At 33.6% G+C, this 72,089-nt stretch overlaps 2 protein-coding genes across 2 annotated transcripts; both read right to left on the bottom strand.

The window, feature by feature from the left end:
- Positions 1-17,350: 17,350 nt before the first annotated feature.
- On the bottom strand, positions 17,351-47,040 carry LOC115881265. Its single transcript, XM_030898679.1, has 37 exons — positions 46,976-47,040; positions 46,859-46,922; positions 46,655-46,800; positions 46,285-46,430; positions 44,710-44,797; positions 44,456-44,590; positions 42,603-42,753; positions 39,934-40,058; positions 39,133-39,252; positions 38,053-38,232; positions 37,712-37,839; positions 37,421-37,639; positions 36,577-36,779; positions 36,169-36,349; positions 35,972-36,102; positions 35,625-35,730; positions 31,516-31,681; positions 31,137-31,342; positions 30,916-31,065; positions 30,765-30,860; positions 30,351-30,569; positions 29,597-29,743; positions 29,377-29,522; positions 29,077-29,310; positions 26,526-26,813; positions 25,944-26,127; positions 25,637-25,780; positions 25,379-25,581; positions 25,210-25,325; positions 23,889-24,119; positions 23,073-23,299; positions 22,304-22,475; positions 21,077-21,272; positions 20,825-20,963; positions 19,931-20,231; positions 18,459-18,628; positions 17,351-17,620 (listed from the first exon to the last, which is right to left on the bottom strand). Exons 1-37 carry the CDS (start codon positions 47,031-47,033, stop codon positions 17,351-17,353), a joined length of 6,186 nt encoding a protein of 2,061 aa, XP_030754539.1. The 5' UTR covers positions 47,034-47,040.
- A 5,091-nt stretch (positions 47,041-52,131) lies between these two features.
- Positions 52,132-55,738, bottom strand: LOC115881267 (granzyme F-like). The gene is made up of 3 exons (XM_030898682.1): positions 55,482-55,738; positions 53,701-53,911; positions 52,132-52,481 (listed from the first exon to the last, which is right to left on the bottom strand). The coding sequence occupies exons 1-3, from the start codon at positions 55,736-55,738 to the stop codon at positions 52,152-52,154; spliced, it is 798 nt and encodes a 265-aa protein (XP_030754542.1). The 3' UTR covers positions 52,132-52,151.
- Positions 55,739-72,089: the final 16,351 nt, after the last annotated feature.

Here is a 72,089-nt window from a genome sequence, read left to right as displayed (position 1 = left end):
AGAAAAATAATTTTTTGATAATATAGGTAGTAGATTAAATTTACAAGAAAAAAATCCAAAAAAGATCCAGTGGTTCTCAAAATTTTAGCAAAAAATAATCTTTTTTTGGAAATTTTCACTTATAATATCACAAGAGCTTAAATTATTTTCGGAAATTTTTTTGAGGGCACGAATATTTTGAAAATTAATTATTATTAATTTTCAAATTATAATATTATTATAATATTATTAATTTTCCTAAAATATTCGTGCCCGAAAAAAAATTTCCAGGAATAATTTAAGCTTGCGTGGTATTCGGTAAGAAAATTTCACACCTAAATTTGAAAAAAAAATATTAATCCAACATGACATTTTAAAATAATTTCTTAATTTGTTAATAATATTAACAAATATTATTATATTTTTACAGTAGTTACATCAAATGCTAAAAACTCAAATGGGTAATATTTCAATATATAGACATTGTAGTTCATTCACATTATGATTGTAGATCTTATGTTTACCTTTTTTCAACTGTCAAAAATTTCCACTAAACTTTCGTGGCGCCTCGAAAAATTTCCGGAATTTTTTCAGTTGCCATGGTAACTAGTCAACATTAAAGCATGTTATTGGTTGAAAAGTAGAGGTGTGAAATTTTCAAAGTAAAATAACTCCGTTATTTTGGATTTATTTGAAAAACGATAAAGAGAATATATTTCTTTTATCGAGATCTACCACCCCTTAAAATTCTTGCACTTATTTCTGGGACACCCTGTATACTGTATAGTACTAACAAAATATGGAGGCTTTAATAAATAAATGAGCATCATTGAATAAAAACAGACCAAAATAACCTGATATTCTTATCTTTTATAAATAATTATAACTGCATAAATTTTTAGGAGTTTGTAAAATTTATTCGGTACTTATCTCGATTCGACCAATAATCCTTCATTAATGGAAACATCAGAAATTCTAATATTATGAAATCGTAAACTTGAACAACGTCGAACTCGTCGGATTGGTCAATAAGTCTAATGACCCAAAGGCGATAGATGTAACTAGGCATACGTTTACTTTAATTAACGTTGCGCGTTCGTTTCCTTAATAAAATAAACAGTCAATTCGCTTCCGGCTATCTCCATCTCCCTCCCACCTCAACCCTCTCCCCATTATCACTCCCCTCCATTTGTGATCGAGTTAAGTCTGCAGGCAACCCAACTCTCCCCGCCGCAATGTTAAAATCGAGGGAAGTTTGATAGATATGGGAGTTATTATACTAGTCCGGTTATTATTTGGAATGACCGAGCTTCTATTGAATTACATGAAATTATACGATGTGGACAAAGAAATGGCTCATGCTTGAGGGTAAATATTGTCGAAGTTTATTTCAGTGAACCGAACAGCTTTGGTGGGGGAATAATTTTCAAAACAAATAAATTTACGTAAAAGAAGAAAGTGAACTATGTGAAAAAAATGAAAGCCAAAACTTTTTAAGTTCAATAAGTACAGGGTGGGTCAAATTGGACGCTTTTAAAGGAAAACATCCTTTTCTATAGGAGATAGACGAAAACAGACGGTGTCTGAAGCTCAATTTTTGTCAAAAACATGATGTTGAAAGCCGCACATCGATATCTGTTACCTTCGGAGTTACGGGGTGTTTTTCAAAAATGTGAATTTTTAACAAATTGCTGTAACATTGTTGCTATGGAAAATTATCTATTTCTATGTAAACATTTCCAAAGCACCTATTTACGTAGAATTTAATGGTTTAAGTATATTTTTTTTAAATCATGTTTTTCATAAAAATTGAGTCCAGACACGGATATTAGTTTTCGTCTATCTTCTACAGAAAAGGGTGTTTCCGTTTAAAAGCGTCCGATTTGACTCACCCTGTACTCACGGATTACTCATCAAAAAATATGAGAAAATATGGGTGCGGAAATGCATAATTCTTTTTTACTTTGCTGTAAGTAGCACTGAATATCGGTGTTATAAGCTTAATAATAAAGCTTAACAATAAATTACATAGATTAAGACTTTTTTATTTTAATTCTAATAATAAAATTAAGAATAATACATCTGCGTTTATCTCATCAAAGAGATCCAGATCGATAAAATATCAAGATACAATATAAAAAATTCACAGATTTTGCAACATGCGCAACCATCATAGGCGTATTGAAAATACCAGACACAAAAGTCGGCGGTGGTCAGCAATCACCTGTTTTTTACATTTTATAGTAACTTGTGACGTCATTTCGAAGAGCTCAATAGAAATATAAAAGAACTAAAGCTTGTTTGGAAAGCAATTTGACATTCGTGACGTCAGCACTCCGGCAGTCTAACGTATCGCTAATTGCCATTCGCAAATATATTCCAGATACGTATAGTGATATTGTATTAGTATTTTAATATTTGATTTTTATCGTGATGGCTTTTTATAAAGGTGAAGAATTTATTAAGAAAAATATTAATGATGGAGATGAACCTGTACGGATTCATGAATGGTCACGACACTATAGAAATGTGAGGTATGTATGTATATATATACATAGAATTAATGGCATTCTCAATGGAATTAATAGCACCTCGAACCCACAGTTTCACTATGGAGCCAGATTAAACCAATCAGAATGAGTATTATGTTACCGTCCAAAGCCCGATTCCATTGGTTAACTAAGTTTACCCTGTAGGAGCCCGAAATATGCAAAAAAGTCACTTTTTAGGTTAAGTTTAGATTAAGCCTATATTTTTATTAATGCAAAACCAACTAAAACCTAATTCCAATCTAACCTAAACTCACTCCTTCTTTTTTCGGGCTATTTCGGGCTATTACCTGGGTATTTCTAGGTTTAACCAATATTCAAATCTTACGGTGTAAATTTATGGACGGTCCATAAATTTAAATTCGCCGTACAAAAAATAAGTAATAGTTACTGTAGATAAAAAATAAATTAAAAATATAGTTCCACGATAACTTAGTTTTGCAGCTTCTTTTCATCATACCTAGTAAAAACCCGTCACAACCACTACTCATAGTATGAATACCTATGTATTTTTAAACATTATTATGAGATTTAAGTCATAGGTGCCCATAATATGAGTAGCAGTATTGACGATTTTTTGTTATGATGAAAATGTTGTGTGATATCAAAAAGCAACAAAATATATTATCGATTGCAGCAACTATACCTAGTTTACATTCAGTATGTCCAATTAATATAGAACATTATAGCCATGCATGATTTTAAAAATTTGCTACTATTATATTTTGATAGTTGAGTTTTTGAAATTATTTGTTAGCTTCTGAAACAAAACAGACCCATAATAATTCAAATCTTTATCATCCAAGACTTCCAAGAAATATAAAGTAATCTCACGTCAAAATTTTTTAAAATTATTGCATGCCTTAAATGTTTGCAAAGTTAATAAAAATATGTCTTTGATTACCTGCAATTAATATATTTGGTCCTATTTATCAGTTCTGCATCATATCCGAAATTCAGATTGTGTGTGACACAACGAAGAGTCAACGTGCAACGTGAACGACAAGAAAATGGCAAGTAAAAAAAATTGTAAAGTCTTAATTACTAATTACACAGTCGTTCTCTTGAGTTCTCCTGCCTAAAATATATATTGTCTTCCCTAAGATTTTAAATATAAATGATTGAAACTCATACAAGTTGACCACAATTTAAAATTAAGATAATTATTTAATTATTAAATCCATAATTATATTAAAATATAACACCTACGAAGTTACTAAATATTAACTATTTCTACTTAATCATTTAATAATTCTGATAAAAACACGCTTGATTATTTATTTTAGAAATCATACTGGCTATAATCATTAATATGACTATATTAACAATACTTAAATCAAAATTTATTTGAAGGAATGCTACTGCATTACAATAATTGTAAAACAAGTATGTAATAATAACTCGGAATAATTATTAAAAACTGCTCATCTTGTTATAGATGTCGGCGTCTTGTCTCTATTATTTTATTAGCCGTTTAGCTATAGTTTGATTTCAGATAATGCAGATTTTAATGTGCCATTTGTGTTTTTTTATTGGAATTATTATTTGTAGCATATTTCGTATACTCTATGAAGTTATTTTTATGTGCTCCTGTCCATTTTTCAATTATTAAAGTGCCTTTAGATACAATTAAAATTAATTAATTGGTGTATAGTATTTGTATTATGGGTTTGTTTATTTTTTATGAAATGATTTTTTTTTCCTATTAAAATAAACATAGCTTACTAAATCACTAGCTAGCCATTTTTAAATACAGGATGTTAATTAAGTATCTGGCCAAACTTCAGGAGGTTTTTGAGTGTTTTTAAGGTAAGAAGCTCATATAAACATGTGTCCGGAAATGTATAATTTTAAAGATACAGGGGTGTCAAGGTGTTTTCTAATAGACCTTCTTTATTAATATCTCAAAGATCCATTAGCCGATTTTGTTGAAATTTCGTCGTGTTGTGAAATTTAATAAGTTAGCACTAATTAAATGATAATTATTATTTACAACAATATTTAAACGATAAAAACTTATCCCAATAAATATTTGGCACCGCCTTGAATTCATTTGTTTTATGTTGGCGGTGGAAACCATGCAAGCTTTTTCTTTGTCCTAAGTTGTTAATTAAAAAAATAATTATCATATAAAAAAATATAGGTCCTAATAGCCTAAATTTTATCAAAATATATCAGCAGATCCGATGAGACCCGAATTATTATATGTTTTGGAACTTAATGATTTAATTAATTATTCCCTTTAATGCATCGATTGTGCGCATTATCCTACGCGCCAAGAAAAAATATTGCATTACTCTAAATTTATTATTTATGTTATTCCGCTCTTCCACGTATAATTTGCCCTCTGCTTCTCATACGGAAAGAGTTAGATTAAAACAGCCCAACTGTACTTAATAACCCATGCCTTGACGCATATTCTTTTTTATAATAATATCGGCTTTCAGAGACTAAACATCCATATCCATAAAATAGTTGGCCCACACTAATAAGACCTCATTTCGACCCTCGGACGGCCTTGCTCTATTCAGCTATCGACTTACGTGTTGACAAGTTGATTAGGCAGGTTATTGAACTCCATGTCGCCTCTAGCATGTCGTTTTTTCAAAGATGGGTCCCATATAAACGCGGCCAGAAGTATTTTCAATACTAAAAAAATTAAATTAAATATCCAAATATTTAAATTCAAACTATTATGAGAACACTTTATTTTTTTTTAAACAGATATGGACAGATACGTCTACAAGAAACCGTTGACGTTCTGTTAAAATGACATTATATCAAGTTAAACTTCAAAATTAACAATTACTACCTGATAATAATTACATAATCAGGTAAAACCAAAAAGCCCCAAACTTTCTGTATGGTTATTGTTATATTTTACGTATGTTATGTTTATTTATGTTATGTTCTTTAAAATCAAAGAAGCGATTGCCATACATTACTGCTATACATCTACAGATGCATGAGCAATACATTTACTTTTATTTTCAAAAGCCTCTTTAATTTTTCCTTTAGAGGCTATCGCTTCTTTCATTATAATTTTGGCGTTATTAAAATTTATTCTGTGCCCTTTGTCCCATGAATGCTGAAAAATCTTAGATTTGTGAAAATCTCCCTTTCTTAAATTATCTTCATGTTCTTTAATTCTTTTAAGGGTCTAGATGTTTCACCAATGTAAAATTTATCGCATTCACAGGGTATTTGGTATATTACATTTTTTGTTTGTTGTTCTGTATTCATTGGTTTAGTATGTGATAAAATGGATCTAAGTGTATTTTGTGTTTTGAAAGATGTATATTATAATAAATGTATTGCTCATGCATCTGTAGATGTTAGTAATGTATGGCAATCGCTTCTTTGATTTTAAGGAACATAACATAAATAAACATAACATATGTAAAATTTAAAAATAATCATACATAAAGTTTTGGGTTTTTTGGTTTTACCTTATTAAATAATTGTTATCAGGTAGTAATTGTCAATTTTGAAATTTAACTTGATATAATGTCATTTTAACAGAACATCAACGGTTTCTTGTAGACGTATCTGTTTTAAAAAAAGTAAAGTGTTCTCGAATAGTTGAATTTAAATATTTTAAATAGTTTTTTTCTTTATTCTTTGTATTTTTTTGCTTCCGACGACGGAAAGAGATAAACTTTCCGAAATGTTAAGCATTTTTTTCTTTGTTAGGCAAATTTTTATTACTGTAAACATAACTTCTGACAAGCGGTATTTTTCTTGCAGTGCAGTGGCGAAATACCCATAAAGGATTTTTTTAATCCTTTATCTTTAATTTCATTCTTCATTTAGCATACTTTTTCGGACTAGTGAAATGGACTCTTAATGAGAGCAATCCAAGTCAGCCGTTTCGATACCGCGACTCATTATTACCGATGGGGTCCTGCGGTGGGCCCTCCGAAAGTAGCTAAGAAGGAAAATACGACGACAGGCGCGCGATTACGACAAAGAAGAAGAAGAAGAAAAGAAAAAATCGGATTAAGTGAAAAATTAGGGGAGGGCCGCGATCGAGAAAATATTGCCGGTTGCTTAATGGATTTTACCTGAGGACGGGACTGACGAAGAGGACGACGCTAAAGGGAGATTGATGGCAAGGTTTTCGGTAATTGAAAATAAAACTAGAGGAGATTAGTAACGGAGAGAGGAGAAGAAAAAAGGACGATTTATTTTTTGGAATTAATAATTAGCTTTTAAGTAATTGATGGCTAAAGTTAGAAGACTTAGTATCCAATTACATCTCACAGACTTTAATCATCTGCCGATGATGCTGATGAAAATATTTAGCGTTCTGGTGTATTGTGAGAAGTTGCAATTGGTCAATAAATGCATAAATAACCCTGAAATTAATGCCCTTTCCTTGAGAATGATGGTAAATTAAATTTTATGATTTTTATGTTAATTTTATTTGTCCCAAAAACGATTTACCCAAGCAGCATTTGGACGTCGGGACAACGTTGTGTCACGCGACCAAACGTCGGGGCGCAACGTCGGTACAACCTCGTGCCAACCCTAGTCTGCACTAGTTTGGAGAATAATTTTTGGGTCGAAACGACGTTGGATACCGACGTTGGCTAGAAGCCTAATTTAGTACAAACTGCAACGTTGTTTAAAATCTTAATTTACAGAAATACAAAACTAATATGGCGTCTAAGTCGCGTTTTATCCTAACTTGGGATAATTATAGTAAAAAATATTATTTTTATGATTTAGTTAGAGACATATGTCAGATGACAGTGAAGGAAAACAAAACACAAAATATTTAAGTGTGGGAGGATGTTTGAAGATCATAATTATTGAAACACCTTAACCGACTCTGTAACTCGTTACCCAAGGCAAAAAAGTTAAACGCAAACAACTTTATTGATAAATGTATATTGTTTCTACTTTGAAAATACTAATGGGCCTTAAAATTAAAGAAGTTTTAAAAATTTTCTTGAATTTTTTTTAGTAAATGAGAATAATTTATTCGCAGTCGAAAAATTGTTTCCGCGTGTTTTTTAGGGTCAAATATTTCAAGTTAATGTATTCAAAAAAGCAGGAATTGCTATTTTAGGAACGAAACATTTTCTTATTTAACAACATGGCGGCTTTCGCTTTGTTGTTTTGGAGATTAAGATGGAGTAGTTCGAGTAGTCGCATACTGGACTAATAAAGTCGCAGTTCGGCCTTAACAGGTAGTATACTAGTCGCAAAATTGCCTAATTTAGTCATCCTAGAGTCTAGCTTGTGCCGCCCCTCTATAATCTAAATAAACGAGGGAGTGGATAAACTATCGGTAATATATGTCGATGTATATTTAAATTTAGTTTTATATGTACCTTTCTTATGTCCCATTTTAATTAAGTTTTTTTTATTAAAACAAAAACAGCACTGAACTGTCTGACTGAACAGAACAATGAAGTGAAAATTTAAGATTTAAGGTTATGGTTCAATACAGTTGCAAAAAGGTAGTGACTCGACGTCCTACCAACATAAGAATAAGGAAATCTAAACAACGTTGGAATTAGTAAACCAGACGACGCGGACGTTTGCATAACGTTGGAATAGGTCCTGAAACTGACATCGGAAAACTCTATATTGTCCAACGTTGTAACTACGTTGTCCGAATCACCTAAAGATCACTTAAGCAAAAAAGGTAACAAGACAACGTTTATTCGGCGTCGCAGAAGCTTCTACTTTGCTGTAGTACTAGTCCAACGTCGGCACAACGTTATAAAAACGTTTAAATTTATTTTAATACCAAAGGTAGGGAGCTAACTATTTTTTGTAACTAATCCAACGTTGTGTTTAGTAAACATGTGGTCGCAAGTCGTGAAAATGCTACTTGGGTATCATAGACTTGACATTTATACACCAAAACTTCGGCAAATTTCTTAACTGGCATTAAGGTTAGGCATTAGATCAACGAATTTCGTATTGAATTTTAAATAAAATATTAATAAATTGGAAATACAGGGTCAGGCAATAGTGCGTCGATAGTTTCAGAGATATTAATAAATAAATAAAAAATATAATATGTTTCGGCCTTTCTTAAAAAATATTATAAATACAAAAGCTGTCCTAAAATTAAAACTATATTACTAATTATTATAACTAGAGGGCAGAAACACATGTGCATCGTTAGCTCCCTTCATCTTGGGTAACTTTGGTACTTTTTAGTATTAGCTCTAAATAAATTTTTAAAAATTTATAAATTTAAACTAGAAGTTTTTTTATTGGTAATAATAAAATTCTTAGTTTTAAGGTAGTTATAATAATTCGCATATTTAAGGTTCTCATTAAAAAAAATATTTATTTTTAAATTGTGACAAAATGGTGTTAGATAGAAGAAAGTTGCAAGAGACATTTTTTCTTGGAAATAAACCGAGTAAATAAAACAAAACGAAATTTTTAATTTTTATCAGTGGCGTACTATTTTTTTTGAAAATATTACCCGATGCGTATCACATCTACGCCACTGGTTGAAACTAAAACCTCTTCTTTTTACATTTAAAGTGTCTCTGTTAGGTAGACTCCTATAATAAAATTTTATAACGATACCTTCAACTGTTAAAAAACTATTAAAAAATATCTTTAATTTTGCAAAAACTTTAACACCCTGTATCTTGCGTAAGAGGCATTTCCGACCCATAGTGTGCTATATCAAAATTAATATTTCGACGTCTCCCATCATTCCCCGAAAGCATGACCGACTTACAGGAATCACCCTGTATATTTATTATTTATTGATTAATATTTATGAAATTATCGAATTATATTTACTCATATCTTAGGATTACGTAAAGTTATCTGAAAGCGAAAAATACAATAATATACAGAATGTTCCATTTAAAAAAATAATCCCGGTCCACTCACACTTTTTTGAGCCACCCTATAGAAGTCAAAATATTTTCCTGAAATGCATCCCCGTTCATATTTTAGGTTTGCACTTAAACAAAATTCCCAAAAGATTTTTGTTCTAGGAGCTAGACTATTCTAGCTCGACGCACTATTGCCCAAGTTAACCCATGGGCACCTCCTAAAAGAGGGAAATAGGAGGATTTCCCTCTTCTACAACCTAACCTAACTGCACCAGTTGAAACACTGCACTAACAGTCAAACACATCTTAACAACTTGGAACATCTATGTCACATAATGAGCAATTAACGGAGGTAGGAGCTACTGCAGAGCATCTTGCAAGGGAAAATTGAGGGGAAAAGAACTCCAGGACGAAGAGAAATCCCTTATCAAAAACGTTCGAAGCGGACAGGCATCTTAAGAGGAGAAGAAGCAAAGAGAACGTAATTTATGTCTTCAAACAAAATTTTGAACCAGGATTAAGTTAATTTTGAAACCCGTCACTTCGTAGCATTTTTTCAGTTATCCCACAACATTCAAAAATATAAAAAACACCAACAGGACCCAAACAAAACTAAAGCAAAAGGAAAAAAAGGTAAAAAACAAACAACCGTATCCGATCGGGTCGGATCGATTTATCAATTTCCATACGTCCGCACATTAAAATCGAGTATCGCTTCTGCTAAAAGACACGTAGTATCGGTTTTATTGAAATGCATCCGAAATATGCGCCGCCGTGCCGTCCTGTCCTGTCCGCCGTCAAAAGCGGCAAATCCGTCGAACGAGCTGATGTCCGAAAGAGCGCGGGCCCGTCGCCAAATTCAATTTCCCGTATTGCATTCTCCGCAATTCGTGTTTCTGAAAAATTGAGCTGGGTCGGGATCTTGTTCGTAAAGGTGAGCGTTTCTACGTAGAGTACGTTCCACCAGCAAAATCAATCAAACAAAATGAAGTAAAAATGCATAAAGGCACCTGCTTCATCTGTCTAAATTATTTTAGCATTACAGTCAATTATTAACTATTAGCTGTTATTGCGCTGTGGTTGTCTTTTTGTGGATCTCCCAAGCTCACCTGATGATGGAGAAGGGCTGCGAAACCGGTAGTGAGAGCAGGTTGATCCGCATTATGACGGACACAGCGTAGAATTAAATTTCTATATTAGCAGTTAAGTGGCAAAAAATCTTATAATACTTTATTTTATTGAAAACATGGGGACTAATGAAGATTGAAGTGGGACGAGCAGCTCCACGAAATAAACAAGATTCGCTCAGTTTTACAGGCCTTGACTACCGCCACTGAACATTATGGTGTGGACCCAGTTTCGGGTGTACCTGGACGTTTAGTTAAATGTTTGGAGTTAAATGGAGGTTGTATAAGTAAATAAAATTAATAATTTGTTATAATTTTCAACTCAAGTCCTAAAATATATATATCGATAATTGTAATTTTGCTTTTCTTTTTTTCCGGATACTTTCTAGACGGACCATATATTACCACAGGAACGCGTTTTGATTTTTAGATTTCTAGAAAAATGAACCATATTTATATGCTTTCGTTTAATTTTCTAAAACGGTATGGAAAATTTGGAAAAGTATAAACGGATTAACCATTTTAGAACAAGCATTTTTTAAAAAGCATTTTACTCTAAAAGGTCAATAATAAAGTTTCCCTCTTGTAAAAGCAATCCGGCGATCCGAGGACATACTGTATATACATAGACCGTTAAAAATAATTTCAGTTTTTATAAAAATAAGATGTTAAATGCAATATTAACTCTACTATTTATTAAATAATTATTATAGTGGTTATATATCGAGTAAAAGCTATATTACAATAAAATAGAAATAATAATTCATTCTGAGTATAGCTATTTTCAATATATTAAGTCGCTTTCGGTAGCCAGAAAAATATATAAATCTTCTAAAATGCCCAATAACAAAAAAACGAAAGAAAATAAATTAAAATGATGATAGAGGTATCGTATATTATAATGCTCTAAATCATAGCTTTAGAGGCTAAAAGGGAACCATTCAAGGTAAAGTGACGGCGTTTCACAATGCTGTTAAGGCTGAACGAACTGAAACTTATATATAGGTATAACATCTTGAAATATTGGTTTTGCGAGCAGCTACTGTGTACAGCTTCGTGGAGTTATTGTGCGAGGTGGTTTTCATTCATTTTCCTGCGTCTTGATTTATGTGACGTTGTCGAGAGAGGGTATAAAAGAAGAACTGAGTTGGTTGCTTTTGTATAAGAATTCTTTCTTATTTTTGTCGAATTAAAAGTGTCGTTTTCGCATTAGTGACAGGTGACAGAAATGCTTCATTCAGAACCTCAAAATTAGCGGAATAAATTAGTGGTTTCAATTAGCGTAGAGAATGTCAAAATTAGTGATAGTAATTTATAATTTGTTGAAAAAGTTAAATAAACTTTTAACTTTTGCCACTAATTACACTTCAAAGCTTGCGAGGAATGTCATTTTGGACTTTGATTATATCATCCGTTTGGAGAAATTTGTATTGTTAGAAATGTAAAGTTTAATGTTTTATAAGCTAATTAATTAGGCTTTCTCTGTGGACGCAACTGACTATCGCAGGCTGTTACTAGGATATTGTATTAATTTTAATTGTGTATTTTTACTACTGAACAAGTATAATGTATAATTGAAATCATTAAGTTATTCCACTAATTTTACTTTAACAATTTTAAATACTAATAAGATTTATGAACTAATAACATCTATTTACTCATAGGTTGATACTTAGTTTAAAAAATTGTCATAATAACGGTTTTCTTAAAATATAAACTACAACATTGTTTAGGTATAACAAATCAATTAAAAATTTTAGAAATAAAAAATTGAATTGTTTATTGGTATGAGTACTTTTAATCTACAAGACAACAACTTTAAATGAAACTCTTTGGCAAACATACGCTCCTTTTGATTTACGTTGTGCTCTGGAATATAAGATTCGCATGAGAATTAATCTTTTGGAGTTGTTCCCTGGTCGCAAATGTGTTTCCTTGGGATTAAAAGGACGCCACTGGGGGGTCTCTAGGACCGTTGCCGAATTACTTTACGATTTATGCGTTTATTTTTACTGGAAAGTCCGAAGGAATGCATTAATTCTAAATTTTGCCAGCGAATGCTGGCCAGTAATTCATAAAGATATAAGTGAATAAGCGGAGCGAATGATGGCGTGCGATTTAAAATTTTCCTTTTTAAAGAAAAATTATTTTATATTTTTGAAAGTTTAGCGTAGATTTTTGAACACCCTGTATGATTTAAGCTTACGATATTTATAGCAAAGTTAAGTATATACCTTCTAAAATAAATACCTAATATAGTTTTGATTTCAGAACAGTTCTTGTATTTGTAATAATTTTTTTAAAGAAGGTTGGAAAATATAATGTTGTGATTAAAAAAACCAAATGCTCACAAAAGATGAGGTTACAATGCGATTTGATTTAGCAATAGCTACTACAGCTGCTGCACCCTACAGGGTGTTACAAAGTTCGGACAAAAAACTTCGTCTTTTTGTTGTGCCCTGTATATTATGCTCAATATAACTTGGGAATAAACATTTCTGACGTAGCATCCGTTAAGAAGGAATTAATTTACAATTTAAAAAAAATCATCAAAATCTAATGAGTGGTTCGCGAGAAATCCAACTTTGAAATTTAGACTAGTTTTTAGTGGCCGTTTTTTTTTGCCGGTGAATTTATTTTCTATTTATTTATTAATGTCTCTGAAACTATCGAAATATATTTAATAATAATAATATCTTAGGATTATGTGAAGTGATCTGAAAGGAAGCCAAAAATGCAAAAATATACAGGATAAGACCCTGTAGAGGTAGAAAAAAAAGAGTATTGTTTTTCGAAGTATTCTCTCTGAAGAGAAATATATTTTTGTATCTGTTGGAACTGATTCTGAAAGCTGTTCATCCACTCGCTTGTTGCTACTATTAAAAAAAAATCATCCCAATTCACTCACACTTCTTTGAGCCATCCTATAGAAGTTATAACATTTTCCTGATATACATCCTCGTACTTACTTTATAACTATTTTTAGTACATTTTCTGATGATTAATTAAAAGATGTAGGTCAATCTGCCTGGATAACGAATGTATTTCTGTCATTCTTTCACCCTCTACCTACCACCCTTTCACTTATTATCTGTTCGGATGTTAATAACGAAGTGGTCGCGATAAGGGCCCGCCATCCAGTTCGGAACGTTCGAAATTGCAAATGTTTAATCTCTTTATCGTTCCAATTATAATTATTAATCATTCGGCGCCACTGACTCGCTTTTCGGCCATTGTTCTTCCAAGCACGCCGATAAAACGCCACGGCAAATTTCATTTAACGATAAAATGATGAATCGCCCGAATTTCCCTCCATATAGCGAGAAAAATGTGTATGTATACCTATGCAATTTTTCTTTAACGAAACCGCTAATTTTTTTCTGACTATACCAGATAGGTATTCTATTTGTACTTGTAATTTTATGGTTCTTAATCAGTGAGATTTTTGGGTTGGGCTGTGCTGAGGTATATGTTAAAAGAAACCACTCCTTCAACTCCTCTGCAATGGTTCGAGACAAATGCCAGTAATTCCAGTTACCAAGAATCTCTGAATCCTGAACTAATAATATTACAACGCCGATATGCTTCAGAATGGTTATTCTGAAAAATCCCTCGACAATATTATATCCAATTGTAAGTCTGACTCATTGGTGCGCTAGCCTGAGGAGGATGCTCCCTATCTCTTGACTATTCCCTACGTGAAAGGAACGTTGGAGAAGGTTAGGCAAATAGCCAAACAGTACAAAAATAACACTGTTTTTAAGTGTGGGGCTACTTTTTAGAAGTGTTCTAACAAAAACAAAACCGGAATCATGCCAAGAGAAAGAGTGCATCATAAGAAAGAGACAAACATAAAAAAAAATACGCAAAGAGGTGAAACAATGAAGTCGGGTATTGGAGATCATGTGTGGTCCAAACACCACAACATAAAATGGTCGGAAGCCCGGATTGTCATCACAGAGCACCATTGGAAAAACCGCAAATTTAAAGAGGCCGTATTCACATCTAGCAATAATGAAATCTTTAGCAATCCAAGTAGGTATAGAAATTTCAACAATATGAACAAACCCTCCAATGCAATTATACAAAGAGAGGTATTCTGTTCTTGTACCTTTATGGTTTTTGATCTCTGAGATTTCTGAGGTTAGGCTATATTCAGGTATATCTGAAAAGAAAAATTCCACTCCAGTGTAAGAATGTACAGTCCCACATAGTCAGAATGTATAACTTTGGGAAATCTGGATCTGTAAAAGTAAGAAAAGGAACTGGTAGAGGAAAACGTTTGCTTAGCAGTTAAAATATCATATAATGTGGTATACTGATGCTTCCAAAACTAAAGCAGGAACAGATATCCAAAGATGCGTACAACTTATCTTAGATAGGAACTATCGGAAACAAGAAATAGCCATCTTATACCATAGCCAAGCAGCCTTAAGAGCGAGCCACTCAGTAACCAACAATTCGAAGTTGGTCAAAGAATGACTAGAAAAGCTTAACAAATTAGGCAAAGAAAATAAAGTTCTCTTACTTTGGGTCCCAGTCTGCTAAAGAATAGAAGGTACCGAATGAAAAAGTAAACGAGTTAAAAAAGGAGCGAACACTCCACCAAAATCGTTCTGCTTTCCAAGTCGAAACAAACTTAAAGCGGAACTCAATCCATCGGAAGCGGAAGACTCCATCCATCTCGAAGAAATTTTCCACGATTTACGACCGAGAAAAAAATAAAGATTTTCCTTGATTTAGGTAAAAACAATCATCGGATTGTCATGGGATTTTAAAAGGACACTGTCTCGCCAATGAACAACTCAGTAGATTCAAGTAAGTAACGAATAACGGTGGAAAAAATGGGAAACACCAGAATACCTCATCACCGAGTTGGTACGATTGTATGATGGGTTATAATTCATAAAAGACACAATAGATCTATAAGTTTGCGGTGGTTAACTTCCCATACAATCTACAATATTGGCGTATATCGCCACTGAAAGAGATTAACAAAATATAAAATAGACACTACAAGCTTCAGCCGAAGAGACGTCGCCATCGTGTAGCCGGATATAATTGATAGACGTTAAGAAAACTAGAAAATATTCATACATATAGATGTGCAGTTAAATTATCCGCAACAAGATAGATGGCAAATTAAGTCAAATCCAATTCAGATTACGACAGTCAACTTTTCAAGTCAGAAAAGATAGTTACCATGTCTATTTGATGTATTTAGGTTTCTTTAGGAAATGAAGTATATTACAAATTTTTGTAAATAAAACTCCGAAAGTGAATATCTTATCTATACAAACAGCATATTACAATATATATATATATAGGTCCAATGGTCCAATGTTTCGACATTACAAATTTTATTTAAATCAAAAAAAAATTAAATAGATTTTTTGATTTGATTCATTGATGATGGGGTTTCGTAGTGCACTAAACGTCGTCGAAATATGAAAAGATGGGACTCGCTTCACAGTCTGTCCATTTAATCAAAAAATACCTAGCTTTTCCTGTTAGCATAAAATTCTCTAGAAAATAATGTTAAAAGCCGAATCTTCTGTCGATCGACTGATTTTCTTTCTTAAAAACTTTTTTTCACAAAGAATCGAATGGAATACATAAAAGAACCCAGTGTCTAAAAGCATACAAATTGTCGCAAGTTGTAATTTGGAGGCCGGGTTTATCGGCAGAACGTTGAAAAAGAACAGGAAAAGGGGAAAAAGAAAAGATAACGCTACGCGAAGCAGAATCTAAAAGATTTCGAATTTTCTCAATAGGCAAGGAAGAAAATGAAAACTGATGTTGATTAATTTGAAAAAAGGTGATAATGTGGAATAAGAAGATTGCACGAACGACATTCTGAATATAAAACCTTTCTAATTAATGAGAAAATTTTACAAATGGATAATGAGTTTCTCTCATCTTCTCTTTCTTGCTCTCTGCGTCTACCTTTTCTGGAGAATTTAAATAAATTTGATATCAAGCTTTTTCGGAATAAATCGTACTTTTCTTTCTTGCTTTCCATCTCTGGCTCTTTGAGACTAAATTAAATCAAAGCAATAAGAAAAAGGAATAAAAATGCCATCTTTCTTTCAGATAGAAAAATAAACAAATTTGTCTCTTGGATTGTATTGGTGTGAGTTCTTATTCGGTGTATTTACGAATTGAAAATCGAGATGAATAATGTTTTTCATTACAGAAAAGTGTCTCATATTTATATTATTTTTCAATTAATGATTTAGGTTATAGAGTAAATCACCATCATCATCGTTTAGCTTATTCTGTGCACTACTGAACAAACTCCCTCAACTCAAGCCATTTCTTTCTATTTTGTACCACTTGGATCCAGTTTCCAGCCACTCTCTTAATATCATCTGTCCATCGACTAGGAGGAGTAGGAGGCCGTCCTCTGCTTCTATAGACCTCGTGTCTCCATTCCACTCTTTGTCCACCGTCAATCTGTTATCCTAGATCCATGTCCTGGCCAATTCCATTAAGGATGTAAGACAGATATAACTGTTCGTTTTGTATGGTATGTTGGGTATTTTATCCCTAAGTGTAACTCCCAACATGGACCTTTCCATTTTCCGTTACATGACCTGTATTCTATTACTTTTTATTTGTAAATTTCGTGTCTCTGATTAGAGTAACATAGATTTTTATAATTCACAGTAAAGTAAAAAAGCGGAAGAAATTAAAAATAAAGACAACAAGAACAAAATGGAAGAAGGTCGTTAATAAATAAATGGAGTTCAATGTAATTGTTGCCTTCGTTTATAGTGTTTACGAATAGTTACACTATAAGAACTGCTTAATAATAAAAAATATAATTTCAAAATTATTAAGTATATTATATTGAAATAGTAACGTACGTAAATTAAACATTAATTTTTATATTATCAAGGACTCGATTTATAACATTCAAACCTTCAATCATAGCGTTCAGTCTGTTGATTCGTTCTTCGATCCATGGCTTACGCTTCGATTTGAACTTTCTGCTCATATCCTCCCCATTTCTAGCAAGATCCTCGCATATACTAGCGATCTTTTCTATTTTTCGATCATCGACAAACTTTACAGTTTCCTCTTCCTCACATTTGAAGAACAGTTCTTTTTCGTCCGTATCTTTTCTAAACAACTGCCATATCTACGCAAAAAAATCTATATATTGAATGCTGCAACTAAAAAAATCGATAAGGATTCCACAATCTCATCTTTTTTGTTTACTATTATAGTGCTAATAATAAATTACAACAATTATGAGGTAATCCTAAAGATAAAACACCTCCACTGGAAAGGTCGGGTGTTTAGGAAATTTTATGTAGAGACTGTAATCAGAAATATGTTGAGCAAACTAGAAGATCAATATTAAGGTTCAGGTAATTTTGATAAAAAAATAAAATTGATAAAGAACTCGTACTAATTCACGTATAGATATTAATAATTTAAAATTAATTAAACAAGTCTCAAATTACCGGCAATTAGATCCATATGAGACCGTCAAAATTAACAAATATAAAGATAATATGAACAGAGACAATGATCCAGTACCATCCTCTGTTCTTACTGCTCTAGTTTCGGTAATTAATTGTTACGCTCGTTGGTTTTAACTCGCTTCGCTAGATTTAGCACGTCTACTCGGCGCCAACTGAGCGCCTATAACGCTCAAATTGTAGATATTAGTTTAGTTTTAATCATCTGCTGATGATACTAACTTGATTAGTGAAACGCGCGTTCAGTGCAAAAGTAAAAGTGTTTTGGTTTATTGTGGTGAATTAGTGTTTTATTTTGCTGTTCTAATACCAAGGTTATGTACTATTATTATGGTGCTACTATGATCATAAGAATGGCAGCAATAAAAATAGAAATAAACAATCAAATCTACTCTAATCTAAATCGAAAAAAAATAGCGTCGCAGAAGCCGCTGTATAAGGAAATAAATATTGTTTTTTAGAGCTTGTCCTATTTATCTATTTTATATTTACCACTTCTGAAATAAGCTCATAATCTTCTTCAGTCATAGTCCTAGATTTTTCTTCGTTTCTTAAAACGCATTTTGATATCAAAGCCATAGCTTTCATTCTATTTTTCGCCACTATACATAAGTCGTTGTAGCGATCTACTGATATTGACTGAATAAGATTTTCTGGAATATCTACAATATAATTTCCAAAAATACATTTAATTCAAATTATTTAAATAATGGCCAAAGCAAGAGTGATGATATATAAAATAATCCCAAAGTTCCCAACTGCAATCCCCGAAGTTTGTTTACAGCAACACTAGAAGAAATCTGCCATCAACTGGACTGGACCAACACCGGATTAAAAATAGAAGAAGAAAAATATCTAAGACTCGATAATTGCTAATAGTCCTGAAGGACTACAAGCACAAATTAACGAACTAAATACAGCCAGCAATGAAGTACGTTTCAAAATGAATTTAGCAAAAACCAAAGTAATGTATATTGAACTAGTAAACAGAAAAGACATTCTAATAACTAATACACAGCTCGGAATCTCTACTACCAGAAATCAACAAAAGAATTAAGATATCATGGAGTACTTATGGAACAAATTCAATCATATTGAAATCTAGAACGTCACTTTATCTAAAGAAGAAAACATTTGACCAATGTGTACTACCAGTCATGACCTATTATGCATGAGAAACCTGGACAATTAAAACGGCCGTTATAAAAAAAAAACTTCAGGTCGCACAATACTCGGTGGAACGAAATATGCTGGGAATAACCAAGAAACACCGTAAAAGAATAGAGGGATACAACAAAAGATCCAGGTAATAGATGTCATCCACAGAATCAAATCCTTTAAGTAGCTTCATTAATCTTAATATGTGAGGGAGATGACGATGATGATAAGAAAAATGATGATGATGATGATATTTTATTTATTATTGCTCACAGCTAAAATAGTTATTTTCACCTCTTCAAATAAAAGTCATATGTCCATAATTATTATCGAAATGGCGTATTGAAATGGGAACAACAGAAATGCGAACACTTTAATCAATTACAAGACATACCTTATATGAGTGGAAATACAGGATGTAGTAAGATTGACAAGAAACAGGAGAAAAGAGTGGAGAGGCCATGTGGACAGAATACCAGACGATCGGTTAGCAAAAATTGCTAAGGAGAAATTACCTAACATGCCTCGATCGCCTGGACGACCACCTAGAGGATGGTATGAAAGCTGGTCTTCATCATCCCAACTGTTCTTGGGGAACCACTACGAAGAAGAAGAATAATCGAAATGTGATAAAAATAGAGAAATGTAGGTAGCAGAAAACGGAAGCTATATTTGGATTCAGAACGTCATTTTACATAAGAATCAGCAGGAATTGTAACAGGGCTAGAGAAAAAAATATTTTTTGCAAACCAGTGTAATCAATTAAAAACTCAATTTTACAAGCTTGTTATAAAAATATACTATACCTTGTCCTCCTCTGAGTTGAGTCAAGCGCACCTTCAACAAAGTCGTGTAATAAATCCATTTGTTTTTCAGGTACTCTTGTACCATTCCCTTTTCGTTGCAGTAAAATGTCTTAGCTTGAGAATAATAGTAGGTGATGATGACGATGTAGACATTGATGAAATATATGGACAGCAAAGCGAATAGAACGAAAAAGGCTGAACCCAATTTATGTTGCTCGAACGGGTGCATAGGAAAATCGTCGATTAGGTTCATGCTGAGCAGCAACAATGTGGTCATACTCTTGTAAAAGTTGCGGAAATACTAAAACGTATTTGAGGAGCAGACTTACTAAATGTATTTTGTTCAATTATTAAGATTTTCAACCAAAGGTGGCATTGCTAACTACATCAATATTAGGTCAGATGGGACGTTCTAAATTCATTTTATCCTATTCGAATTAAATGGCGAAAATACCTTAGACTTTCTGTGTGTTGTATGTCCATTGGTGGTAGACAAACAAACAGAAGTATGTCCTTTTGTGAAGATACTGCTGTTCGTTTGTCATTGCCAGATGAGGAGTGCTGTTTTTTGTAATGCAATTTCTCTATTTTTTCAATAATACTACTTAAAATAGTGAATGGAACTACAACTGGGGACCATGTAGTTGGAGATAAGTTCAGATATCATCAAAACTATATTTTTCAAATGTAGGTGTACTATTTTTATGAATTCTTATCCATTTTTAAGTATACTAGCTTTTACGTAAGTTTCTTGCAAAAAGCGTAGCAGGTTATCGTTATTTGCCAAAATTCGAAAAAATGGATAAAATGCATCTAGAAAGTCTGCTCCTCCTGAAAGTGTCATGGATGATGCGGTAGGTTCATTTTTAAAAACGGGAAATCTAAGAAACTTACTTCTGATTCCGATCCAAAGAACGACGTAGCTATTACGGATAAAGCTACCATAAAAGTTGAGTGATATAGTAGAGCCGCCAATAGTGGTCCTGACGAATGGTACAATGTTTTTTCCATTACCTTAACTATTTTCATAAATCTACAACAGAAATTGGGAAGCGTTAAAAAACTTATAACATTTTATTTGTTTTATAATGTTGTACTTGAAAACCCTTATAGATCTTTTAAGTGAATATTCAATTTTTGTTTTACCTTAATAATTTCCACAGTCTAAAGGTAGCTAAAAACACTAGGCTGGCACTAAGTGCTGTAAAAGTGTTGTCTGCCACAAATAAATGAAAATAATTGACAAACTCGTTGTTCTTCGATTCCGACAGTTTTGTCAGATAAATGTTTAACTGTGCTATCCGATTGATGAATAAATATATCGAGGCCATACTTAAGAGAACTGAAAATAAAAAGATAATTTATATTTTATATCACATCGAGCATCACATCAATTAACCGAGTTTTTTTTTAATGTTAATATTTAATAAAAACGGACAAGTGCGAGTACAATTTGTAGGTCATCATCGTCATCATTTTCAGCTTATTGGACCATTTCCAATTATGGTGTAGCCTCTTTCGTATATTTAGATATTCTATTTGTAGTTGGGCCCATTGTTGTCTATTATTTTAGACTATGTGGGCCCAAGTTATTCTTGCTAATTTCCTAACATCATGGCCCCAATTACAAGTTTGGTCTTTTTCTAAGTCTCTAATTTTAAATTCTTCTTCTAATTCCTTGTCGGTACCATACTGTAATTTTTGTGGTCCATCTGTTGTCCGTTCTTGCCAGGTGTCAAACAAAACCCATTGCCACTTGAGGGATTTGATTCTGTGGATGGCATCTATTACCTGGGTCTTTTGTCGTATCCACTCTATTCCTTTACAGTCTTTCTTGGGTATTCCCAGCCTATTTCGTTTCATTGAGCATTGTGTGACCTGCAGTTTCCTTATAATATCCGTTTTAAGTGTTCAGGTTTCGCATGCATAGTTCATGATTGGTAGTACACATTGGTCGAATGTTTTCTTCTTTAGACAAATTTGCATTCTAGATGATTGGGCTCCAGGACTATTGGCAATTAGGACTATGTCATCAACGAATCTTAGATGATTAAGATATTCTTCATATATTCTTAATTCATTTTTCGTCCAGTCCAGTCGGCAAAAGTTTTCTTCTGTGTTGCTGTAAACAATTTTGGGGATATCGCGTCTCCCTATCGTACTTCTTTGCCTTTTTGAGCAACAGAATAGACAGAGCAGAACACTACACTACACACACACACTACTAGTAAAGTTGTTATTCATGATGATTCAATTAACAAATTATGTTTTTAGTTATATAATCTCCAAAAGTACTTTCCAAAAATAGTAACCCTCTCTTACAAAAGTAGTTTAATTTTTAATGTTACTAATAAAATGAGAATGAATACGAACCTATGATCACATCAAAGACCTCCAAGGCATCTGAAAAGAATTTTTTACCTTTCTTGATCATCTTATAAGTCACTCGGACCGTAAGCAGAAGGAGAACCAAACCGAAACACACAAATACAACTTGGGGGCCTCTAAAATCGCTCTCAACAACAAGTAACCTTCTTGTTTGAATCTGAAAATATATAGTCTTTCTAAGGAAATATAGACACGATATAGGAATGGTTGCAGGCACAGAAACGGGAAATTAGGCTTTACAGGTCGCAGTGTTTCCGGCACAGGATGGTATCTTATTATTGAAAAAAAAGAACATTCCTCGTAACATTCAGTTAAAATAATTCGAAAATACAAGCATGTTACTAAAGAAGAGTCAAAAATTAACAAATATAAAACATGCCTGTTATTAATCTTATTAAAAAAATCTTAATCTTATTAAAAAAACTACTTTGAAATGGAATTGGGCAGCGCACATTAAATTAAATAATAGAATGGAGTCCGAGACAAGATGCATTCAGTAGCAGAGGCCGTCCTCCAACCAGATGGCATGACGACTTAGGCGTATCCACAGTAACTGGATGTAAATAGCTCAAGATATGGAGTTATGAAAGCAAACGAGGGAGGCCTACGTCCAGCAGTGGACTTTAGTGGCTGGTTGATGGCGATGATTATTAATCTACATATTTATGACAAATTAAAAAATATATACTTTTTATCGTATAGTTTTAATTAGAGTGTAATTTTGACAAAAGGCACTTTGTATATTATTTCTTACCTCAAATCTGTGAGTGACGTAGCCAGATGCTCCAATTTCAAAAACAACCTGTACAGTATTGAATAAGTTACAGTTAGGATTGTAAGTGAGAAATTCTATGAAGACGGCTCTGGTTTTCAGATCTAGCCATTTATATTTCTTTAAATAAAACATATTTATGTGGGAATTTACTACTGTTCGTCCCAAAGGAGCTACGTAACCTCCTCCGGGATATAGAGCCAAGTCACCTTAAAATAATAAAATCATGATTAAACACATATAGGTATACTGTTTATAAAAACCACGTATTTGTATGGGCAACGGCCCGCTACGTCGAAACACCGATTCCCATTAGAACACCGAAGTTAAGCGACGTAAGGCGATACTAGTGGATGTACGGGTGACCGGTTCGAAACTCTCTATCGTGCTATTGTCCAATAAAAGCAAAAGTGTAAAATCTATTGACACACGCCGGTTCGAGGCCGGATGAGATCGGATATCTCGTGAGTAAGAGTCGATTTAGACACTTGCCAAGTCAATAGGCCATTGACCGTGATATGGCCCAGGACCGCGGTTCGGATTTCGCGTAATCAAAGTAGGCTCCGTCCAGATTAGCCCTGGCAGCAAGAAGGAGACGTTAACTTGAAATCTTTACTTTACTTTTACGTATTTTTATATAGAAAAATAATTCCAACGTTAGTTGGATTTGTTTGGCCATAAGTAGTATAGGTAGTAAGTATAATTTTTTTATACTGCCTCTATTTTATTTCATGGTTGTTACCTATAATGAAAGTAGAGGGAATTATGGCTAAGAAATAAAATATGATTATAACTTACCAACGTATGTTGATGTTCCTGTTACTCCAGATGAAGAATAGTCCCATGTATGCGCCATTCTCTCATTGCTATCTGTGTGGATTGGTTTTAAAGTTTCCCAATTTCTAAAAAAATCTCCGAATTCTTTCTCCCGATCAAACGGTGGCCGGCACGTAATATTTAAAAATCTTAACTGCTCAGGAATGCGACATCTTGCGGTCTTCGTACGATGTTGCCTTAGGCGCATAATACCTGAAAATAAATTTTATTTAACCTTCCAATACTCGCGCGAGGTATTTTGATACCCCATACGGATGTTTTGCTTAGATACCTTGGTGAGGAAATGTCAAAATTAAATGACGCTTTATGTAAGTATTCTTTGACCGTAGTTCAAATCGTCTACGTTTAAGAAATGTTATTTACAAAATTGTTACAATTACTGTAACGATTTTGCAATTTTGCAAACGAAAGAAATGCCGACCACATATACCAGAGCATACGAGGCTTTGGGCCTTAAGCTGGATATCGATAAAACTAAAATAATGTGCACTCTCCCAGAAAATCATAACAATACTATAAAAATCGGAGAAGAACTATTGGAATATGTGGCGGAATTCAATTACCTCGGCAGTTGATTTCGGAAAAGGCCAATATCGACTCTGAAATTCAGCACAGAATCAGCAGCGCCTCAAGAGCATTCTGGAAATTAAAAGACAGGGTTTTCTACAATCATGACTTGAGCACAAAAACGAAACTTGCAGTGTACCGAGTCATAATAATCCCCACCATTTTATATGGAAGTGAAACCTGGGTGCCGTACCGTCGGCAAACGACCGCATTAAACAAGTTGCATCAGAGACACCATAGACAGCTGTTAAGAATCAAATGGAACCGCCATAACTCAAACGTATTGGTCCTTGAAAAAGCTGGCTGCGAGAGCGCTGAAGTCATGATTACTAAATCCCGCGTAAGATGGGCTGGTCACGTATGCAGGATGCAAGAAAACCGCTTACCAAAATATCTTCTTTACGGTGAGCTTGTAGACGGTAAGAGGACACCGGGTGGATAAGATACAAGGATATTTTCGAGGGAAAGCAGCACACAATAGAACAATGGAGAAGAATTGTAAACTTAGTTAACATCGACAACCAAAAAGTAAAGAGGCAACAAAGTAATAAGTTTTTTGAATGTCTGGAGTGCGGAAGAGAGATAACATCACGTCACAGAAAAGCTAGTAAAGGAAAACGCCTTGCGTAACCATCTTCTGATGCGTGTCAAATACTCGTCAGCAAGTAATGGCTGTAAGTAAGTAAGTAAGGGTTAATAGTTCTCAATTTCATACCCAGATATTTATTATGAAAATCCCTGGTCATCCCTGGATCGATTTGCAGATATCTTCCATACCATAGATACGATTGGAACGATGGTATTAATATTTCTTTAATATACTTAAAAATGCTGAAAAATATTTTATTTTAAACTTGTGCAAAAATAAAAGTACTTTTACTAACTCTTGATACACTTCGACCTCCATTTCTTTACCCAAATACTTCCCAGAAACCAGTCTCTGTATTTCCGTGTGACTGTACACCTCCATTGAGTTTTTGTCTAACAACAATACCAGATAGAGAAAAAATACGTAAGAAGATATCATGAAAAGATCTTCCAGTAATTGAACGATACTTTTCTTCGACGTTTCCCATTTCTTTTTTTCCTGAAATACAAATATTGTAGTGTATTTTGGAGTAGTTGATTCCGATTTTACTTACTTTCAATGTTAAGTTGTCCAGTGAACTGTAAAAATGTTGAAAATATGGTCTGAGAGCCATTGATCCAAACCTTTTATAAATAAAAAGTCTTTGCAGTTCTACAAACTCGATTATTCTTTTTTTAGTATTAGAAATATATTTCGCCTATAATAATTCATAATTTCATAATAATAATAATAACCCTACTGCAATCAAGTATGTAAAAATATGTTTTACTATACAGTACGAAATACACAAAAAATTCTATTCTCAGAGAAATAAGTCAACATTGAGGACGCATAATAACATCAAATAATTATGTTCTCACCAACTCAGGAAGCCTGATAAAGATGCTCAGGAAAATTGTTGTTACATTTTGGAAAATTAAACCAGTCATAAGTGTCCCAATTAGTATGGACACCAAACAAAGCATGCTGGTATTATGAGGTATCCAAAATCCACAAATAATCATAAGTGTAATTGAAATGATTATTGGAATTATTAATAGGATCCTAAAATTATATAAATATTAGCAAGGAAATAAATTAGAAACCCTTAAACCTGATTCAAAGTTTTATTTATAGTTAAAGTTTCATTCAGAACCTCGCAATTAGTGGTATAAATTAGTGGTTTCAATTATTACACTTCATACTTTTTAGTTTACGATCATTCACAATGTTTAAAAAACATAATTAAAATTAATAGAATATCCTAGCAACAGCTTGCAGTTGTGTCCATAGAGAAAGCCTAATATATAAGTTGATAAGTTTTTCTACTAATTGAAAATGTCTACCGCTAATTTTGACGTTCTGAAGGCTTACATTAAAATTAAAGGAACAAACTTCTACGCTAATTGAAACCACTAATTTATTTCACTAACTGCGAGGTTCTGAATGAAGGTTTATTATACCAACAAATTTCTAAAATCCTCTTGAAAAATCTAATTCTGGTTTTGAATTTAAGTTTTGCCATTTCAAGTAAATATATTAATGGGCAATAATATAAAAATGCTATCGCACTGGCAATAAAAGGTATCCATATTAGCTTGAGGCTGAAACTGAATTCGTTCTCTTCTATGCTGTCGCTTTCGTCAAACTTTGGAACATTGTACATAAACATGACGAGAACAGAGATGACCATTATATTAGAGAAAATTATTGACAGTCTTTCTTTCAGCATGAAAAATGGATGCTCCAAGCTAGAAAAAAATTATTTTTACATGTTTTCTTTATATTAACAATGAGCCAACTGTCATTAAACTAGAAAGATTGAATCTTAAATAAAATCAACAATCTCTTACTATTGTGGGTAAAGTGGAAACCAACTTAAAGTGGAACTCAAGAACCGGGAAGACTCCATCTGTAACCTTGGGAATCCTCCAACGGTCTAAGACACTCGAGGAAATTTTTCAGAACTTAAGATCGAGAAAAATCAAAGATTTTCTTTGATTTAAGTAAAGAAGAATCTACGGATTGTCACGGGGTTTTGAATAGGATACTGTCTCCTTAATGAATGCCTCCTAGATTGAAGCAACAAGAACACAAGAGCGAATGCAGATTCTGTGGGGGAAAATGGGGAAACACCAGCACACCTCATCACTGAGTGCGCCGAGACGACAACCACTCGAGCCATAAACTTTGGTACGACTGATATCGAAGATGGAGAATTAACCTCTTTAAAACCGTCTCAGATAAAAGCCCTGAGACTGTATGATGAGTTATAAGTCAAGAAAGAGGACACAATAGATCTGTAAAGTTGCGGTGATAACCCCCCAAGTAGCATTTTCACGACTTGCGACCACATGTTTACTAAACACAACGTTGGATTAGTTACAAAAAATAGTTAGCTCCCTACCTTGGGTATTAAAATAAATTTAAACGTTTTTATAACGTTGTGCCGACGTTGGACTAGTACTACAGCAAAGTAGAAGCTTCTGCGACGTCGAATAAACGTTGTCTTGTAACCTTTTTTGCTTAAGTGATCTTTAGGTGATTTGGACAACGTAGTTACAACGTTGGATAATATAGAGTTTTCCGACGTCAGTTTCAGGACCTATTCCAACGTTATGCAAACGTCGTCTGTTTTACTAATTCCAACGTTGTTTAGATTTCCTTATTCTTACGTTGGTAGGACGTAGAGTCACTACCTTTTTGCAACTGTATTGAACCATAACCTTAAATCTTAAATTTTCAATTCATTGTTCTGTTCAGTCAGACAGTTCAGTGCTGTTTTTGTTTTTATAAAAAAAAAACTTAATTAAAATGGGACATAAGAAAGGTACATATAAAACTAAATTTAAATATACATCGACATATATTACCGACACTTCCTCGTTTATTTAGATTATAGAGGGCGGCACAAGCTAGACTCTAGAATGACTAAATTAGGCAATCTTGCGACTAGTATACTACCTGTTAAGGCCGAACTGCGACTTTATTAGTCCAGTATGCGACTACTCGAACTACTCCATCTTAATCTCCAAAACAACAAAGTTAAAGCCGCCATGTTGTTAAATAAGAAAATGTTTCGTTCTTAAAATAGCAATTCCTGCTTTTTGAATACATTAACTTGAAATATTTGACCCTAAAAAATACGCGGAAACAATTTTTTCGAATGCGAATAAATTATTCTCATTTTACTAAAAAAAAAATTCAAGAAAATTTTTAAAACTTCTTTAATTTCAAGGCCCATTAGTATTTTTTAAAGTAGAAACAATACATTTATCAATAAAGTTGTTTGCGTTTAACTTTTTACCTTGGGTAACGAGTTACAGAGTCGGTTAAAGTGTTTCAATAATTATGATCTTCAAACATCCTCCACACTTAAATACTTTTGTTTTGTTTTCCTTCACTGCCATCTGACATATGTCTCTAACTAAATTATAAATATAATATTTTTACTATAATTATCCCAATTTAGGATAAAACGCGACTTAGACGCCATATTAGTTTTGTATTTCTGTGAATTAGGATTTTAAACAACGTTGCAGTTTGTACTAAATTAGGCTTCTAGCCAACGTCGGTATCCAACGTCGTTTCGACCCAAAAATTATTCTCCAAACTAGTGCAGACTAGGGTTGGCACGAGGTTGTGCCGACGTTGCGCCCCGACGTTTGGTCGCGTGACACAACGTTGTCCCGACGTCCAAATGCTGCTTGGGCCTCCTCCTATACATTCTACTATTTTGGATATGCTAAAACTGAAATTAGAGATATTTTTTAAATAATAGTTTGAGAGATAAGTTCATTTGTCCAACAAGCAAAAAGTAAAAACTTACAGCGTATTTATATATTTGCCTTTGAGTTGTGCACTTGTCCCCTTTGATTTTTAGGTTATTATGTGTGATATTATTGTATATGTGAACCGATGAATGAATCATCCACCGTTTTAACCTTTTTCAACCTCAATTTTTTTCAACCTTTCTAATATAACAACACTAGACAAATATCAATGTTACAGTACCTTAAGTTCCATACATTTACATTATCGTTGACACTTTTTACAAGATTTCCAATGGCTCTAATCATTTTATCTTTATTGTCAGCATCCTTTTCCAAATCTGTCGTACTTGCGCAATCTTTTATATCAAATACATGAAAATCCTGATTGCTTTCCATAACGTTAAACCATCTATTTATTTTAAAGTGAAATAATTTTTCTCCTTGCACATCGTAAATATCAATTTTTGAGCAGTACCTAAAATTAAAATTTCAAAATTTCAATACGGTAAAAAATTACCTACGATGAAATAACAAGATTTACCATCTTGTATTATTTCCTATTGAATCAAACCAAACGGTTACTTTTTCTATATCACCTAAAGATTTATCAGTGGCTATAACAAACCATGTGTCTTGACTTCGCTGTAACATCATCAATTCTGGATCTGGATAATTTAAAACATGTTCCTATGTAGAATAGCAAAATAAATGCATTTGATTAGAGAGTTTACTGGATAGTACTGTCTGATAAATTTCCTTACAAAACTTTCTGATTTCGTTCCATGAAGCTTCATGGTGATATTTGATGTTGTACCTGAATGTCTTCTTCTTCCGGTCGTTACGACGATAATGTAAGCAAATTTGAAAAAATTAGGAACATCTCCAACGAAATAAACTTTTTTAAGTATCTACAAATTACAGAACAAAATTCAGTCGTTGCACTTAAGCATTCTTTATTCCAACTCAAGGAAACTCAAAACGGCCGAAAAATTGCACTAATCCAAATAGTTTTCTTTTAATTAAAAAATACACCTATTACAAGAGATATGGAGGTTGGGAAATTGAGCACAAATGTTGCTAGAAATTCTTAAGCTTGATTTTCATGAATCCGTTGTCCGACGATACGATGATACGATATTAATTTTATTGGTTGAATATAAAGGCTTCGATTGGTTAAGCGTTTCTAACCAATCGAAGTCTGTAGATTCAACCAATAAAATTAATATCGTATCATCGTATCGTCGGACAACGGATGCATGAAAATCAAGCTTTAGCCGTCATGATTAGAATTTCGCTTAGTCGGTGCTTAGGTCTACATGGTGATTCATGGCCATGGCACGATAGGCTTTTTAGGGTACCAGGATGTTTTTGATTGGATTTGGATTTTTACACTAAGACACCTGCTCCATCTGTCTAAATTATTTGCAGCGTTACAGGGTTGCCGCTTTATTATACAAATGGTAGCATTTTTGTTATTTTAAGTATTATCTTTATAAATCTCCGCCAGTTACTTACGTTAGGCTTCTCCTCAAACGAAGCAAAAAACAGGACAGCTAGGAAGAAGAAAAATATTGTCAAAATAGTAATAAATATAATCCAGCAGGTTTGAATTTCTAATTCAAATTCAATCTCGATATCTTCCACCAAATTGACTCTGTTGCTCGAAACGTACGGTGTAAGTATGGTTCCATTATGACACAAGCAGGTAAGGTTACCATTGTCTTCGTCAAATCCCTATAAATTGAAACACATAAAATACGTGTAATCATCTACAATCTACATCGTCTGCAATATGTGTAGACATAGTTTGACTTTTTATGAAATTTTAGTTTTTTAGAGATTAGTTTTTACCAAGCAACTATTGAAGACGTGCACTGAAGAAATTATCATAATAATAAATAAGGGTTTTTGTGATAAGAAATAACTAACATGACAGGCATATATCCAAAATTTAGTAGTTTTATTCCATCCAAAGCAAGCTGCAGTGGAAGCACTAAATTTGTAATTCGTTCCTGAAGCACTACTCTGAAATTTAATCAATTTAGTAACATAATCCTTTTAATTGTTGATATTCTATTACCATATTTTTGCTGGGTAATAATGTAAGGTAATACCATCTGTCATAATCAGGTGTTTCTCTATTCTTAACTTCTTTATCTGTTTGTGAGATGGTTAAATAGTGTTTCTTGAAAAAAGCGTAAGTTGGTTTCTCCATTTCAGTAAGAACGATCTTAAATAGAGAATTTTTTTTTAGAAATATATTATAGGTAAATTTGGCAACAAAATTGGTACAGAACTTACGTCATAATAGTGTTCAGATGGTATATCGGTAAACGTGATTTTAAATCCTCTATTTTTGAATAAATATATCCGATGGACAGATATCATATCGTAGAATGTTTCCTTGTTAAGTTCGGAAATTGATTTTGTGGGTAATTTGTCCTCTACTGATTGTATTAATTTCGCTGTGACAGTTTTGTCTCTTGCAAAAGATAAAATGAAAGGATCTGTAATAATTTTATATGTCACTTATTGATCGATACACTTTTTATTCAATGCATTTAATAAAACAAAGATGATGCGATACCCTCAGACAACATTTATTTTTATAAATTAATGTAACTTCTATTACGTATGTTATCATTGATGGTTTTGTTTGCTGCAAATAGTCACTATTTACCGTTGAAATCCGTAACTTTGCCGTCTGAACTATCGTCAATTACACTACGCTTCTCCGTGTACTTTTTCGGTTTATATTTCGATTTTTCAAACCGAACGTATACTACGGAGGATGAAAGGGTTATGTTGTCGATATACCAAAAAGGATTTTTGTCGGTTACACAAAGCTAAAAATAAAAATAAACAGGGTGTTATTAGGGCAATTCAAACCTACCCCCTCATAATACAAATATTTTTCGTATTTAGTCACGTCATATCATAGAGTTATTTTAACACTGAATTTTTATTTTCGATTTTACTGATAACCAGAGCTGCGATTTTGTAAGCTCGTAACATGAAATTTTTGCCAGTGAATCATTATTCTTATGATATTTTTAGGATGTATAATATAATTTTTATATCAACCAATCAAAATATTTCTAGAAATTTTTATTAATGTATATAAATTTAATGGTTTAAGTATAATTTTTTTAAAATTAATAATTTAAGAATTATCAACAGAAAATTTGATTTTTTATCATCAGTTAAAACGAAAATAATATTTGCTATGGGAAATGCAGAATTTTATCACAATATAAAATATATTTAACCAAAATCAACCCATTTAAACTATATCTGATAACAATAAAAATAAATAGCAAACCAAGACATGAGATTTTCTGTTATATCGACCATCTTCTGTTATGGACAGACGAGGCCGTTTCTGAACATTTCTCGCGGAATTCATTAACTCAGTGGGGGTGAAAGATACCCTCTCATAACTGCTAACTATTTCTAATTCTTGTCTAGATTATACGGAAGAATAAGAAACATTTATTCTTCCGCAAATATATCCATAGGATTAGATCCATGGGCACTAAGTCAGGTGGCCTCGACGGCCAACGGCTGGGATCTTGGTTAGCTATTCAATTATTCTTGAAATTGGCTGCAAAAATTTGCTGATAACTTCAGCGTTCTGAGGCGGCGTCTCTTCTTGCTGGAAAAATATGTTTTCGAGTTCCATTAAGGGCATATCATTAACAAGGGGTCCAAAGCCTACTAGTTAAAAGTGGTGAACTTTTAAAAATATAGAGGGTGTCCCAAATAAAAAAATCAATTTTTCTGTTGATAACTCTTAAATTATTAATTTTAAAAAAATTAAACTTATACCATTAAATTCTACGTAAAAAGGTGCTTTGGAAATGTTTTCATAGAAACGCAAAATTTTCCATAGCAAAAAAGTTACAGCGATTTGTTAAAAATGCACATTTTTGAATAACACCCCGTAACTCCTAAACGGTAACAGATATTGATGTGCGGTTTTCACCATCATGTTTTTGATGAAAATTCAGCTCCAGACACCGATATTAGTTTTCGTCTATCTGCTATAGGAAAGGGTGTATCCATTTAAAAGCGTCGAATTTGACCCACCATGTACAATTAAAATAAAAAAGCGCTAATTACCTTGGGAATGGTCGATAACATTCACATATCGTATTAAATATCATTCATCATTAATTTTTAGGTAACTTGACATCATCTTTTCCCGGTATTTATTTATCAACAAGCATATACAATATGATCGAAAAATTTCTGCCATTTTATATGCAAAATTATATAGGGAATGTCATCGATATTCATTTCCAAGCCAACTGGACGACGGTTTTTTTTCGGCCGTATGGTATTTTCTATGCAAAACATTGATGAGTATATCGATCAATATTTTGTCATCGTCACTACATTCAAAATTTGATTTACAAATCTATGACGCTATGATTCAGTACCTAACCAACAATTTCAATGTCAAAACAAGTAAATCAGATGATATTTTTGGCACACATAGTATGATTGTGGTATGATTGACTAAATATTTTCGCGAAGAAAGCCGGGTAAGTGTAAGACACTGGCAAGAAATTTCTTTGGACAGCTTACAAAATCGCAGTATAAGTAGGTATAAGTTAACTTACTAAAATATCAAATACAGAAATCTTCGCTTGTTTAGAAAAATCATTCGATGGACTCAGGAGCATTTTACCTATGCTGATATTGGTCTCTCGCATTACTTCACTGTACCTAAATAGTCAGCAAATTAAGATATAGCAACTTCTAAGTCTAACTCACAAAAGTACAAACTATGATGAAAGCATATTATAATTATAGAAACTAAATTCTAGGAAAAATATTTTTATATCACCAGACAATAATTTTAGATCAGCAATAGTTGCTTTGTAACCATTTTTGTAGTTGCTGATCCAGTATCGCGAAACGGTTGTAATCAAGTTAATAAGTTTTCTTTTGGGTTTAAAAGCAAGAAATTGTAAATTAACCCAAATTTTTAATCATACCTACGAACTGATACAATTGTCAAAGAACCTTCTTTACTAATAATAGGGTCTTCCTCGGGGACCATAGTTTTGCTAATTATTTTCGAACTGGAGAAACAAAGAGTCTCCAAAGTTTGTGCTGCTCTTCCAAACTAAAAGGCCATATTATAAGATATTCAGATTATGTCTCAGATTACTTATAAAATTGTTCACCTTTGAAATATTCTCTGAAGAATTAGTATCATCCCTGTAATCGGCGTAAGACTCTTCAATTTGTATTTTTTCTGTTACCATTTGTCCAGATGTATTTAAATCTACCGTTACGTCCACTGCTGCCGATATCACAGCTTCTAAGTTGTCATTTAAGGCTACTTGAGAACAAATCGCCATAGATCTGTAATGAATAAATAAATAAATTCTAAATATCAAAGAACATAAAGCTACCGAATGTAAGAAATGAGTCTGATCAGCATTTAGTAGCATTACTAAACAATTTTGTCTGGCAGTTTGTAAATATTTGTATTAATTAGGTTACTAATTTATTATTTAATATCAGAAGTATAAAAATTATGTATCACTGGAGAAATAAAGGTTATTATATTATTTATATATAGAAGTAAATGCATACTTCACTGTGGAGACCAGTTGTTCCTTTTCCAATTCTGGATTTGGCAATATTTTTGCAAGTTCTTTGTAAAAAGATCCAGCTTCTACACATAAGCTTGCGGCTCGAGCTGCTATATCTGGATCGGGTTTATCCTCATATTCCTTGGTTATTTTCGAGAGAAGATCCAGTGCTTGTCGGGCTGTTTCAGGTGAAGTTACTCAGTAAAAATTCTGTATTTCGAAGGGGAATATAACAAAATATCAAGTGTGCTATATTTTTGGAAAGGTAATTTTAAATTCTTTTCGGTTAATTAAAAATATAGAGGGTGTCCCAAATAAAAAATCAATTTTTCTGTTGATAACTCTTAAATTATTAATTTTAAAAAAATTATACTTATACCATTAAATTTTACATAAAAAGATACTTTGGAAATGTTTTCATAGAAACGCAAAATTTTCCATAGCAAAAAAGTTACAGCGATTTGTTAAAAATGCACATTTTTGAATAACACCCCGTAACTCCTAAACGGTAACAGATATTGATGTGCGGTTTTCACCATCATGTTTTTGAAGAAAATTGAGCTCCAGACACCGATATTAGTTTTCGTCTATCTGCTATAGGAAAGGGTGTTTCCATTTAAAAGCGTCGAATTTGACCCACTCTGTACAATCAAAATAAAAAAGCGCTAATTACCTTGGGAATGGTCGATAACATTCACATATCGTATAAAATATCACTCATCATTAATTTTAAGGTAACTTGACATCATCTTTTCCCGGTATTTATTTATCGACAAGCATATACAACATGATCGAAAAATAAAAGATTCCTGCCATTTTATATGCAAAATTATATAGGGAATGTCATCGATATTCATTTCCAAGCCAACTGGACGACGTTTTTTTCGGCCGTATGGTATTTTCTATGCAAAACATTGAATACTCATCAATCGATATTTTGTCATCGTCACTACACTCAAAATTTGATTTACAAATCTAAGACTCTATGATTCAATATCTAACTAACCATTTCAATGTCAAAACAAATAAACTAGATGATATTTTTGGCACACATAGTATGATTGTGGTATCATGGACTAAATATTTTCGCGAAGAAAGCCGGGTAAGTGTAAGTCACTAGCAAGAAATTTCTTTGGACAACTTACAAAATCGCAGTATAAGCAGGTATAAGTTAACTTACTAAAATATCAAATACCGAAGTCTTCGCTTGTTTAGAAAAATCATTCGATGGACTCAGGAGCATTTTACCTATGCTGATATTGGTCTCTCGCATTACTTCACTGTACCTAAATAGTCAGCAAATTAAGATACAGCAACTTATAAGTCTAACTCACAAAAGTACAAACTATGATGAAAGCATATAATAATTATAGACACTAAATTCTAAGAAAATATTTTTAGACAATCATTTTGTATTGTTTTATGACCGTTTTTGTAGTTGCTGATCCAGTAATCACGTTGATAAATTTTCTTTAGGATTTAAAAGCAAGAAATGTTAAATTGGCTAAAATTTTCAATCATACCTACCTGCGAACTGATACAATTGTCAAAGAACCTTCTTTACTAATGATGGGGTCTTCCTCGGGGACCATAGTTTTACTAATTATTTTTGAGCTGGAGAAACAAAGAGTTTCCAAAATTTGTGCTGCTCTTCCAAACTAAAAGGTCATGTTAGACTTTAAGATATTCAGATTATGACTCAGAGTATTTATAAAATTGTTCACCTTTGAAATATTCTCTGAAGAATTAGTATCATCCGTGTAATCGGCGTAAGACTCTTCAATTTGTATTTTTTCTGTTACCATTTGTCCAGATGTACTTAAATCTACTGTTACGTCCACTGCTGCCGATATCACAGCTTCTAAGTTGTCATTTAAGGCTACTTGAGAACAAATCGCCATAGATCTGTAATGAATAAATAAATAAATTCTAAATATCAAAGAACATAAAGCTACCGAATGTAAAAATGAGTCTGATCAGCATTTAGTAGCATTACTAAACATTTATGTCTGGCAGTTTGTAAATATTTGTATTAATTAGGTTACTAATATATTATTTAATATCAGAAGTATAAAAATTATGTATCACTTGAGAAATAAAGGTTATTATATTATTTAGAAGTAAATGCATACTTCACTGTGGAGACCAGTTGTTCCTTTTCCAATTCTGGATTTGGCAATATTTTTGCAAGTTCTTTGTAAAAAGATCCAGCTTCTACACATAAGCTTGCGGCTCGAGCTGCTATATCTGGATCGGGTTTATCCTCATATTCCTTGGTTATTTTCGAGAGAAGATCCAGTGCTTGTCGGGCTGTTTCAGGTGAAGTTACTCCTATCTACATATAATAGATACTTATTTCCTGGGCATCGGTCAATAAATAGAAGATTTTTTTCTTTCAAACACTAAAACTATTTACAATCTATATTTTCTTATGGTTATGTGTATACTACATAAATCAACAGAAGGATTAAGTTAGCATGGAGTACTAATGAAAAAAACCCAATCATATCCAAATCTAGAATGCCACTTTATCTAAAGAAGATAACATTCGACCAATGTGTACTATCAGTCATGATCTAGGCATGCGAAACCTAGACATCTAAAGCGGCCATTATAAGGAAACTGCAGATCGCACAACGCTCAATGGAACGAAATATGTTGGGAATAACCAAGAAAGACCGTAAAAGAATAGAGTGGATACGACAAAAGATTCAGGTAATAGATGTCATCCACTGAATCAAATCCCTCAAGTGACAATGAGCAGGACACCTGGCAAGAAGGACGGACGACAGATGGACCACAAAAATTACAGCATGGTACCCTCGAGGAATTAAGAGATCTAGAAGAAGACCAGAGCTGAGATGGGACCATGATATTAGAAAATTAGTAGGGATAACTTGGTCCCGCACAGCCCACAATCTACAATCCATATACATAATTATGAAGAAAAAAAAACAATAAACATTAAATTTATACCATTTCGAGAGCATCAAATGCTCTTTCATCCAGTTTCTTTTTAATTTCTTTATTAATTTTACTTAAATTCGAATATGAGTCCACGACTCCAGACAATTTTTGTATAGCCATTCCTTTCTTTCCACTTTTTGCGTCTCTTATAACGTCCTTGACTGCCTTACTGACGATTTTGTTGACTTCTTCGGCCGATTTTCCATCTAAGTGTAAATATTCTTCGACCTATACAATGAATTAAACAAGAATCTTATATTTTAGAAGTTTATCTTTAATAATAATCCGAATAATATCTACCTGGACAGTCAGTTTTTCTTCATGAGTGTATCCATACTCATCCATTAATTTTATTAAAACAGTAATTCGTCCAGGGGGCAAAGAAAACCTGGTTTCGTACAAGTGGTTTACTCTAGCTAAGAATGAACCTAACAAAAATATAATCTCAATAATCTCAACTTGTTGACACCTCTCAATAGTGATGAAAATGTTAAATAAATAATTTGCTGATGATATAGTTCTAATTGCCAATAGCCCTGAAGAACTTCAAGCACAAATTAACGAACTAAACACAGCCATTAAGGGATCAATTTTGTTCTACTCTCAAATAATGGTGATAGAAATGTTAGTTTTTTACTTACGTTTTTCTTTGTGAACTGTAAATATTTCGAAATGCTGATCTCCAATGGAATATAAACAGAAAACAGAAAATTTGGTTTGAAAAGATACACCACTTGGAGGGTCGATTGAGCAATCTTTTAATATTGGCGGCTGGCTTGTAGTTAATGTAAAACTTCTGGATAATTTCAGCTCACTTTCACCTTCATACAGATAAATATACATATTTATGTTATAATTATATAGAAGAATATTATATCATGACCGGCATGAAAACAGGCACATTAAACGCGTAGATTTACTTGAGCCTAAAATTTCCTTTTTTGTGCTGAAGTCATGATTGTAGAAACCCTGTCTTTTAATTGCCGGAATGCTCTTGAGGCACTGCTAATTCTGTGCTAAATTTCAGAATCGATATTGGCCTTTTCCGAAATCAAACTGCCAAGCTAATTGAATTCCGCTACATATTCCAATAGTTCTTCTCGGATTTTTATAGCATTGTTGTGATTTCCCGGGAGAGTGCGCATGATTTTAGTTTTATCGATATTCAACTTTAACCCAAAGTCTCGTATGCCCAGGTATACGTGTTCAGTATTTCTTGTAAATGCTCTAAAGATTTTGCAGCTAGAGCGAGTCATCAGCGTATTGAAGTTCTGTGATGAATTTTATAAGTGTTTTAGACGTATTAACAAACCGCCGTCGTATCTGCATCTAATGCCCATTTCTCTTTCCTGCAGTTTGCTGTCCACTATAATAGAGAGCGCTGCCATGCATATGTTGAATAGGAGAGCAGCTCCTGCCTAACTACTGTATTTGCTAGGAATGGATCGCTCAGTGATCCATGATATGACCCTCTTGATTTGTTGTTATGGAGGCTTTTAAAGTAACAACCAAAGAGATTTGCTAAAAATCTGACAGTCGAGTGGAGCACCGTTGTTGTTCGCGAACTTCTTGTTTCGCCGATTATTTCTTTCCGGCGTTGACTAGAGAATGCTCGTGTTACAAAGCGTTACATTACAACGCTCGGTTCAAGCCAATCTCCGCCTTAAGATGTCCCTTTCTGTTTGCCCGCCAGGGCATTTAATATACATTAGTTACATTACCTTCTAATTCGCAGGTTACGATATACGTTGTATCCTCTTGAAGGCTGTCTGACTGTAAATAAAATTCTCCACCGATTCGATTTTTTAACCTCTTGTAGTCTACTGATTCATCACCACCCTCTGTGAAAAATAAAATTTGTTAATTAAATATACCTTTCCTGTTTCACCAAGGAAAAGAAATATACAGATTGTTAACTGGACAGTTACTTATAGGGGAAAAGAATGGCAACACTGCCTATTGAGAACGCATGCACTTATAGGGTTTTCTGCCGACTCGTCCCGTCGCGTCGTCTATCGTCGGGCGGGCCGAGGTTGCCATATTTCAACTATAAAGCTCTTGCCGCGAGTAATAAACAAATTAACAACCTGTATAATAATAGTAACTCCCTTATATATGCTGGGTGCATTTCAGTTGATTTTAAAAATTTCGACCGCAGCGCTCAATACAGAAATTAGAAGTGCCCGACTAAAGTAAAGAAGTATTTCACGCAGTCCCATCACCGTTTATGTCGATCGCATTGAAATAATATTAAAATCGTGGTTTTGTGATTATCTTTAAGTATTTTAGTTTTTACTAGTGTAGTTATTGAATCTATAAAACACTCAGGTACGAGGTGGGAAAAAGAACACAAACTGTAACTGTGTAATTACGTGGTTGTTGAGTGCTATAACATTCAATAACTCAACTTTCCAATTATTCCAGATGATTTAAAGCATTTTCTGCACATTTCTTCTAGTTCTGTAACTTACATACTAGCGTTACAAGTTAATAAAAGGCTTGTAATAAGACTGGATACATACCATCCACTATAGTCCAGGATAAGTGTTTAGTGTCATCCAGTCCGCACTTTTCACACATTCCGTGTAAGATAACCGGTAACGAAGTGAGTGATTTTCTAGTTAAGGGAACACAATTTTTACGGCATCTGAAATAAGCAAATGAATCAAACGGGATGAAATACTTTGAATTAAAAGTTTGAGGAAGCGTAAATATACCACGTAAGATTTTGTATCACTCTGTATCTCTGAAACGAAGCATTTTAGGCTTAAAATTATACGAACTTTTTTACTTATTCTATCTGCCGAAGTTTTCCAAATCTAATTCAGACCACCCTGTATAAATAATATTAGACTCCTTCTTTAGTCGTTTTATTCAAAGATAAAAAATGTTGGTTGATCAAATACATAAAAAATAAATCAAGTTATTTGATTAGGGAGGGGGTAGTGTTGTTGTTTTATTTATATTATAACTAGTGTGTACCCGCGACTTCGTTCGCGTCGGATTAATCATTTGTAATGGTGATGATCAAGCAAAGCAAGAATTTCCATTAACATACAAACTAAGATAAAATTTTCTTACATTTATGTCAGCATGAGAAAAAACAATATGGCGATATTATTATATAACTTGGTATAATATTTGAGGGGTAGTTTCATCTTGTTGGAATTTGACTTTCGAAAAATCTGTTTGCCAAAAATAAGCTTTTTACGTCAAGTAGTTTAAGCAGAATCGTGGTTAATCAATTACCCCACTTTTTGGAACACCCTGTATGATTTTTTAAAAAATTTCAAAATATGTATAAAAACAAAATCAATTATGCGTGTCCAAGTGTTTTCCCGAAAGGCTCGCCGTATTTAAAAACAAATATTGTAATATTTGTGGGTCGTTTCACCCGCTTGGAATTTGAAATTCGAAAACCCCCTCTTTATCGAACCTCTACACCCCACAGTCAATCCGTTTGCCAAAAATCAGCTTTAAACGTCAAGCAGTTTAAGTAGAATCGTGATTACTCAATGGTTATATTTTATGAAACACCCTGTATAAATTTTTAAAAAACCTTAAAATATGTAAAACAACAAAATAAAATATACATGTTTAAGAGTTTTTCCGAAAAACTCACAGGATCGTGATTAATCAATGACCAATTAATCAATTTTTCGAAACACCCTGTAAACATTTTTAAAAAATCTTAAAATATGTAAAAAAAGAAAATAAAATATACGTGTTCAAGCGTTTTTTCGGAAACTTGACCGTTTTTTAAATAAAAATATTCTAATATTTGAGGGGCGGTTTCACCCCCTTAGAATTCGAGTTTCGAAAAATCCCTTCTTATCGAACCTCTACACCCTAAAGTCAATCCGTTTTCCAAAATCAGGTTTTACGTCAAGCTGCTTTAAGCAGGATCATTGATTAATCAATGACCAGATTTTTCAAGAAACACCCTGTATACATTTTTAAAAATCTTAAAATATGTAAAAAGAAAATAAAATATACGATGTTTAAGCGTTTTTTCGGAAACTTGACCGTTTTTAAATAAAAATATTCTAATATTTGAGGGGGCGGTTTCACCCCCTTAAATTCGAGTTTCGAAAATCCCTTCTTATCGAACCTCTACACCCTAAAAGTCAATCCGTTTTCCAAAATCAGCTTTTTACGTCAAGCGCTTTAAGCAGGATCGTGATTAATCAATGACCAGATTTTTCAAGAAACACCCTGTATACATTTTTAAAATCTGAAAATATGTAAAAAAAGAAAATAAAATATACGTGTTTCAGCGTTTTTCGGAAACTTGACCGTTTTTAAATAAAAAATATTGTAATATTCCACCCCCTTTTACCCCCCTTAGGGGATGAATTTTTAAAAATCCTTTCTTATCTTACGTAAACATCATAAAAGGAACCCCTGTGCAAAATTTCAGCTTTCTAGGGTCAAGGGTTTGGTCTGGGCGTTGATGAGTCAGTATCAGTCAGGACAGTCAGATTTATATATATAGATATTAGAAATATTTATTGTAGGTCTATAATAAAGTAAGTCTCAAAATGAATTTTGCAAAAACTAAAGCTGTACAAACTAGTGTGCAATGAACTAGAAGACAGAAAAAATATTCTAATAAATAACATTGGAAATAGTAGAAGAATATATATTTTTATAACTAATACGCAGCTCGGGATTTCTACAACCAGAACTCAACAGAAGAACTCAATCATATTCAAAATTAGAATTCCACTTTATCTAAAGAAGAAAACATTCGACCAATATATACTACCAGTCATGACTTATGCATACTGAAACCTGGACACTTAAAACGGACATTATAAGGAAACTGCAAGTCGCACAACGCTCAGTGGATCGAAATATGCTGGGAATAACCAAAAAAGACAGTAAAAGAATAGAGTGGATACGACAAAAGATTTAGATAATAGATGTCATCCACAGAATCAAATCTCTCAAGTGGCAATGGACAGAAGGTGTGACGTTAAGTGTGGTGTGAAGTGGAATGTCCGGCAAGAAGGACGGACAACACATGGATCACAAAAATTACAGCATGGTACACCACGAGGAAGTAAAAGACCTATTGGATCATGATATTACGAAATTAGCAGGGATAACTACAAAGAGTATCTAAATATGTGAGGATAATTGGAAATGGTTGAGAATAGCTTAATAAATATCTTCGATATAATCTTACAGTATTTGAAGCATATCCGGATTAGCATCAAACTGAACCATTTGATTGGTCCGTACTAGGTTTGCACGTGTTTTCACGTATACTTCCAAGTCGATTCTATAGTTGTACCTTATCTGTGCTGCTGATGGCGGTATAATGAGCTTAGGCTTATCTAAAAAATTACATTTAAAATCAAATTAAAACTTTCAAAAAACACGATTTGAATTAAAACAAACACAGCCTATTGATTTGTTGATTTCAATTTACATACAGGCGCGATTGTCCCATTAGTGCGAGATGAGTTTTGTTGATGTAAATAATAACTGTTTATACCGGGTGTTGCATCGTCGAGCGGGACATAGGAAATCCCATGTAAATTTTAATGGGGTCAATTATTGGCTTCCCTAATTATTTTAGAGAATAATTTTATTTAGGTTTATTGAAGAGCACTAAAACCCACATTCAAAAGAATAACTTTAGATATTTTAGCCCGTTTACGAGTTACCGCCGATTTTTTTTAAATATTTCTCCTTTCTTATGGCCCTGTATTTACTTATGAGCTGAAAGGAATACTATTCCTTCGAATATGAAAAGCACCAAGAGCTACGAGATGGGGACGAAATACGGCGGCAGGCGTTTTGTTTTGATATGATGGAAAGAGCAAACACGGAATTTTTAAAAAACATATGTTTCACAGACGAATGCACGTTTACTTTAAATAATGAACCCAAATTTCAAAATTATCGATATTGGAACAAAGAAAACCAACACAGGTTTGTCGAAACAAGGACGCAATATCCACCTAAAGTAAATGTTTGGGCAGGGATATTCGGACACAATATTATCGGGCCATTATTTCTTACGCGAAATTTAAATGCAGAATATTATTTGGACCTACTCGAAAATCATATTTTACCTGCTTTACATGATACCGCTAGGGAAAATCTGGAAGTTTGGTACCAAATGGATAGCTGCACGGCACATAGTACCCTGGCTGTTCGGGAATATTTAGACAATAGTTTTCACGGAAACGTTATGGGCCTAAATCATACAGTAAATTGGCTAGCAAGGTCTCCTGATATTTCGCCAAATGATTTCTTTCTCTGGGGCCATTTAAAAAACAGGATATACAAGGATAAAAAATACCCAAATCTAGACGAGTTAAGAAATGCTATTTCTGCCGAATGCAATAGAATTTCAGTTTACCAACTAGCGAATGTAAGAAGAGAATTTTATGATCGCCTGGGTTATTGTCTAGCAGTCAATGGAGGAATATTTGAACATATTCTTAAATCTTGAATTTGAATATTGTAATAATGTAATTGATTACTTTATTTTATTTTAATTCATATTAATTTGTATTTATAAATACATCTTTAAGATTTCCGACGTAGGAATGAGTTTTCAATAATAATAAAGCGCTAAATAGGCATATTTCTGAAATGACAACTTCATTTGACAGTTATCTTTTATCTTGACTGGTGCTCATACAGGGCCATAAGAAAGGAGAAATATTTAAAAAGAAATATAATAAGCGATAACTCGTAAACGAGCTAATCAAAAATATCTAAAGGTATTCTTTTGAATGTGGGTTTTAGTGCTCTTCAATAAGCCTAAATAGAATTATTCTCTAAAATAATTAGGGAAGCCAATAATTGACCCCATTAAAATTTACATGGGATTTCCTATGTCCTGTCCGACGATGCAACACCCGGTATATTTAAAATTAATTTATTTTTGTCTCCTAAAATATTTTGATTAAAAGAAAATATGTAAAAGTGGGCAACGCTGTGCCGGTCAAGCTTAATCACGTGACAAAAGTTTAATCGGTATGATCCATATGTGATTGTATGTAAAGATAATGTTCATTTTACTTTTAAATGTGTCCGTATAGCTCTTTGTACAAAAATTAACTACTTGTCCACTGAGTTCTGTACAAGACCATTCAAAAAATAGATCTTTTGTCTTATTGGTTTCCTCGTCCATATTTTCCGAATCGCTTCCATCAACTGAAATACAAATAATCATAAAAAAATAATAGGTACATACAGCCAAAAGTTTTATAATTTTGCACTTTAATTCTTGGAGCTTAAATATAAAACATTGTGTATTAATTTTCTATGCTTACTTGTAGTTTCTTTGTCAGCTGGATAAACCTGTATTGTTTCACCTCTAATTATTGCTTTTGGTGGTGCAGGATCCACATTAAAAGAACACTAAAAGTTATAAAGACACACAAAAAATTTGAGGAAGTAAGTGTAGAAAGTCAATTTGGATTTAAGAACGGCTTTGGTACTAGAGAAGCCATATTCAGTCTTCAAACTTTAGTACAGAATTGCCAAGATCAGAGAAAAGATGTCTTCATGTGCTTTATAGACTATGAAAAGGCGTTCGATAACGTTAAACATAACCTTCTTATATCATACCTCAGAGACTTGGGACTTGATGGAAAAGATATAAGGCTCATCAGTAATTTGTATTGGAACCAAAAAGCTGAAATTCGTATACATAGCGTGGGAGTAACAGAAGATTTTGAAATAAAAAAGGGGGTAAGGCAAGGGTGTATTTTGTCTCCAATGTTGTTCAATTTATATGTGGAAAGAGCATTCACTGAGTCAATCTCCGATAGTCCCATTGGTTTGAAAATAAATGGCATTCCAATTAATAATATCCGATATGTGGATGACACAGTGATATTGGCAGACAATGCAAATATTCTCCAAATCCTTCTAAATAAGGTAAACAGTGAAAGCCAAAGACAGGGTTTAAACATAAATACTACAAAAACTAAATTTATGGCTGTTACCAGAAACAATATTCCGAACACCAGAATTTACTTAAATGGAGAGGTCATCAAGCAGGTCACACAATTTAAATATTTGGGATGCATGGTTAACGAAACGTGGTATCCGGATCAGGAGATCAAATGCAGGATCGAACAAGCAAGATCGACTTTTCTGAGACTGCGAAGATTTCTCAGAGATAGGAATTTGAACTTCGGCCTTAGATACAGAATGGTGAAGTGCTATGTCTGGTCCGTTTTGTTATATGGTGTGGAAGCATGGACACTGAAGGTAGCAACAATAAACCGAATTGAAGCCTTCGAAATGTGGACCCTACGACGAATGCTAAGAGTGCTCTGGGTCGACCGTGTTAGGAATGAAGACATTCTCAGAAGAGCTGGTCTGGAACAACGTGAACTCTTCGAAATCATCAAGAAGAGGAAAATAGCCCATTTGGGACACATACTACGTGGAGAACGCTATCACTTTCAGCGTCTGATTCTCCAGGGTAAAATAGAGGGGGGCAAAAGGGGGATAGGACGAAGGAAGCTATCCTGGCTGAGAAATATTCGTCATTGGACAGACATACAGGACTTCCAAGCACTCCAAGTCGCGGCAGTTAACAGAACCATCTGATGAGGAAGAAAAAGATGAACGCCTACGCGGGAATCTGCACGGCACCTTAAGAAGAAGTATGAGATATCTTAATAGCCGTCAAAAAGTCATCCCAACTTTATTAGAATATTTTGAGTTAAGTGCTGTGAAGGAGGTAGTTTTGTTGATGTAAATAATAACTGTTTATATATTTTCGTTTCCTAAAATATTTTGATTAAAAGAAAATATGTAAAAGTGAGCAACGCTGTGCCGGTCAAGCTTAATCACGTGACTAAAAGTTTATTTGATATGAACTAAATATTTACCGTAGCTGGATTAGCCACTATGGCATTATTATATACAGGAAACACTTTTAGAGTAGCAGCTCCACTTGTAAACCGATATTCAGGAATAAAACTATACTTAACATTTATCTTTTCTTGCTTTAATATTAAATCTTTATCAGTAGTAGCTAAAAAAGAGTTGAAAATAGTTATTAACGGCAATCCGCTATTGTGGATACCTATATATTGTGTACAAATAAGAAGGCAGCTAAGAATACATCATTCAGTGGCCATCTTCACAGACAGCTAAGCAACGCTAAATACACTCTGTGTACATTCACACAGAGTTCCTTTAAAAATTTACTTATTTTTCAAAAAATTAATAATATACTTGTAAGTTTCTTCTACTAACTTGCCGAAAATGGCGGTATAGTAACCAGATGAAACTCTTCAATGTCAAAATCGCAACTTCCAGGATTCTGTTCAATCCGGAAAATAAGTTTTTCGTTTCTTTTTAGACGGGTTGCTGTAGTTACAACTTGCAATCGATTAGTATAGCTATAAATACGATGGTTAATAGAATAAGTTTCGGTATTTTCATTTATTTTTGTTTTACCATGTCAGCTTTAGGGCATTTTGGTTACTGCAAGTTTTTTGGCTATGACCAAGAGCGATAATACCTAGAATAGTGGATATACATATTATGACAATAGATTCTTTGATTTTGTCTTACCAAAAATGAATAATATTAGTTCAAATATCATGTTTGGAGAGTATAAAGTTTTTGACATTTATAATTGGACATTTAATGACATTGGCAGTTTTCAAATCCTTTTTTAATTATTTTTAAAAAGTGGAATTATATGAGAATGTAGTTGAGTGCCTTTAGACTTTAACCTCGGAATTCAATTATTTTGAACGAATTAATGTAAAACCTTCTGTATTGTTTTATACCAGGAGCGTCTCAAAAGTGGCTCTCAAAAGTGACATAAATTAAGATTGACTGACGTACTCAATTATTTTTGGTCACTTCCTGTTTCAACGGAAATGACTACAACTTTTGATTTTTAAATGTCACCCTCGGTATATTTTTACTTTATTCGATAGAAAATGACACTTTAAATAGAATGACATATCATATGTCAACTTTTGATAGTTTCGCTTAAAAAATCTATTTAAATTTCATTCTAGAGTGCTATGACTGTATTAAAAATACATATTTTTAATCAAGGGGCCTTGGAAAAATAGATTTGATAGTCTAATGTTTTTCGTGTGTTGTCCTGGCCGGTTAAAAGATGCCCAAATCGTATTTTTAATCATATTTCAATTTTTTCATATGAAACAAAGGTGGCTCATTAGCATATTTGGAAAAAGCATTTTTTACGAATAATTTGATACCACACACTTGGCATTTCGAGTCAAATTGTCGTTATGAACCGCATGTTACAATTTCAATTAAACCCTTTGAATAAGAAGACTAAGGAAGGAGCATAATGGCTATCCATGTATTCATGCATGGTGGGCGGAAAAAGCGCCATAAAAGCTCTCTAGGGTGGGGATCCTTGACAGTTCTGTTTGACGATTCATTTGACACATTTGAATTTGATTTGAAATTTTGTGGATTTGTCAGTCTTTACGGAGCTTATTTTATGTTATTTATTATTTATTCTACTACTGATAGTTGTATAAAGGTAATAAATCTAGATGGAAATTGTGGCAGCACTTAAATTAACAGTGACACTATCGCGATTTATCGAACAAGAGTCTAAAATAGTTGGTTGTGTAGCGTGCGGTAGATCTCGGCAAAAATTGAGTGAAATAATGGAACAACTTTTCGCTAGTAAGTGACTATATAATATACATACCGATCATTATATATTATATAAAACCGATCATTTATGAAATTCGCTTAAATTAACTAAATTATATATTTTTCTTGCATTTTAGCTTTTATTTATTACTTGTCAAAGATTAGATGTCAAAGAATTTAGATACGTTAATTTGACTTACCTGCTTCAGTAGCGTATCGGATGTTTGTGGTAATAAATACTTAATATAACTTATCTATTTTTATTAGAATTATATATTTTTATAACAATTTTAATAACTACCAACATTTATTCACAACGTAAAATAAAACAACAAATTATTGAGTCTACCCCACGTCTACCCTACATCATAGTTTTACATTTTTTAAATAAAATTAGAACGACACTGATAAACCGGAATTTAAATCGGCCATATTTGAGGCCCATCGCGGTGTACCTAAGATTTTTGATATGCTCCTTCCTTAGTCTTCTTATTCAAAGATTAAACCATATGCGAAAATGTCAAATTTTGACATATGATATATCATTCTGTTCAGAGTGTCATTTTCTATCGAATAAAGTAAAAAAATACCGAAGGTGCCATTTAAAAATCAAAAGTTGTAGTAATTTCCGGCGAAACAGGGAGTGGGCCAATCAATCCTAATTTATGTCATATACTAACATACCAAATCTCGTTTTTTTTTAACTGAAAAAATAAAAAAGTTATAGGGCTGAGCCACTTTTGATACGCACCCAGTAGATAAAATAAAAATACTAAAATGTTTACCCACTTTTTTTTCGTTGTTTTTAATTTTTTATTGTTGTAGTTTTAGTAAATTCTTAGTTATTTCGTTTTTAATTTATTTTTATTTTATTTTTTTTTGGAAGTATATTTATTGAAGTAAATGCATCTAATTCACTAGCTATAGCTATTCTGTGAACTGAAGAAACCGAGTAACTAGTCTCTATAGCTAAAGCTACAAGCTACTTCAAAGACGAAACCAGCTCAAACAATTACAATCTTCGAAGGAAATTATTATTTATTGCTAATGATTTTGTTCGAAAGGCTTTTAAGCTGGACGTAAGCCGTGTAAAATTCGAGGAATTCTTTTTACCTGTACACGGGCGAAACCCGTTTGACAAATGGTTCTTTTCACACCCCGTCAAAAAATCTAATGGCTACGCACGCATCCGCACCATTTATAACGTTTAAAATTAATGAAGTAATCAGTTTAAGGAACATTAGGCTTATGGCCTACGGGTTCGCCTCGATTAACCTTATTGTTTCTGATGTTAGAGATTATCCAGATGGTAGATATATATGGCTTGGTAATACGAGGAACTGTAAGACTGGTCTAAAGGCGTTCAAAAGCCGCTATTAGGTGATGCTTTTTTTGTTGGGGTTATTGACGGGTTATGATGTACGAAGTAGTTAGTAGTTTTCTTTCATTTCTAAGCTACATAGGTTATAGTATATCTAGTGTTATAATATTACGATATAGATTAACGAAGGAGCTATCCATGTATTCAAGCACGGTAGATGGATAAAGGGCTTTGGGTTGGGATTCTTGACAGTTCTGTTTGACGATGCATTTGACAAATTTGAATTTGATTTGAAATTTTGTGGATTTTTCAGTCTTTACCAAGCTTATTTTATGTTATTTATTTTTTATTCTACTACTGATAGTTTGGTTTGGTTTTGTTTGGTAGCAAATCTATTGTAATATTATTTAGTTACTATATGTGGTGCTTGCTCGCTGATTTATAGTCACAATTATTTTTTTTTATAAAAATATCAAATAAAATATATTACGTATGAAGATATTGCCGTATATATTTCTATTTTTTTATATAACCAAGATACATGTGGTACCTAATGATTGGTTTATTATATCGCACCTTTAAGTAATAGCGTCCACTTAAACATCTCTCTTCCTCCTTTTGTTCGAAACAAAACAATTCAATTCCGGTCATTATCGGCACCGCCTCGTTTTTCATCATCGTACCGCCAGTACAGGTGCAAGCCGGTGGTACCGAAAAACAGCGTTCCAACGAACAATAAAAGTAATTTTTAATTCATGACGCAATAGTGCGTGTGGGGCCTTAAGCCTTTAAGTTAATTTAACGCAGATAAGGAAAAGTCTAGAGAATAGAAAAGAAATTTTGATTAATGAAGGGGAAGACAAAAAAACATGAAAATAAACTTATTCAAAGGTGTCGTGGAATAGATGTAATTTGTATTTTCGGTGACACATTTTCTAAAAGCATTCCTTTTCTCGTTGTCTTGATATTAGTCAAAAGAAAAGAAATAAATGGATATAAGATTGTTGAGGATAACTATAGTTGAATGCTTTTAGTGGATGATTCATTTTGATTGAGGGATGCTTCATTTTTTGTATCTATATCATCTTTTAAGTAAAATGTTTTCTTTGAAAGAATATAAATTTTATTAAGAAACTTTTACTGAATAATTTCAGTTTTAATTTTTTTCCTGAACAAATAGGTGTTAAAATCTTGTTCGATAATTTCTTTAAGTCAGATACTAATTTATGATAATTCTACCATACGATTGAAAAAAATTCCGTTAAAAATGGCTGGGGAATGCCAATCGATAATAATTTTGGCGAGGTCAAGCCTTACTGTCGGTTTAAATGTTCTTACGCAAAGATGTTTAGATGTAAATCAAGATGTATACATTTGTTTTATAAACTTCAAGAAGGCGTTCGACAGAGTTCAACACAAAAAACTAATCGAAATATTACAAAGAAAGAATATTGATAGTCGAGATAAGATTGATACTGAATCTTTATTGGGGACAGACCGCTAAGATCGAATTAGATGATAAAAAACAAACTGGATAAAATTTTCTCACATTTATGTCAGCATGAGAAAAAACAATCGAGAAACCCCTGCTTATCGAACCTCTACACCCCACAGTCAATCCGTTTGCCAAAAATCAGCTTTAAAGCAGTTTAAGCAGAATCGTGATTACTCATGGTCATATTTTATGAAACACCCTGTATAAATTTATAAAAATCTTAAAATGTGTAAAACAACAAAATAAAATATACGCGTTTAAGACTTTTTCCGAAAAACTCACCAGTTTTTAAATTAAAAATATTTTAATATTTGAGGGATAGTTTCACCCCCTTAGAATTCGAGTCTCGAAAAATCCCTTCTTATCGAACTTCTACACCCTAAAGTCAATCCGTTTTCCAAAAATCAGCTTTTTACGTCAAGCGCTTTAAGCAGGATCGTGATTAATCAATGACCAGATTTTTCGAAATACCCTGTATACATTATTAAAAAATCTTAAAATATGTAAAAAAAAACAAAATAAAATATACGTGTTTAAGTGTTTTTTCAGAAACTTGACCGTTTTTTAAATAAAAAATATTGTAATATTTGAGGGGTGGTTTCACCCCCTTGGAACTTCTTATCGAACCTCTACACCCTAGAATCAACCTGTGTGCCAAAATTGGGCTTCTTACGTTGAGTGGTTTGAGCAGGATCGTGATTAATCAGTGTGTTAGTCACTTAAGGATTTTATTTTTTTTCCTTTTTCTTAAACCTTTAGAAATTTATATATATTTTTTTTTCTCTCCTTTCTTGGGTATGAGGTTTTTTTTTATTAATTAAAAATGGAAACTTTTTTTTTTTATTTCGCCTCATCATGGTGGGCTTCTCATCATGGTGGGAATCTTGAAGCCGCAGCCGCCTTGCTACCACCAGTCTATATAGAAGAATGTGAACACATTTAATAAACAATCCTTTTTTTAAATAATAAAAAAAAACCTCACTTACGGATTTTATATATTAGTATAGATTGAGGAAAAATGATTTTTAAATGATAAATTCGAGAAAAAAATTGGAAATACATTTTTGTATATCTGGAAATGGTCTATCCATTTTTTAAACTTTCTATAGTTAGTGTTAATTTTTGAGTTTCATGACAATTTCTATTAAATAACGTCTAGAGATTGACCTCGCCAAAATTATCATCGATTTGTTATTTCTCAGCCGTCTTGGACGCCGTTTTTTTATCGTACGGTATTTATGAACAAAACATACACGTTCAGGCAATAATAAAATCCTTTATTTCTATTGTTTAATTCTTACATCGCTATTTTTCGCTATCCAGTCCAAATACATAGTCACTCGGGTATAGTAAGACTCGCTCAAACAATTACCGCTGGATAAAATCCCGATTATAAATTTTTTTCTCCAAACTAGAGGCGATCCAGAATCGCCGGAACACGGCGTTTGGTCTTTTTTTCCGAAGGCACAAATCAAGTATTTGGGTCCTCTACATAGTAAGTCATCTTCCGGGACTGTAACGATTGCTTTCTTCAAAACGAACGAATTGGTAGCATTTTCTGTAAGCCCCCAGCCGGCAACTACAGCTTTAGCTCCCTTAAATCTCTTCTTAACCTATGAATGGATAAAATATAATTTATATACAGATATGAATATACCGGGTGTTGCATCGTCGAGCGGGACATAGGAAATCCCATGTAAATTTTAATGGGGTCAATTATTAGCTTCCCTAATTATTTTAGAGAATAATTCTATTTAGGTTTATTGAAGAGCACTAAAACTCACATTCAAAAGAACAACTTTAGATATTTTTGATTAGCCCGTTTACGAGTTATCGCCGATTTTTTTTAAATATTTCTCCTTTCTTATGGCCCTGTATTTACTTATGAGCACCAGTCAAGGTAAAAGATAACTGTCAAATGAAGTTGTCATTTCAGAAATTTATCTATTTAGTGCTTTATTATTTTTATAAAAACTCATACCTACATCGAAAATATTAGCCATGAATTACACTACCGAAGAAAAAGTATTGATGATTAAATGGTATTATCAAGGAAATAGTTATCAAAAGGTGTCGGACATGTTTGCTGCTCTGTATCCGAATAGACCGATACCTGGAAAATCTACAATCGCAAGGAATATCCAGAGATTTGAGATCAAAGGTACCCTAATAAATAACTGCAGATGTGAAGCAAGGCAGGAACAAAGAGAAGATGCAAGAAATGATACCCACTTGGAAGTTTTATTGTGCGTGGAAGAGAACGATGGAAAGATCAGCACAAGGAAACTTGAGGATGAAAAAGGAATAGATCACACTACAGCGTTTCGAATTTTGAAACGACATAAATACTATTCCTTTAAATATGAAAAGCACCAAGAGCTACGAGATGGGGACGAAATACGGCGGCAAAAACTATGCTATGCGATGTGGCGTTTTTTTTACAAGAAACAAAAATGTAGTAAATACTAGAAGGACCATATTACGAAAAGAAAACATGTCGTCGGTGGATTAGGAAAATATTTTTACTAAAATTTATGTAGGGGTGAGGGTAGTTTTAACCGTTCCCGTACATTTCCTTGATTTTTGTGAAAGTCAAATGTTAAAACACTTAACAAAATATAGACATCCAAAATTTCATTCAAATCGGAGTAATAATTCTTAAAATATGTGAAAAAATGTGTTTATTATTTTTTAAAGTTTGATGCCCTCTAACGTATAGAAGAAAATTGTGTTCAATGAAGAAGATGTACTGTAATATGAAAACAAAGATGGACACTACATTTGAACATACATTTTGCAATATGTTTTTCAATAAATTATTTTAATACATACCTGTGATTTGTCTGGCAATTTTATCAATCCTACTTGTCTGCTTAGGCGTACTGGCTTAAGCAATTTAACTAATGCAATATCGTTTCGGGCAAACCCATCATTACTGACCTCATACAAAGGGTGTACGATAGTTTGATTAGTTGTTTGGTATGGTTTGTCAGTGTCTTTAAGATTGAGGGTACCATAGATTACGTTCACGGACCAAATGTCCCTAAAACAATATGAACTTAAAATATCTAGTGTCTGGGTACCTTTATTCTAAATAAACAAGACAATTTTATACAAAGCAAGATATCTTGAACCCTCTATGATTGCAAATATGGTTATTCCGTTGTGAACGGTACATCAAACAAATTAAAATTACTTTGAACAAAACTTAGTTTTCCTACAAATTTGGGTAAACCCCCAAATTGAATGCATCTTTTTGACATAAAATAGGTAGATTCTGTGCAATGGTGGTAGTTGCAAAAACTGAAAAGGCACTGCTGATCAACGCCAACACTAGTTTGATTAGAGTTAAAATTGGATGATTAGAGTCTTAAATTGGATGAAAACAAAAATAAACATCAATTAGCCCCACACAGGAAGGAGGCAATTTTGTTGGCCAAACAAAAGGAAAATATCTGAAATATATTTTAACCTTGAAGATGTACAAATTAAACACAGCAAAACCATTAGGTACTTAGGAGTTTGGCTTGATACTAAAACGGTAACCAAAGCAAGCAAAATATTAGCTTTACTGTCGTGTCTACTTCCAAATGCCGTTGGAAAAAGCTTCTAAGAGAAGGGTTCTAGTGGGAGTCATTCGCTCCCAACTTCTGTATGCTGCACCTATATGGTACAAGATAATGGAAAATAATAAATATAGATCGAAAATAAATAGCATACAGCGTACAGCGGCTATAAGAGTCAGCAGTGCCTACAGAATCATTTCTGCAAAGGCTGTTCGTGTTATAACGGGTATATAACCCCAATGGGCATCTCTAGGTTCAAGAATGAGTTGAAACCAACCAAGGAACTTTGAAAACTGAAGCTAGAAATAAACTATGGATAGAAGGCAAGAAGAATGGATCAACGGCAAGTATGGAAGGTGGACGTATAGTTTATAATTCCTAATATTAGAGAATGGGTAGAGATACCATAATGGTGAAGGAGATTATTATACCACCCAGACCCTGTCCGGCCATGGGTGTTTCAAAAGTTATCTATTCAATGTTCAATGGGACGATATCACCAGCATCATCCAAACAGATGGTCTGGGTTAAGACATCGGTACTATATAGCTATAAGCGTTCCTTTTACAGCAGAATAGCTATGATGAATAGCCTGAAAGGAGGAGAACAAAACTGGACTCTGGCCTACACAGTAATAAAAGGAATCATAAAAATTAAAGAGGAAGAAGCAGTATATACTGACGTGATGTGTCGTAGAGAAGGGAGGAGGTAGTCAGTAGGAATCTGACACTTCGATATATGCTAGATTTCCTCTAAGAATGGTTGTCGTCTTGGCGCACTCAGTGATGAGGTGTTCTAGTGTTTCCCCATTTTCCCTACATAATTCGCCGTTGTTTCATAGCTTCAACCTACTGGAGTGTTCACTGAGATGACAGTGTCCTGTTAAAAACCCCGTGATAATCTGAAGATTGCTCCTGAAGAAGTCCTGAGAAATTTCTTCGAGTGTCTTAGACCGTTGGAGGATTCCCATTCCAGGTTACGGATGGAGTCTTCCAGGATCTTGAGTTCCGCTTTAAGTTTCAATAATATAGTTAATAAAAATCTTACTTTGAATTCTTAATACAATGAGCAGCTGTGAGGACGTATTTTTCTGAGACCAAAGCTCCGGCACAATTTTTTATTTTTCCATTGTTAAAAACGACCACAAGGTCCACTAAATAGGGCTGTTCGTATATTTTGGGTATTTCCCCATAAAGAATTCTAGCTTGTCCCTCTTCGCGCTCTGAACTTTCAATACTCAAAGATGCTCTAGTTGATAATTTTAACGAAAAAAGAATGAGTATTGAAAGGACGTGATACTTCATGGTATCGAAATATAATGTAATCAAATATAGGTAATAATTTTTTAGTAAGTTAACAAAGACTCATAAAATATTTATTGTTCTATTGTAATCTACAATAATAATTATTTGCAATATACCGAGTGCGTCTCAAAAGTGGCTACAATCTCTATAACTTTTTTATTTTTTCAGATAAAAAAAACGAAATTTGGTATGTTAGTATATGACATAAATTAGGACTGATTGACGTATTCAATTCTTTTGGGTCAGTTCCTATTTCGCCGGTAATGATTACAACTTTTGATTTTTAAATGGCAACCTCGGTATTTTTTACTTTATTCGATAGAAAATGACTCTCTGAATAGAATGACATATCATATGTCAACTTTTGACAGTTTCGCTTAAAACAAAATTATATTTTAAATTTCAATCTAGAAGCCTTGGAAAAATAGATTTGATCGTCTATTTTTCATCACTTCCATTTCAACCACGGTGAGAAGAAGAAGAAGAAGTCCCAGGGTGGTTTTCATCTATCTAGAAAAAGTATTTTTTACATAGTATGAGGCGGAGAATAGCCGAGCGTATAAGTTATAGTCTTTCTTCTTTTCCTTCCTTTCCTATATTTAGAGAAAAATAATTTATTATGGACTGTGTCCCCTACCATCTGAAGGGGAAGAATTGACATTTTGGGAGGAGTTTTTTTGGAGAAGATTTTGAGAACAGCTGTAGTTTTTTTTGCAAGCAGCAGTATTTTGGAGAGAAGTTTTTTGAGTATTTTTTCGAAGAACAGAAGCAGAAGCTTCTGGAGCAGTTTTTGGATTGTTTTATGGTTTCGTGAAAGTTCCCAAGTGTTGGGGGTGGTGTGAACTGGCGAGTTTCCCCTTTCCGTAAATAATTTTCGAAGTTTTTTGATGGTTTGGAGCAGTTACGTCATGAATATGGGCCCAAGAACGATAGGAAATTAACACTAATTGTCTACAGCTTCAGAGCAAAAGCTAAGTACTCATTTATGTATTGTTCTAGAATTTTTTTCGCTTCTTTCTTAACTTTAAACATTTTTATTGAAACCTTTTAATGAAACTTTAACGCAACAATTACATTTGGTAATTTATAGATATATAATTTAAGTTTAAATATTAAAATAACATAAATTTATTGTATATTTCTTTAAATGACCTTTTTTTCTTATTCATTTTCAGACTAGAGATTTAATCTATTTAATTATTAATAATAGTTATTTTTTATACAAGACGATAAAATGGTATTTTATGAAATCACGAGTGAATTAATTTCGGGAGACGATAATACAATTTTATTGTCGTGTATAAAACAATACTTTTTTCCATAGCGAGTTACGTATTAAAAAATATTCAGATATTATTATTTCAAGGAATTTATTACTGGTAGAAAAAATATTGTGCTGGGTTGGCGTTGGTTTCTATGTAATTTGACAAATAAATAAAGCTGTCTCTTTAGTTGTCAGTTTTGAGTCAATATATTTTAATTCTCTTTCTCATCGATTGCTGATTGAATTGGAGCCAGAAATGGCTCAAAACGAAATAAGTAATTACCAACAGATATTCAGGCTGAGGCGACAAACGCCATATCCAAACTACTTCCATTTAAATCCCGAATAACTTGATGATCAAAAATGGAAGCAATTAAAAAACGTGCGAGAAGAAATAAAGTTCCAAACCAAACCAAACCTATCCTCGCTGTTAAAGAATCATTTAATCTACCCTTACGAAGTACTATTTTATCTACTATTTTTGATAGATATAAGGCAATTTTAACAGTTGCTATGGAAAAAATGTACATAGTTTTTTTGATTGAATTTTGCTGTTTTAATTTGAGATATATTACAGAACATCTTTAGCCTGTGGTAATTTTTCTTATTTTTTTAAATATCACATTAATTTGGCTTAAATTAAGTGACGAAATGAACCTTCACCTATTCTTCGCCAGATGAAGAGCAACTGACGCTGCAGTTTTCTTTTTAATCTTTACCATCTTTATAATATATAATTTTTTCTAACCTTTTAGAAAGTCGCCGCAAACTATAGTTTAAAATTTCTATATATTATTGTTAATATATATATTTTTTTTCTAGAGGTCTTAAACCAAACCAATTTAACGCCACGTGCACGCGTTCCTATGTTCATTTCGGAAAATGTTACAGGATGATGGCAAGCGCGCGGCTTTCTCACGCATCGCTAAGTGATTTGAAAGAAGAGCGAGTCAGGGCAACACGGGGCGCAGTCCATAAAGAATTAATAGGTGGAAATTATTTACGTTAAACGAGGGTTGGGCAGGAGCGAGAGGGGTGCTGTTTGACGGGGTGGAAAAGCTTAATTATGTACGCGCCGTCTAAATGAACTGCGAAGTATATATGGGAAAAAAGAAAAGTACCGATTTAGATGGGTTAATCGAATTATTATTATGTGTAAACTGGTCTCGTGGAAGTTTCAACCGCGTGACCTTTTCGGAAAAAAATTGGATAATCAAATGCGGTGGAAAATTTCAAAACATTGTGTTTACGCGGTATGATAATGTAGTTGAAAGTTTTCTATTAAAAAATATACATGGAAAGCATCTAGAAAGTTTCCAACTAGATTTTTAAAAACGAATGCTCAGTTGCTAAAAGGGAGTTTCAAGCTACCTTAAATTACTCATACTGATTGATTTACTCATACTCATACTCAACAAACAGGATTGGCAACGTCAAAAAGGGGCAGACCAAAAAAACCTTTGATGAAAGTTAGTTAAGAACAAAACAAAGAGACTACAATCAGTTTGTTTCTGAAGTACCTTTGGAAAAATTATGTTATGTTTCTGAATGAAGTTTGCTTAAAAGCGGATAAAGAACTACCTCGATCCCCATAATATATTTTTACCGAAAAACGACACAAAAAAAGAAAACCCTTTATTCAAGATGTCACAAGGATGTTGTGTCTCCCCGATAATGTTGCTAAAGGTGATGAAGTGCCAGCTGATGATATCAATGATGATGAAATAGAAGATAGCGATGATTCAGAATGATTCTTGAGGTACATCGTTTTCACCAAATTTTTGACTCTTTTTGTGCATATTTCCAGTAAATCAATGATTTTAATTATTACTTAGAATATGAAATTATTAATTTTTTAGTAGAAAATATTTTTGTCGTCTTAAAGTAGACAATTTGCCGTATGTGCGCTGTGCACAATTTTAGAGGCCATAAGTGGGCGTGCTATGTGTGCAAATTAGTCACCTAACTAGTGCGTGACTCCGAAAATTGGAACGACGAAAAACAATGCTTTTGATGATAAATTTATAATCTGTATAATCTGTGATTTTTACAAATTTCTTATTAAAAATACTATAGAATGTAGAATGTTTAGGAGGAGAGTTAATCACCGCGACCTTATAGATCTATTGTGTGTTCCCCTTTCTTGAGTTATAACGAGTTATAACTCATCATACAGTCTCAGGGCTTTAAGAAAAGCCAGTATCTGAGACGGCTCCACAGAGGCCAGCTCTCCATCCTCGACATCAGACGTACCAAGGTTCATGGCACGAATGGTCGTCGTCTCGGCGCACTCAGTGATAAGGTGTTCTGGTGTTTCCCCATTTTCCCCACAAAATCTGCATTCGCCGTTGTTTCTCAGTTTCAGCCTACTGAGGTGTTCGTTGAGGAGACAGTGTCCTGTTAGAAAGAAGAATTGATGGTTACTGAGTTGATCGCGTTAAGTGCTGCTTGAAGATGGCAATTTCCTGTTTTCGATAGTTCCTATCTAAGATAAATTGTACGCATCTTTCGATAGCGCAAATTTCTGCCTGAAGGATACTGGGGTAGGTGCCCATTGGTTCGGAGTATTCAGTTTTCGGCCCAAATACTCCTATCCCTGTCCCTGCTTTGGTTTTGGAAGCATCAGTATACCACGTGATGGTATGGTCTTTTATATGCTGAGTAAGCGTTTCTTTCTTCCAATCCTTTTTATTACTCAATACTACAGTGAGGTGTTTCTCAAAGTTGTAAATTCTTGGTATGTCATCCACTGGGAGTTGGAGAAGTGGAATTTTCTTTTTGAGGGTGTTCCAAGCCCCTGACCTGAAAATTCTCCCAGTACTGTTTCCGTCAATGACCATTCTAATCATTGTCGCATTGGCATAACTACCGACGACAATATGCAGTGGTGTTAGGTCTAGAATGACCTCCATTGCTGCTGTTGGACATGTTCTCATGGCACCTGTGATGCAGATACATGCCAGTCTCTGTACTTTGCACAGGGTTTGCCTTGCTGTACGTTGCTCTAGTTTTGTATACCAAGCAACTGCTCCATAAGTAATCATGGGTCTTACTATCATGGTATACATCCAGCGCAAAATGTTAGGGGCGCAGCCCCACCTATTTCCCGCCAGTCTTCTGCATATCATGAGAGCCTTTGTGGCTTTGCTGGTAATGTTCTTAATATGCCTGTTCCAGAGAAGTTTCCTATAATCCAGGGTTATTCCCAGATGGCAGTATTTCCTTTCCATCTAGATGGATTCTTTTCAAGTTTTTCAAACTTCGCTTTCTGGTGAATGGCACTACTGCGGTTTTATCTGAGTTAATACTCAGCCCGACAGTCCTGCACCATCTCTCAGCGATGCGGAATCCTCTTTGGATAATATCACACAGGGTGCCTTTACGTTTCCCCCGTGCAATGATGAATATGTCATCTGCCTACCCTATGCAGTGTATTCCCGCTAGAGTTAATTCTTCCAGTAGTTCATCCACTACCAAGCTCCACAGTAGGGGGGAGGTCACTCCACCTTGTGGAGTTCCTTGCGTTGTTTTAACAACTACTGTTTTGGTACCTATCTCAGCCTCTGCTGTTCGTGTTGAGAGCATTTCCCAAAACCAGCGAATTATCGTACTGTTCACCCCTCTTGTTTCAAATACTATAATGTATCAATATTTTTTTTTGTAAAATTACTTATATTTTTTTCAGTGTAGAGCCGCCTATGTATGTTCAAACGTGGATACTCGAAAACCTAAATAGATTTTTTCTATAGCCCCAAGTGAACGTGAATAATGAAGTCGTATTCCAAACGTCGAAACGCGACATTTTTTACCGGCAACACAGCCTTTTTGTTAGGAAAAGGCGCAAAAAAAGGAAATCGTACACGTTTCAGCGATGCCGATTCGATTTGAATTTTTGCCCCGGCCGGAGAATTTAATTAATCAAACCGAAGACAGGAATAATGGCTTGGGCAAAGAACATTTTCAGTTGCATACCTGCAAACAATAGCGAGCGGCCGAAAGAAACGGCTGGAGCTTTATTGCGCCGCGTGATCGATACAGAAAGGGCACAAAAAGAGCCCTTAATGAATATTTAAACGTATCGAAGGTTGTGTCCGGTTCGCCGTTCTTCTTCGTCTTCTTCTTTTTCATTTGCTCGGTACGGAGCGCTTCGCAAAAAACTTATGATCGATGGGTTCATTGTTGTTGTTTTGATTTTTGTTCAAATGGCGCTGGTCGATGAATATTCGCGGGCGAATTGAAATATTTGCCTGTCGATAATACAACAGCATTTAATAAGGAGTATCTATTTTTCATAGTAAAAGATTCGGCTCAAGTTTCGTTTACTTGAAATCAGTTATGTATGAAATATTTGTTTATTTAGTATTTGGAAGACTTTTTTAATAGTATGTTATAAATAAATTTTCTGCGGTAATGCAGCCTTTTCGATTTTTTCAATTTTAGAATAGTTTACAGTTGAGGGTTGGAACCTTTGGTGTTACACAGCAAAATAAAAACACTAAATCACCACAATACACCAAAACACTTTTACTTTTACACTGGACGCGCATTTCGCTAACCATGTTAGCATTATCAGCAGAAGACAGTGGGCACCGAGTGGGCGTGGCAAAATCTAGCCAACCGAGTCAGAGCCAACTGAGCGTAACAGTTAGATTTCCGCCACTAGAGTAGTAGGAGCAAAGAACTTGAAGGAATTGGACAGTTGACTCTGTTCATACTATCTTTACATTTATTAATTCTGATGCTTTCATATGCATCTAATTGCCTGTAATTTGAGACTTGTTTTAACTAATAATTGTTGCAATTTATTATTAGCACTATACACTAACTATAAACTTGTGTATAGTGCTAATAATAAATTACAACAATTATTAGGTAATCCAAAAGATAAAACACCTCCACTGGAAAGGTCGGGTATTTATGAAATTTCTTGTAAAGATTGTAATCAGAAATATGTTGGGCAAACTAGAAGATCAATATTAACTAAATTTAAAGAACATTTAGCTCAGATAAGATATGGTTGACCGGATAAATCTTGCGTTGCCGAACATATTGTTGATAATGAACATTGTATAGATCTTAATAATTTAAAATTAATTAAACAAGTCTCAAATTACAGGCAATTAGATGCATATGAAAGCATCAGAATTAATAAATGTAAAGACAGTATGAACAGAGTCAACGGTCCAATTCCTTCAAGTTCTTTGCTCCTACTACTCTAGTCGCGGAAATCTAACTGTTACGCTCAGTTGGCTCTGACTCGGTTGGCTAGATTTTGCCACGCCCACTCGGTGCCCACTGTCTTCTGCTGATAATGCTAACATGGTTAGCGAAACGCGCGTCCAGTGTAAAAGTAAAAGTGTTTTGGTGTATTGTGGTGATTTAGTGTTTTTATTTAGAATAGCTGATACCAGTTACATGAAAACATGTTTCTGTTTTTCATTCTTGAAAATTTTCTAAACATAGACACGCAAAAAAACTAAATGTATTTTTTTTACTCAGTAGTTTTATACAGGTACGGACAAAAAGTTATTACTCTTCAAACTAGTTAAAAAATATGTAGGTGGCGCCCTCTACAAGTAGGAGTCATATTGATATCAAAATCAAATTTGGTATGTCAAAAAACTCCCAGACACCAATTTTTATCCAAATATTGTATTAAATCGAAATAAAAATGAAACTTCTACACCCTGTATCTCCGAAACTTAAGCATTTTACGACATACATTTATACGAACTTTCTTACTTATTTTTATCTGCAAAATATGCTGCCGAAGTTTCCGGAATACAGTTCGGGCCAACCTGTATAAAAAAAACTTCATAGTCTTCAAATAACACGCTTTATGTTTACTTCGGACCCCAGTTGTTTGTCTCTATCCGATTTTCTGTTGTCATGGACCATTTGCTGCGACATCTAACGAACAAATAATTAAATTAAGTTTCTCGCTTGAACTTCTGTTATTGTTGACAGCACCGAGAAAATTATCGCGCTTCCAAAGCAGAGAGACTAACTTTTTAAGCTGACAAAAATACGGTTCATTATGAAAAATAAGTATTCTAAAAATTGCATTTATGTAGACGCGGATCGTATAGAAATCCTTATGAAAACATCTCTCGTTTAAATGAAAGCAAATATTTTCTAGTTAAGAGTCGTTTTTTCTTTTTAGATGTAAATTTATAGAGCAGTTCTATTATAAATATTAATTTGTGAAGCAATTTAAAAAGTATATTGCTTGGAAGGCAATGGAGCAGCTTTGTTTAAATTGTGATTAACTTTTATGGGATGGCTTATAAAGAATTGAAAGAAAATTTTAATTATTATTTTATCTATCTATCTTCTTCTCTATTTAATCATTTGTGATGATTAAGATTATTTTAGACTTACATTGTGTTGATTTTGTAACTACACAGTTAAAAGTTACTGTTTTAAGTACTAAGATAAGTATACGGTATCCCAAATTCGACAGTGATTGAAATCTCGGAGCTCAAATATGTTTTTCCAAGGTTCGTTGATTAAAAATTAGTGTTTTTTATACAGCCACTCTAGATTCACATACTGTCTTACAACTCTTTGTAGTACAAGAACTGGTGTTGCGAGACATTTTTTTACATTTTATGTTTTTGACGGCATTATAATTTTGAAATACAAAGATAAAAATTGAAATTTCTCGCAAAGAAACCAACCGCTCCAATAAAATCCGGTTAATTTTTTGTAAGGCGCTTTAAAATAATAATAATAATAAGCAAAAAGAGTATTGAAAAGAAAAGCGAGGCCGTAAAAAAGTTCGACTGACTTTAAGAAATGTTCCCCCCATTTTTTTGTTCTATCGGTGCAAAATTTCCAGTGAGAAAATCCAGATTAAATCCATTCCATGCTTTCTTTGGAACAGAATTAAATTTAAGCTCGCCCCCTCATTCCCGGGTCCAGCCTGTTCCCCTTTTTTAATCTTGCAGATTTTTACAAAGGAAAATAAGTCGATAGAGTTAAAACGAAAACTTTCTATTGCTTTTACAGACTATTAGGCTTAAGGAGTTAGAATTTCTATAATTTTTTAACAGTGGAAGGAATTGTTTCTAATGAGTCAGAGTAAAAGAAATAAAAATTTGAGCCACATTTATTGTAAAATCTTAGTACCTTAATAATTATTACTAATGCTTCCAAAACTACAGTAGTAATATAGGGATAGGAGTATTTGGGTCTACGCTATCGAAAGATACTTACAATTTATCTTAGATAGGAACTATCGGAAAAAAGAAATAGCCATCTTATCTGATAGTCAAGCAGCGTTAAAAGCGATCAACTCAGTAACCAACAATTCGAAGTTGGTTAAAGAAAGTCTAGAGAAGTTGAACAAATTAGGCAAAGAAAATAAAGTCCTATTCCTGCCACTGGTTGCCTGCTCACCAAGGCTGAAGGCAATGTATAAAGCAAATAATCTATTTAGGAAAGGAGCGAATACTCCACTAACTGGACCAGAACCGTTCTGCTTTCAAGAAGAAGTGGAAACCAACTCAAGGCGGAACTCAAGAACTTGGAAGATTCCATCAAAGTAAGAATGGACCATCTTAACGGTCTAAGACACTGAAGAAGTTTCTGAGGGCTTATGATCAAGTATTTTTACAGATCTTCCTGGGTTCAAGTAGAAAACTCAATGAACACCTCAGTAGATTGAAACTAAGAAGAAACGGCGAATGCAGATTCTGTAAGGAAGATGGTGAAACACCAGTACACCTCATCACTGAGTGCCGAGACGACAACCATTTGCTCATGAATTTTGGTACGACTGTAAAGAGATCTGAAACTACCTCTAAAAAACCGTATACAGATACTGGCTTAAAAATAAAATATCTGGGACTGTATGATGAGTTATGATTCAAGAAAGGGGGACACAATGGATCTGTAAGGTCGAAGTGATAACCCCCTCCCACTCATTACTAAATTTATTTAAAAAGTTCCGAATTTTAGAAAATCATTTGAACGTAACAACGTTTTTATTTCCTAAATTTAGTACTTCCCTTCATGTTCTTTCTCTACTAAGCCCCGCCTTGTTTTTAAACTTTAATGCTTGTCTTCGACTCCTCGGGGATAATCTTTCCAGTATGCTCCTGTTTTTCCCAGTGTTTACTTCCGGTCCAGGCAAAGCCGTTAATCCTCTCATGATATGCAGAAGACTGGCCGGAAATAGATGGGGCTCCCCTAACATTTTGCGCTGGATGTATACCCATGACAGTAAGACCCATGATTACTTAACAATCCCCTCTCCATCCCTAAATTCCGATACTTAAACTGGGCAACTAATGAATCGGACGGTTAGAGGGAAACCTATTAAGGGTCCATTCGGCTAAAGCGAATGTGCTTTTAAGTTAAAGTTAGAGCCGGTGTATGTTTAACGTTTGTTTGTGTGGTGGTCGGTTTAGTTTGAACACACGATGCACAGTGTCATTACCTATTTAAGCACTTTTTAAATACCCATATCCAGAATGGTCACTAATTGTTTTAAAATACCGTATGATCGTCAAAACATTGCGTCCAACACCCTGAAAATAACGATCGATGAGACTCCTGCAACTATAGTGTGACCAACGGATCTGTAGCTACGGGGTATCGGCAGGGGAAACATGTTAAATAAACACGAGCAATTTCATTCATAAAATAGGCATGGGCGTACGGTGTTATATGAAAATAATATCATAAATATAATACTTCAGATTAATATTTTTTTTCAAAATACGCTGAAAAGGGATCTGTTTGTTTGGGCTGAGAGCTACCTACTCCGAACCAATGGGCACTTATCTACGCTATCGAAAGATACTTACAATATTATCTTAGATAGGAACTATCGGAAGAAATAGCCATCTTATCTGATAGTTGGAAGCAGCGTTAAAGGCGATCAACTCAGTATCAATCAATTCAGAAATTGGTCAAAGAATGCATAAGAAGCTGAATAAATTAGGCTGGAAAACAAAGTCCTCCTACAACCATGCCTGCTCACCAAGGGATAGAAGGCAATGAAAAGCAATTTATAATCTAGCTAGGAAAGGAGCGAATACTCCACTAACTGGACCAGAACCGTTCTGCTTTCCAAGTGGAAACCAACTCAAGGCGGAACTCAAGAACTTGGAAGATTCCATCCGCAACCTGGAATGGAAATCTTGCAACGGTCTAAGACACTCGAAGAAGTTTCTGAGGGCTTATGATCAAGAAAAATCACAGATCTTCCTGGGTTTAAGTAAGAACAATCTTCGCGATTCAATAAACACCTCAGTAGATTCCCTGCAAAAGAAAAATTCGATTCTTCACTGCAATTTTAACAGGACACTGTCTCCTCAATGAACACCTCAGTAGATTGAAACTAAGAAGAAACGGCGAATGCAGATTCTGTGGGGAAGATGGTGAAACACCAGTACACCTCATCACTGAGTGCGCCGAGACGACAACCATTCGTGCCATGAATTTTGGTACGACTGATATTGGAGATGGAGAACTACCCTCTATAAAACCGTCCCAGATACTGGCTTTTGTCAAAGCCCTGGGACTGTATGATGAGTTATGATTCAAGAAAGGGGGACACAATGGATCTGTAAGGTCGAAGTGATTAACCCCCCTCCCACTCATTCTAAATTCTAATTCTAAAAAAAGTTCCGAATTTTAGAAAATTTCATTTGAACGTAACAACGTTTTTATTTCCTAAATTTAGTACTCCCCCTTCATGTTCTTTCTCTACTAAGCCCCGCCTTGTTTCTCTAAACTTTAATGCTTGTCTTCGACTCCTCGAGGACCCTTTTCCGCCATGCCATTGTTTTTCCCAGTGTTTACTTCCGGTCCTCGTGCCGTTAATCCGATTACGTTGTCTCCCGATTCCCGTAAAATTTTAATCGCTTCCCGTAAAGTTTCGGGACCGGAGTGGACCGCTTCCTAAACAATCCCCTCTCCATCCCTAAATTCCGATACTTAAACTGGGCAATTAATGAATCGAACGGTTAGAGGGAAAGACATTAAGGGCCATTCGGCTAAAGCGAATGTGCTTTTAAGTTAAAGTTAGAGCCGGTGTATGTTTAACGTTTGTTTGTGTAGTGGTCGGTTCCGTTTGAACACACGATACAGTTTTTTACCTATTTAAGCACTTTTTAAATACCCATATCCAGAATGGTCTTTAATTATGTTTTAAAATGCCGTATGATCGAGAAAAAAAATTGCGTCCAGTTTGCTTGAAAATAACGATCGATGAGATTCCCCTATACAGTGTTCGGCAATAGTGCGTAGTGCGTCGGGCATCTGTAGCTCCTAGAATAAAAAACTTGGGAATTTTGTTTAAGTACCAATCTAAAGTATGTATTAGGATGTATTTCAGGAAAATATTTTAATTTCTATAGGGTGGCTCAAAAAAGTGTGAGCGGATATGGACGATTTTTTTTTAAATAGAACACCCTGTATATTATTACATTTTTGGCTTCCTTTCGGATCACTTTATATAATCCTAAGATATGAGTAAATATTTTTCTATAGTTTCAGAGATATTAATAAAAAAATCAAAAATATCTATTTTTCAGCCCTTTTAAAAAAATTATTAAAATACCAGAACTGTTCTGAAATCAAAATTATATTAGGTGTTTACTTTAGATGGTCTGTATTTAACTTTGCTATAAATATGGAAATCGTAAATCATACAGGATGTTCAAAATTCTACGCCAAACTTTCTAAAATATAAAATAATTTTTCTTCGCTTTTTTAAATGGAACACCCTGTATATTATTTTTTCACTGGATGGAAAATTAAAAAATAAACATTTTTTGTATTTAGAGTATTTCAAAATTGTTAACGGTTTCGCAGACATTCACGGTTTTATATTTCATATGGCATTTTCCACCGTAAATTTTTATCAAAGCCACCCAATGATTTTTCTCGCGTATTTTACCATTGAAAGCACCATATGAAATAATACTGGGTGTATCTGCAAAACTATTAAAAATTTTGAAATACTTTAAATACAAAAAATGTTCATTTTTTAACTCTCCATCTAATAAAAAATAATATACAGGGTGTTCCATTTAAAAAAACAAAGAAAAAATATTTAATATATTTTTGGTGTAGAATATTGAACATCCTGTATGATTTATGATTACCATATTTTTAGCAAAGTAAGAACAGACCATCTAAAGTAAATACCTAATATAATTTTGATTTCAGAACAGTTCTTGTATTTCTAATAATTTTTTTAAGAAGGGCTAAAATAGATAATTTTGATTTTTTTATTAATATCTCTGAAACTATAAAAAAATATTTACTCGTATCTTAGGATTATGTAAAGTGATCCGAAAGGAAGCCAAAAATGCAATAATATACAGGGTGTTCTATTTAAAAAAATCATCCATATCCACTCACACTTTTTTGAGCCACCCTATAGAAGTTAAAATATTTTTCTGAAATACATCCTGGTATATACTTTAGGTTTTCATTCAAACAAACATCCCAAGATTTTTATTCTAGGAGCTACAAATGCCCGACGCATTATTGCCGGACCCTATATAAAATATATCCTGCTGGCCATCCAATTTATGTGGTCTGGAGTTTAATAAGTGTGACAGAGAATAATATAAATTACCGGTTGACAGACAGAGAGACAAAATCAAAAGCGGCATACAGTGTTGCCGTTTTTTTACGTTTGTAGGAAAATGTCTGTAGAAAAATATAAGCTATTTTAAAAACTTTCATGTATACTAATGATGATAATATATCTAAACTAAATATAATCTATTACAGAAATGAACTAAAATGAAATATTTTTTGACAGTATACCATAAATATGGTATTTCACTTAAATCGTTAAAAACTAAATATCAACTTTACCATTTCTGAGCACACATGATTGAAAACAAACACAAAAAATACTATTCCGTCTCCAAAACTATTTCCGATTTATGAACAATCTTCGGATTGTCACCACCTTTTAACAGGACACTGTCTCCTCAATGAACACCTCAGTAGATTGAAACTAAGAAGAAAAACAATGAATGCAGATTCTGTGGGAAGATGGTGAAACACCAGTACACCATTCATCACTGGACCCTAGACGATAAAATATATCCTGCTGGCCATGAATTTTGGTACGACTGATATTGGAGATGTGAGAACTACCCTCTATAAAACCGTCCCAGATACTGGCTTTTGTCAAAGCCCTGGGACTGTATGATGAGTTATGATTCAAGAAAGGGGGACACAATGGATCTGTAAGGTCGAAGTGATTAACCCCCCTCCCACTCATTCTAAATTCTAAAAAAATACTAATGATGATAATATATCTAAACTAAATATAATCTATTACAGAAATTAACTAAAATGAAATATTTTTTGACAGTATACCAAAAATGTGGGGTATTTCACTTAAATCGTTAAAAACTAAATATCAATTTTACCATCTCAGCACCACATAGTTATGCAACAAACACAAAAAAATATAATTCCGTCTCCAAAAACCGTTTCCGATTTATGCGGCATCCCTGCCAGAAGTCCCAAAGCAATTTACAAATAGCCTTCCTCTGGGCTATGCTAATGCCCTTATAATGCTCCCGACGAGGCGGCAAGCAAAAGAAAACGAAAATAGAATAGTTATTTATTCGGGCTGCTTTCGTCGCAGAAAGGATATACGGCCTCCGAGGACAACAAATCCGGTCCGGGCACGCACCCCTTGGGCATTTGAAGGAGATTGGTGCCGGGTCAGGACGTGTCCAATTGACTCCCGGCCCTCTCTCTTATAATGGATTTCGCTGGGAAGATTGACTAAAGTGAAAAACAGTCGTAGTTTTTCCTACTTACTTCCTTTTTAATAAAGACTTAAAACATCCATTCAAAATTTAATGTTTGAATGGATAATAACTAAAGAATAACGTTTGCAGTGTCGTGTCAAGGTCAGAGTTGGGCGTAGACTTTTATTGCTGACTATGACACGTCGACAATAGAAAGTCACACACTGAAAAAAGGATCTCTCAGTCGAAACGAATATGACTTTGACCCAAAAGATTGGCGCTTTTCAATAGGGCCAAGAACGACGTATCTTTGCCCAAAGCATTAACTATCTTTTCAGAAGCTTTAAAAAATGATTTCAGAGAATAGAAGAATCTATCTGTCCAAAGTATTTCACTCTTGACCCAAAATGAATATGCAAAGAAGCTCTTGCTACAAGAACAATAGTCTCTTTGATTCATGCAAAAATTATTGATTGAAAAGGGACCATTTCTTGATTAAAGAGACACTTTTCTTAAACCAATAACGAATACTATTGACTCAACTAAAATTTATTTTGATCTAAGAGAAGTCTATACATCATATACAGGCATATTACGAGGTATATTATTTTCTGATAAATTTAGGTTTTCCTGGTCTGGTAGTAAGTAAAGTGATATTATTTTCCTCGATAGTAGTTATTTCTGCTTCTTCACTCCTTGGTATTTTTTGGGGCGTATTTGTAGAGTGATGAACCACTCTACAAATTACAAAGAAATGTTACATCACAATTAATCAAAGTAAAGCAAATAAATTATTAAAATTATAAGCTTTGGTCACATTTTGAATTTTTTAATACGACGACTTGAAATTCTAAAATTTTTGTAATTATTTGCATAAAAAAATCGATACCTATATTCTTATTCTACCTATAGTCACGAATGCATTATCTAAACAGGTGCATTAGGTAAATGTCTCTTACCTTCAAATATAGCAAATAAATGCTCTAATTTCCATTTTTTCAGAAACTCCTTTAAAGAATCCATATATCCTAAAATTTGTCCATAAAAAATGGCAAATGCATGTTAATAACGATCACTAATTTGTTATACGATATGCGTTTAAAAAGCAAATTATGCAAAATTCCAAGTGGAAAATTCCAAGCAACAAAAACTACCTAATTACAAATGGATTCATAATCACTCCTCGAATATAACTATAAGTGCCTACCTAATTTCATATTTTAATAATTCTGAATCATTAATCCAGACATCAATTTTGTCAACGGAAGTCACTTTTTTTATTTATCTGATTAAAATACTCCGGAAAATAACGAGCGCCTCCAAAATTAGGTAGATTTATGAAATAAAAATATCTATAAAAAAGCTGGTTTAATCATAAAACTGTACTGTGGTTCCCCCCCAAACTCAAACTTATCAATATTATTCTACTAGAATCGGACTAAAAAAAGAAATTAAGATGCACCAGTTTAATGTAGCATCTCTTCCGGATAAAAACCATTCGTGGGTGGAGGCAAGACATCACCTACTAACTACTATTATTAGGATTTTGCAAAAGCCTCGACCTCTTTCTGTAAAATGTAGATGAATGTCTAAATGTCTTTTTAGTGTTTTTTTAGGCATAATTTAGGCATAATAAAAAAATTAAGTTTGTTTACAAAAACTTTTTATTAGGTTATGTTCCTGATGTTCCTATATACGTAAATTAGGTTATAAATATGAACATAAAATAAAGATTGGACGTTAATTTAGGGATTATCAGTAAAACGTATCCTATTCGGACAACGGGTAGACGTCGGGCTAGTTCAAGCATATGTACGTCGTGCAAGCCAACGTGCGAACGACGTTGGAAAATTAATAAAAACGGTACGTTGTTATTTTGTACGTCGACAGATCGTTGGATTTACCGACTCGGATCCAACGACGTCGCTTTTAATAGGAAAGCGACGTCACCGGTCGTATCACCAGCACCCGACCTAAATTTGCACAAAGTCTGACGTCGCTTCAGGTCAGATTTAGTTCGAAGTCAGATAGATGCTACATGGGTACTTCTTTAATGAAACTCACCTTTATTTTTCTCCTAGAATCCGAAAATCAATTGTTAATATATAGGATATTCTATTACAAAAAATACAACTTTAATGTGTAACTTTTTTGGGGACAGCCTGTAGAACTCTATATTTTTAAAAAGTGCTCTAAATTAACCTACATGTGCACAAAATTTCATTTCATTACAAATAACTGTCGTTCTCCTTAGCTTCTGCGTCGTATGAGAGGCGCCACCCCCTGTATATGAGCCACCCAAAAAACTTATATATAATATAAAAAAAAACTAAATAAGGAGCAGACT

Source organism: Sitophilus oryzae, unplaced genomic scaffold, assembly GCF_002938485.1.
Source record: "Sitophilus oryzae breed Bouriz unplaced genomic scaffold, Soryzae_2.0 scaffold_1710_pilon_pilon, whole genome shotgun sequence".
In the NCBI taxonomy this organism is placed as follows: Eukaryota; Metazoa; Arthropoda; class Insecta; order Coleoptera; family Curculionidae; genus Sitophilus; species Sitophilus oryzae.
This window is presented reverse-complemented; position numbering and strand designations above follow the sequence as displayed.

What these genes read in the sequence shown, in the direction of transcription:
- LOC115881265 (XM_030898679.1), bottom strand. Translation starts at nt 47,033, where the DNA reads ATGTCAAAAACTTTATACTCTCCAAACATGATATTTGAACTAATATTA. An exon ending in ACAATTGTATCAGTTCGCAG is followed by an intron (nt 35,731 to 35,971) that starts GTAGGTATGATT and finishes CTGACTATTTAG; the next exon opens with GTACAGTGAAGTAATGCGAG. An exon ending in CTTCGGTATTTGATATTTTA is followed by an intron (nt 31,682 to 35,624) that starts GTAAGTTAACTT and finishes TTTTATTTTTAG; the next exon opens with CTTTGTGTAACCGACAAAAA.
- LOC115881267 (XM_030898682.1), bottom strand. Translation starts at nt 55,738, where the DNA reads ATGAAGTATCACGTCCTTTCAATACTCATTCTTTTTTCGTTAAAATTA. An exon ending in CATTGTATTAAGAATTCAAA is followed by an intron (nt 53,912 to 55,481) that starts GTAAGATTTTTA and finishes ATATTGTTTTAG; the next exon opens with GGACATTTGGTCCGTGAACG. An exon ending in AATTGCCAGACAAATCACAG is followed by an intron (nt 52,482 to 53,700) that starts GTATGTATTAAA and finishes ATCCATTCATAG; the next exon opens with GTTAAGAAGAGATTTAAGGG.